The sequence below is a fragment of the Macaca mulatta genome, chromosome 4 (genome assembly GCF_049350105.2).
Source record: "Macaca mulatta isolate MMU2019108-1 chromosome 4, T2T-MMU8v2.0, whole genome shotgun sequence".
NCBI lineage: Eukaryota > Metazoa > Chordata > Mammalia > Primates > Cercopithecidae > Macaca > Macaca mulatta.
The window spans coordinates 97,553,489-97,625,577 of record NC_133409.1 but is presented as its reverse complement, the minus strand read 5'-3'; positions in this window follow the sequence as shown (position 1 = coordinate 97,625,577).

The following is a 72,089-nucleotide window of genomic DNA, read 5'->3' as shown; positions in this document are numbered from 1 at the left end:
TGCATCCATTCAACTGAGCACTGTGCAACCAAAGGTGAGCTGTTTGTGGTGCTACAGACTAAATGAGAACAGTAACTTATAAAGTGGTAAGCAGGGTTTGATTTTTCCAATAGCTTTCTGGAAAAAACTCTAAAATTATATGTCTATGCACAAATGTTAATAGTAATTATCTATGAATACAAAATATTTATTTCCTTCTTTTCACTTTCCTCCATGTTCTATATTTTATAAAGATATATAGAATACGTTATCCTCTATGAACAGACACTTCTCAAAAGAAGACATTTATGCAGCCAACAGACACATGAAAAATGCTCATCATCACTGGCCATCAGAGAAATGCAAATCAAAACCACAATGAGATACCATCTCACACCAGTTAGAATGGCAATCATTAAAAAGTCAGGAAACAACAGCTGCTGGAGAGGATGTGGAGATATAGGGACACTTTTACACTATTGTAAGCGATTCCTCAAGGATCTAGAACTAGAAATACCATTTGACCCAGCCATCCCATTACCGAGTATTTACCCAAAGGATTACAAATCATGCTGCTATAAAGACACATGCACACGTAGGTTTATTGCGGCACTATTCACAATAGCAAAGACATGGAACCAACCCAAATGTCCATCAGCGACAGACTGGATTAAGAAAATGTGGCACATATGCACCATGGAATACTATGCAGCCATAAAAAAGGATGGGTTCATGTCCTTTGTAGGGACATGGGTGCAACTGGAAACCATCATTCTCAGCAAACTATCACAAGAACAGAAAACCAAACACAGCATGTTCTCACTCATTAGATGGGAATTGAATAATGAGAACACTTGGACACAGGGTGGGGAACATCACACACTGGGGCCTGTCCTGAGGTTGGGGGAGCGGGGAGGGAGAGCATTCAGAGATATACCTAATGTAAATGATGAGTTAATGGGTGCAGCACACCAACATGGCACATGTATAAATATGTAACAAACCTGCACGTTGTGCACATGTACCCTAGAACTTAAAGTGTAATAAAAAATTTAAAAAGAATATGTTATCCTCAAAAATAATTAAGTGTTATCTTAGAAATAATAAATTTTAAAAGAACATAATTTTTTTATTCATTAAAGCACAACTTCAATTCTAAGATATATCTTGGGAAATGAGGCACCTCAAAACCATCATGTTTTTCAGATTAATATAGAAAATATATGGTCAGTACCTATAAAGTAGGCCTACTTGTTAAGGATAGGGTCAGAAAAGTGGCTGTGAGACGTGAGGTCCTTCTGGAGAAGGCTGAGAGCAGCCTGACTTGAACACTGCCAGCATGGCCCCAGCAAGAAGTAACGCGGTCCTCAAGTAAGAGTCTCCCTGTGCTCCAAGAAGCATGCATTGTGGAAATAATTCATTATCTCACCTAACAGCCAGTCCAGAAATAGTGGGATCTGCATGACTGGTTGATTCCATCAGGAACACAAGGTCATCCCGTCTCTGCGCTCTGCCATCCCCTGTGCTTGTAGCAAGCTGGCTGCAGCAGCTCCAGCCATGCTATCCAGATGTGAAGCTCCAGCCATTCTATCCAGATGTGACACCCTCAGAGAAGAACAGACTGCCTGACTGTTTGGTTCTGTAATGAGAAAGACTTTCTCAGAGGCTCTCCAATGGGCTTTCTCTCTTGCCTTGTTGCCTGGATTGGGCCACTTGACTATTCTGTGTCACTGAAAAGGGCACTAGGATAACCCTTAGACCATTCTCACCAGCACCAGGATAGGCCTCTGCCCTGGAGGCATTGTTCAGCTACATGGGAGACTGGAGAATGCCTAAACAAAAATAGGGTTCATTAAGAATGATGAAGAGGCAATTGATTCTAGGTAGGTAACCAAAAGTGTCTAGCACACTCCACTGAACATGAACTATTTAGATTCTTATGGCAAGTGGGTAAGATTCTCCTTTATTGGTCTGACTTCTTCCCTGAGCAGTCATCAGAGACTGTATCTCTTGATCAAAGGTTGCAACCCCTCTCAAAACAGCCATTTTCCCACCACTCTCTTCTACTGGGTTCCAAAAACTACTCTCTGCTCTTATTTCTCAGACCTGTGGATGGCTTCAGCAGTTTCTAACCCCACAGCATTGCCCCATCTCTTTCCATACAGCCAGCCCGCAGCTTTGTAAATTATTAAACACTCCTTAAATTATTCTGATTTAAGGCTGTGTAATTAATTTCCTGTTAGAAAGCTGATACTGTGCCCATTCATACTGCTCACTTGTACTACAGCTACCTACCACAGGGAAAACTATAGACATCAATAGCCTTCAAGACTGTTTTTCTTGCCTTTACACATCTACATATGTGTATATGTATACATGTAAACAAGTAATTGTTTTGATTTTAATAAATTATCATGTTTTATATATATATATATAGTTCTGTTATTTGCCTTTTTACTCCTACTCTGTTAGGAAATATTTTCATGTCAATGTGTTTTGATTTATCTTGCTCTTTATAGTGGCTGAATATTATTTGTGAATATGAATTATCATAATTCATTAACCTCTTATCAGTAAATATTCAACTTTATTTATAATTTATTATTACACGAACAATGTTACAATATACATTCTTATACATACGTCTTTATGCATATGTGTAAATATTTCTTTAAGAGGAAAAATTCCTAGAAATGGAATTGCTGGGTCCAAGGACATTGCTTTTAAATTTTGATTGAAACTAGCAAATTGCCTTGCAAAAGAGTGCCACTGATTTCCACTCCCACCAACATGGAAGAGTGGAAGAGCGGGCCAGTTTCTTTATTCTTGCTTACATTATTCATCTTTTTCAATTTGGGCATTCTAATGGATGAAAAATATCACATTGTTGTTTTGATGTACGTTTTCCTGATTACTATTGTGACTGAGCATCTTTTCATATGTTTATTGGCCATTTGGATTTTTTCTTCTGGGAATTGCCTCTTCAGATCTTTCGTGTATTTTTTCTATTGGTTTGTTTGTCTTTTCTTTTGGATATAAAGGAGCTTTTAATATGTTTTATACATTAATCTTTTGCTTAGTAAATATGTTGCAAAAATTTTCTCCTGGCGTGTCACTTATCTTTTAATATTATTTATGTTATTTTCTGGCATACAGAATTTACTGATTTTGTAAAGTCAAACCAGAACTCTTTTTCTCTCTCTAACCCCAAGTAAAATTAAAAAAAAGAAATTTAACAGGTAAAGTCTCCTAATCCTCTTGTGTGTTTATTTTTTTAATTAGCATAATTTAAAATTGACTGTTTTCCTTGGTATACAGTACTATGAATTTTCATAAATGTATAGATTTGCATAACCATCACTTCATTCCAGATAAGGAAAAGCTCCATCACCCCAAAAATATCCTTGTGCTATTCCTATTTAGTTACATTTTTCATAACCCCAAACCCTTGGCACCTCTGATCTGTTCATTACTATTGTTGTATATTTTCCAGAATGTCATTTAAATGAACTCATTGAGGATATACCTTTTGAGACTGATTCTTTCACTGGGCATAATGTCTTTGAAATTAATTTGAGATGTTGCATGTATTGATAACTCTTTCATTTTCATTGCTGAGCAATATTCCATTGTGTGGATATAGTTACAGTATTCATCCACTGAAGGTCATCTGGGTTGCTTCCAGTTTTTGGTGATTATTAATAGAATGATTATAAATATTCATGCATAGGTTGTTGGGTGAAAATAAACAGAAATTTTTAAATTTTGACATGATCCAATCTATCAATTTTTTTCTTTTATGGATTGTGCTTTTATTGTCATCTCTAAGAACTCTTTACTTAACCCCTGCTCACAATGATTTTCTCCTATGTTTTCTACCTAAGGTTTATAATTTTGATATTTACACTTAAATCTATGAACCATTTCGAGTTAACTTTTGCTATAAGTTGTGAAGTTTGGCTCAAGTTTTATGTATTTTGCATACGGATGCTCAATATTTCTATTTTGTTGAAAAGACTGTCTTTTTTTCACCGGATTGCCTTGACAATTTATCCAAATCAATTGGCCATAATTGTTGGATCTCTTTTTTTTATTTTCTTCTGTTTATTTATGTGTTTATATTTTCACCAATACCACACTGTCTTGATTAGCATAGCTTTATAGCAAATCTTAAAATTAGGTAGTGTGATTCCTCCAATTTCATTTTCTTTTCCAAAACTGTTTGACTTTTCTAGTTCCTTTGACTTTACCTACAAAGTTTAGGACCAATTTGTATCTCCAAAAATTGCTGCTGTAAATTAGTTTCAGGAGGATGAACATCTTTACTATGTTGAATCATTCAATCCATGAAGACAGTGTACTTCACCATTTATCAAGGTCTTTATTTACAAATATTTTTTATCAGCATTTTGTAGTTTTATTATTCAAATCCTTTACATGTTTTGTTAGATTCATACTTAAATATTTCAATTTTTTGAATCATTGGAATAATATATTTAATCTTTTACCATTAACTGTTAATATATGGATTATATTGACAAATTTTCAAATATTGAACCAGCCTTGCATTCACAAATAAACCCCCTTGGTCATGTTGTACTATTCTTTTTATGTATTGCTGGATTTGACTAGCTAATATTTTGTTGAGGATTTTTGTACCTATGTTTACAAGGGATATTGGTCTATAGTTTTCTTTTTCTTGAAATGTCTTTATCTGGCTCTGGTATCAGGGTAATACTATACTCATAAAATAAGAAGTAGTATCTCTTCTATTTTCTGGGATAGAATGTGTAGAATTGGTGGTGTTTCTTTCTTTAAATATTTGGTAGAATTTGCCAGTGAAACTATCTGAGCCAGAAGATTTTTTTTTTACAGAAGGTTTTAAGACACAAATTTAATTTCTTTATTAGTTATAGGACTAATTGGGTTGTCTATTTCACCTTGAGTAAGTTTTGGTAGTTGGTGATTTTTAGGACATTGATCCATTTCATGTACATTGTCAAATTTATGAGTATAGAGTTATCAATAGTATTCAATTATTATTCTTTTAATATCTATGAGGTGTAGTGATATCCCCTTTTTCATTTCTAATGTTAGTAATTTGCATTTTCTCTCTTTTTTCTTTTGTCATTGTTACTAGAGGTTTATAAATTTTATTGATCTTTTCACAGAACCAGCTTTTGGTTTCATTAATTTTCTTTGCTGCTTTTCTGTTTTCTATTTCATTGATGTTGGCTCTTCTTGTTTTTATTATTTTCTTACTTCTCCTTGCTTTGGATTTCTATTGCTCTTAATTTTTTAGTTTGTGAAGGAGAAAGCTGAGATTGATTCAAGACAAGTCTTCTTTAATACTATAAGCATAAAATGCTATACATTTTCCTCTTAGCTATATGATACACATTTTGATATTTTGTGTTTTCATTTTTACGAAATTCAAAATATTTTCTAATTTTCCTTCAGAGTTCCTCTTTGACCCTTGGGTTGTTAAGATATGTTTTGTTTAAAATCCAAATGTTTGGAGAGTTGTCTTTATCTTTATGTTATTGGTCTGTGTTCTATTACTGTCAGAGATCATAGTTTGTACAATGTTGAATATTTTTAATTTGTTAGGATTATGGTCTATCTTGGTAAATGTTTCAAGTATACCTGAAAAGAATGTTTAATCTTCTGTCGTATGAAGTGTTCTATAAATGTCAATTACATCCAGTTGTTTGATGATATTGCTCAGCACTGCTATATCTTTTTTGTGTGTGTGTGTGTGACAGGGTCTCACTCTGTTGCCGAGGCTGGAGTGCAGTAATGTGATCTCAGTTCACTGCAACCTCTGCCTCTTGGGTTCAAGTGATTCTCCTGCCTCAGCCTCTCAAGTAACTGGGATTACAGCCATACGCCACCACGCCTGGCTAATTTTTGTATTTTAACCCTCACCATGTTGGCCAGGGTGATCTCAAACTCCTGACCTCAAGTGATTCACCTACCTCGGTCTCCCAAAGTGCTAGGATTACACCACGCCCAGCCTGCACCCCTATATCTTAACTGATTTCTGTTTATTGGTTCTATTGATTATTGAGAAAGGAGTACTTGAGTTTCAAAATATAACTGTGGATTTGTTTATTCTTCTTTCAGTTCTGTTGTTTTTCTTTCATCTGCTTTGCAACACTGATGCCAAATGTAATCATATTTAGGATCATTATGTCTTCTTATTAAATTGACTATTGTTTCATTACATTATTTCTCTTTTTATGCCTGGATTATTTATTTGCCAAATATTAATATATCCACTACAGCTTTTTTTATTAGTGTTTGCATGGTATTTTTTAACCTTTTCACCATATATTATTATATTTTTGCATAACACTATTACAAACACATTTCTTATCTACCTATATTGTATATCCAAAGTGTGTTTCTTGTAGCCAGCATATAGATGGGTCACATTTTAAAAAATTCATTCTGATAATCTGTCTTTTAATTGATGTGTTCATACCATGTGCATTTAATTTAATTATTGATTTACTTGTATTTTGAACTACCATTTTATTATGCATTTTTTGTTTCCTCAGTTTTTCATTCCTCTGTTTCCCCCTTTCTGCCTTCTGTGGGGTTATTTAAACACATTTCTTGCTCCATTTAATTTATCTATTAACTATATTTTTTGTATCTTTGTTATGAAGTAAATGTTTGTGTCCCCCAAAATTCATATGTAGAAACCCTATCCTCCACTGTGGTGGTATTGGGAGGAAATTATCTTTGAGAAGTAATTAGGATTAGATGAAGACATAAGGGTGACGCCCTCAGATGGGATTAGTGCCCTCATAAAAATCATGAGAGAGCATCCTTCCTCTTTCAGCTCTACACCATGTGAGGAAACTATGAGATGTCGGCAGTCTGCAACCTGGAAAAGGGCCCTTATCAAAATTTGGCCATGATGGCACCCTAATCTCAAACTTCTAGTCTTTAGAACTGTGAGAAATGAAATTCTGTCATTTGTAAGCCACCCAGTTATTGTTTCTTTTTATAGTAGCCCAAACTAGGACAGTAGCTTTTTTTAGTGGTTACTCTACAATGTACACACTTAACTTTTTACAATCTACTTAGAATCAGTGATTTACCACTTCAAATGGAATGTGGAAATCTTACCATTATATAGGTTCCTCCTCCATTGTATGTTGTAGTTTACAAATTGTACTTACATATGTCAAAAATATCATCTTTTAATAAATGTTCAAACGTTTTTATGTATATTTACTTCTTTATCAACTTTATAATCAGTTTGTCTGTGTCCTTAAAACATTCATCTGGGGTTTGATTGGAATTTCAATGAAGTTATAAATATTTGGGGGAAAACGACCACTGCTAAATAAAATGCCTGGCATCTGGTAAATAATTATTGGATGAATGAGAAATTTGTACTGTTGAGAGTTCCCATAGTGGAAGATGTTATGCCTTTCTATTTACTTACATATTTTAAGTTTTCTTTTAAAAAATATTTAGTCTAGTCTTATGGTAATTAATTTACACATGAGTGGTTTCAGTTGAACCAACTATAATGATACTGTGACTCCCTTGGCCATAACTGATTTGTTCAGGGATGGACACTTGACCCAAGCTGTGACAATCATAGCTCTTATAAGAACTTGAAAATTCAAGAAAAGAGAGAAATAGTTGTAGTTTCTCTGAGGTGCTGGATGCAGTAGGATGTGGGGGTCTGCTACTGAGGGCAGACATGGCTCTGTTTCATAGAAAGGAAGACAAGGGAAGTAGCAATGAGAGAGGGAGCCCTGAAAGCATTCATTCTTCTGCTGGTTCTAATATCCCAGGACCCCAGCTGAACCCTTGCTGCTATGATCTGAATGTTGGTGTCCCCTCCAAAACCATATGTTGAAATACTAATTGCCCCAAGATAATGACATTAGGAAGTGGGGCCTTTGGGAGCTGATTAGGTCATGAAAGCAGAGTTCTCATGAATGAGGTTAGTGCCTTTATAAAAAAAGACCCCAGAGAGCCAGCTAGTCCCTTCCATCATGTGAGAACACGTGAGAAGGGACCTCTATGAACCAGAAAGTGGGGCTGTCACCTGACATTGAATCTGCTGATGTCTTCATCTTGGACTCCCCAGCCTCTAGAACAGTGAGAAATAAATTTCTATTGTTTATAACCTACCCAGTTTATGGTATTTTGCTATAGCAGCCTAAACAGACTAAGACACTTGCTCTTCCTGCAGTTAAGAGGGTGACAAAATTGTCCTTTTTTGCTATGTTTATCAAGCTGGGTTTTTGTCATTTAAAACCCAAAAAAGATCTAACTATCATAAATGTCCCTAATGATTCAAAGAGGATTATCTCTAGGCTGCCAAGTAAATATTACTAGAAACACTACTTTCATGATTAGGTAATGATTATTATTATTATAATCAACTCAGTATTGCTATGTAAATTATAGCTTTTAAAGTATTTAAGGTACTCAAAAACTAGTTTCGAAAGTTGTTTAAACATTTTCCGTGCAATCTTGCCCAACTTAATTAGCCTAGTAAATTATAGTTAATATGAATCCATCAAAGATAAACTTCAGGCTAGCCTCTGTCAAATTATCTAAAATTATGTATTAATTAAGTAGTAAATTTTTTCAGGTGCTAGATTAAGCTACCATAATTAGAAATCAGAGATTTTCTAGAATACGAAAAGTCTTACAAGCTTTTCAATAGTAACAGATCAGACTGCCAAATGACTTACTAGCGATACCATCATTACAGCAATGTCATTACTCTAAATAAAATGCTAAGAAAACTTTTAGCAGTTAATGCTTTAGGATGGCAAAGAAGAGTCCAGTGAATTACCTATAAAAATATATGAATGCTCATTAGTCCCTTTTGCTCAAATCTACGTAACTAGATCTTGATATTTTCTCATAAAATACTTGCCTCATCTTAAAACCACATTCACTCAGACTCTGAAGCCAATCCTATTCTTGATCTAGTTTAAGGGGAATTTAAAAACCCCTCACCAGCAGCATCAAGGTTCATGGTTAAGTCAGTTTTAAGGTTATTCTTGCTCTCATCTTGTTTCATATTTAAGGCTCAGCTCTCGACCTGTCAAAGGTCCAGTAAAGTTCCATGGCCCTTGAGGATGAGGAACCAGCCTAATCCCATTGGTCTTAGATCTAGAGCCTTGTCCCTGAACCCTGGTAGTTGCATCTGGGCGCTATTGTTACGGGACCTTTGGGGTGTTGCTTTTCCGGCCTGAAACCTCTGGCCTGTGGTGCCTTTATCCAAGTTTTGCTCAGGCTTATTGGGCTCATTCTGCCCACTTGACCTGGCAGGCTGCACTCGGCTCACGCTACTGGCCTTGATCGCATGCCTGCCAAGGGTGAATCAGTCATGGAGTGGTGAGGGGTGTGTGAGTGAGCATGGGATCCAGTCACTGCACAGACACCTACCTGGCTGCTGCAGCTGGGCAGGCCAGCATGGGCGCCGGCTCTTTGCCTGGCTGTGAGGGTGCGGATAGAGCAGGCACACCACAAGCATCTTCCATTGTTGGCAGCAGGGAACACAGTGGAACCCATAAGTTTGCCAGGCACCACACACCTCCAAAGACAGAGTCACAGCCCTGGCTCAGGGAGCTCCCAGGTCTGGGCTCCCCAAGGGTCTGCAGCTCTTCTCTCCTTCTCTTCACCCACCACATGTTGAGCAAGGGGCATATTTAAGCCCTGTTTGTGTTATAGCTCTTTCAGCTCCACCATTCCGTGGGTTCTGAGTTCTTGTCCTGCAACCAGGAAGAATGAGGTACACAGATAAGTGGAGGGTGAACAAGATGAAGAGGAGCTTTATTGAGCAATAGAACAGCTCACAGAGACCCACAGTGGGTAGCTCCTTTACACAACCAGGGTGTTGCAACAAGTGTTCAGCTCCTAGCTCCGAGGAGACCCTGGAGTTGGAAGCTCCTCTCTGCAGACAGGTTGTCCTGTTGTCTTCCCAGCTCTCAGCAGAAAGGAGGCCCTGGAGTGGGTCTACAGGTAGGCTGTCTTGCTGCCTCCCAGCTCCTAGCAGAGAGGAGGCCCTGGAGTGGATTGCTCTTTCTGCTGCCAGTTGTCCCGATGTCTCCTGCTATCAGCAGAAAGTGCTGCTCCTCTCTGCAGCTAGCCATCCCACTGTCTCCTCAGCTCTGGCTGAGCCTGGGGCTTGTATGGGCCTCGGAGGGGAGGGAGTGTGAAAGGATTGGGCCATGGGAAAGGCACCGGGAAAGGCACCACAAGTTCCCACTCTGGCCTGTGAGACTGGCAACCCAGCACCCAGCCTTCAGGCCTTCCGTGGCCTGAAGTTGGGACCTCACGGGGACCCACCTGCCTTCCACCCAGGAGTCTGTCTGCCTCCTGCTGCTATTCATGGTGCCTGGGGCTCTGCCTGATGTTCTGAGATCTGAGTGGGCTCAGAGAACAGGAAGAAGCCAGGCAGCAGGAGGAGGCACTGCTGAGCCTGCCAGGTCAGGGGGGCCTTCCTGGACCCCCAAAAGTGCAGGGATATCTGAGCCTGCCACTGTGGTTTCAGCAGCTGCAGCTGCACCTGGGGTGGGGGTGGGAGTGGGGCTCCTTCCTGCTCCGTGAAGCAGGAGGCCTGGGTCTGCAGCCACGATTTTGGCGGCTCAGCAGCACCCCAGGAGCTCCCATCCCAACTCATAAGGGGTGGGGCTCCCACTTGTCCCCAGCTCCACAGAGCATGTAGTACCAGCCTCACCTCCCCACAGCATTTAACAAATTTCATTAAAATTGTTTACCCAGCTGGCTTACCTGCTAGACTGTGAGCCCCTTGAAGCAGCCACAGAATTCTATTCATCTTACATTGTAAGTGCTTACAAATACTTCTGAACCTTCACAGTCAGTCAATGTGTGTAATAGTAAAGTTGAGGTACAATAATACTTAAAAAATTTATCTACTAAACAATATATTACCATCTCCAGTTACTCAGAAGACCTGAGAGACATTTTGTTGATCAGTAATCTTGTACCACAAAATTCTCTCCCTCTACTAAGCTCCGTGATATGCAAGAAAAAGTTACAAGACCCCACTATTTTACTCCATCTAAATTTGTCTTGAATATTCAGAATGATGCCAACATTCTTCAGGCCACGATAGTACCAAACTCAAGGGCAATACTGAATTCTTCCAACCTACTTCAGTGCATGTCTTTGATCTTTGGCTCTAGAGCATTCAGCAGTTTTCATAATGAATTATGGTATCCTGGATATTACAGTGATAATGATAAAATAGTCATGCTAAAATACCAACAACCATTAAAAATATGGGAATGTATGGTATAAAAGTTAAGATCACATGATCTGGAGTCACACTCGTGATTAAATCCTGGATCTGGCTGTGTAACGTTAGGCTAATATTCACTTAATTTCCATAATGGTGAGTTTTGTCCTCTTACTATGGGGACACAATTAAATGTTTAAAGTGTCAAGCATAATGTTAGGCACATAGAAAGTACTTATAAAAAAAGTATTTGCTTATCATTATTAGCTACTCTAAGCTTGTAGGAGAAGCAACATCTCTTTTTTTCTTGTAATTTATTAATCAAAAACTGTTTATTGGACACCTTACTGTGTGTGAAACACTGAGCTAATTATTTTGGGGAATATGAACCTGTAAAATGCAATGTCTGCAGACTAAAGTTTGTAATTCAAAGGAGGGGTAAGTCATGGGCCAAAAACTAGACCCAAGAACAGAAAATAGGAAGTGACCCAGGAGAAGCACATACAAAATGCTTCGCGAGTTTAGTGGATGGAGGGTCAACACACAGGTCTCAGAGAGGAGGAACCCTGGGCATCCATGCTGCACATTCTCGCACATTCCTGCTCCGTGCAATGATGTGCACATAAGAGGTGTCCCATGAATGTCTGGTTTTCTGTCCCTTACCCAGGATGTTCTGAACCAGTAAAAAGTAGCTGCTCTTAAAAAAAAATGCTAATCTGAGTAATTTAAGGGATTTTTTTGCTTCTGCTATTTATGATTCTACCGCAGTGATATTTAATTGTATGGTATTCTTTAAGAACGTGTAAAGGGATCCTTGCAAGTCTGCCTAATAGATGCTCATTAATTCAGCCAAGCTAAACGAGCTATAAATGAAACTGACAAATGCTATTATCCCACTTGCTATATTTTTCTTTTTAAAATCAGCAGAATATAGTTTGAGGCTCTCTAAACTTCTGACACTGCACTGGGAGCCAAAGGGCCACAGATAATTAATGTGGAATAGTGCTGAGTCCATTTCTCTTTCATCTTTAATATGTAGTAAAAGCCACAGGAATATCCAGTCCAGAGGTTTGAAATCAGTAGCCTTGATGTCCCTTAAAAGGCATCAGATGTAATTACCCTCATCCCTATCCTCCCCTTCCTTTTCTGTAGGCAAAAGTGAGGAAGCGCCTGGGTCAGTAGAGGAGAGTTAGCTTCCTGCACTATGTCCTTTGGAGAGAGGTGAATCTTCTCCGCCTGTAAGGGTGGGAAGAGAGGTTCTTCCCAGAGGTTTGTGCTCTGGGGAATGAAGAACAAGGCTGACTATTTTGGTGATTGAAGCCAAGATTATAAAATCTGCATTGAGTTTATATCCAATCAGAGTTATTATAAATGACTATGTATCAAATTTTGAGGGCTTTAGAGCCAGCCCTGAAATCCTTAAATGCCAGGGCCTCGAATGACACCATTCAGCCTTTATGCTTTTGAGTTCTGCATATCTTGTCTTTGTGATTATCCTTTTAAACACAAATGCCGCCAGGAGAGACAAAACGTTGCAGAATACTGTTATACTTTAGCAAGAATTGGTTTGTCAATATCCCTCTCATCATCATCATCATCATTGTCATTCACAGCCCTCACTTATTGAGTGCCTGTTTTATTCCAGGCATGCCATATCTGGGATAGAAGTGGTAAATACACAGAAGCTTAAACACAAATTTAAAATCATTCATAGCAGTTATACGTGGGGAAGACAATTTTAAATTATTTAGCAAAATTCTTCAAGTCAAGTAAGTTGTTTTTCTCTGGTCAACTTCTAAGTATCCAGTTCCTTACATTAGCACAAAATAGCTAATATTTGGGTTTCAAATGTACATTGTGCTTTTGTTTAAATGTAAGTGCGCCCATTATTCTGGGAATTCGAGATTACTTCTAAACAAACGATAGCATTGCACTCTCTGAAAGTGTCTATTGGATGAGAAACTGTCTGGGTTCTAAAAAACTTTCTTTTTTATTTGTATAAATTTATGGGGTACAAGTTCAATTTTGTTTCATGCATAGATTGCATAATGGTTAAGTCCACCCACCTCCACTCCCTAACAACCTTTTCCTGGATGCCAACCGGCTCACCACTCCACCATGGCAGGGAAGAGCATAATGTCTTTGAAACTGATGCAACCTCCACTCAGACTTGGGCATCCATGCTGCACCTTCCTGGATTCCTGGCTGGGCGAGTTCAGGGTGGGAAGAGAAAGTAGGGAGATGTTCACACTCTCCCAGGAAGAGTAAGTATTACAAATGGAGGACTATTTGGTTCTCTCTCTCTCTCTCCCCCCCCCATCTCTGTGTGTGTGTGCATGTGTGGAAAATATATATATTCTTATCAAGAGATATATGCTAAGGTGCAATTTTCTGCTTTTGTCACGGATCCTTGTGCAAAAATCTTAATTAGACTGCTACTTTATAGAGTCACAACTGGACTATCCAGGCCCACCACAGGATGTCCGCTGGTGTTACTGGCTGTCTTGGCACTTAGGTCCCCATCTAAGCTGCTTCCCATGTGCACCAGAGACTCTGCCTTTTCTGTGATTGTGTGATGATAGTTGAGTTACTCTATAACTAATAGTAATTTGTTTTAGTCACCTGTGGCCACCAATACAGATTTGAAATTCCAATGCACTCAGTTGAAAGTGGCACACTTACCCAGCACAGAGCCTTCTCTTCCCTTACTTAAATTGCACTTGCTTCCAGTCCCAAGCACTCCCACCTCCCTTCCCTCATTTACTTTTCTTTTTTTCTCAAAACATGTTTCACCATCTGACATACTATATGTTTTATTTATTTATTGGTTTGTTTTCCATGTTCTCGCCAGACTAGAAATGAGCTCTCAAAGTAAAGAAATTTTTTTCTTGTGTTGACTATTTTGTGCCTAGCATTAGCATAATATCTGGCACATGACAGGTACTTAATAAGTAATTACTGAGTCTAATAAATAGGTAAAATCGTTCCATAATCATTTGATGAATGCAAAAATAGTACGAGAAAGATGCTAATTTTCAAAGCTACAGAAAAGCACCAAGAAGAAAATAAAAACACCCTCAGCCAGACATGTTAATATTGTGGCATGAATATACCCAATGTTTTGCTCAATTTTTCCTTGATTAAGATCACGCTGCACATTTTGGCTTGCAATCTGTTTTTCACATGTAAGCAGTTTCTCATATAATAAAATTTTCTTCTACTGCATGATTTTAATGGCTATGTAATATTTTATGGTATAGCCATACCATAAGGTATTTAATTAGTCACTTGTTGACTATTGAGTTTTTTTGTTTGTTTTGTTTTGTTTTGCTTTGCTTTTTGAGACTGAGTTTCACTCTATTGCTCAGGATGGAGTGCAGTGGCACAACCTCAGTTCACTGCAACCTCCACCTTCTGGGTTCAAGCGATTCTCCTTCCTCAGCCTCCTGAGTAGCTGGGATTACAGACCACCCGTCACCAGGCCTGGCTAATTTTTGTATTTTTAGTAGAGATGGAGTTTCACCACGTTGCCCAGGCTGATCTCGAACTCCTGACCTCAGGTGATCCATCCGCCTCAGCTTCCCAAAGTGCTGGGATTACAGGCGTGAGCCACCACTCCCAGTAGACTATTGAGTTTTATTATAGGAGATTTCTTTGAAAATCCTCTTTGCTGCCATGTATCTAATTCTCCTCTATAAGAAGCATATGGAATAAACAAACTGAGAATAAGTCTCCTTTCTTAAATAAGATGTGTTATAGACCGCATAACTCTTCCTAGAAATAAGCAGCATACATGCCATAAAGCAAGTGCTGGTTAATACTGAGGGTCAACTTGATTGGATTGAAGGATGCAAAGACCTGTTCCTGGGTGTTTCTGTGAGGGTGTTGCCAAAGAAAATTAACAGTTGAGTCGGTGGACTAGGAGAGGCAGACCCACTCTCAATCTGGGTGGACACCATCTACTCAGCTGTCAGCACGGCTAGAATAAAGCAGGCAGAGGAAAGTGGAATGAACAGACTTGCTGAGTCTTCTGGCCTTCATCTTTCTCCCATACTGGATGCTTCCTGTCCTCAAACATTGGATTCCCAGTTCTTCAGCTTTTGGACTCTGGGACTTACGCCAGGGGTTTGCCAGGGGCTCTCAGGCCTTTGGCCACAGACCGAAGACTACACTGTCGGCTTCCCTATTTTTGAGGTTTTGGGATTTGGACTGGTTTCCTTGCTCCTCAGCTTGCAGATGGCCTATTGTGGGACTTCACTTTGTGATCATGTGAGTCAATTCTTCTAATAAACTCCCTTTTATATACACATCTATCCTATTAGTTCCATCCCTCTAGAGAACCCTAATACAGCAAGAGGATGTCCGCAAAAAGTTTGCTTGTTTGCTTGATTGTTTACCTTAAATTCTTTATAAAAGAGGGCAAAACCTGCTCTTGAATGTCCCAAATGAGATAAGAGAATTTCCCACAATTTCTGCCTGAGGAAAACAATGTCTTCTATAAAGGGGATCAGATCAGACTCCTTTCGCTTTTTGCAGTGGCTACCCAGAGGTTGACCAGCTGACTCAGTCAACTTTGCCAAGGTCACCTCCAGTGTCAGATGAGGCTTTCTAGGGCTCAGGACCACACAGGGAAATATGGACTCTCACCTTGGGTCAAGGGCAGGGACAATGGGGATGAAATACGCGTTACTAGGTATTGCCAGACACTGTGTCTTACAGGGAGTAGAAAGCTTTCAAAGGGGTCTATGTCTACTAGAGTCCTGTAGTTTTCATCTTGTGTCTATCAAAAAGATATGATCTTACCCAAAGAAGAAATTGTCTCTAATTTTAGCAGCCCTCTAATAGAGTTGCTTCTAAGTTTTCACATTTATAAATAGTGCTGCTTGGTTATCTTTATAATACATTTTTGTGCACATCTATGATTGCTTTCTTAGGGTAAATTTCTGAAAGATGTATTAATAGGTAAAAGGATATTGAGATTTTTGACTTTGAACTGTATGCTGGTGTGTCCTCAGAAAAGTTGTACCGGCTGGGCGCGGTGGCTCAAGCCTGTAATCCCAGCACTTTGGGAGGCTGAGATGGGCGGATCACGAGGTCAGGAGATCGAGAGACGATCCCGGCTAACATGGTGAAACCCCCTCTCTACTAAAAAATACAAAAAAATAGCCGGGCGAGGTGGCGGGCGCCTGTAGTCCCAGCTACTCGGGAGGCTGAGGCAGGAGAATGGCGTAAACCCGGGAGGCGGAGCTTGCAGTGAGCTGAGATCCGGCCACTGCACTCCAGCCTGGGTGACAGAGCAAGACTCCGTCTCAAAAAAAAAAAAAAAAAAAAAAATTGTTCCAATGTACCTACCACCAGCAGTTGACAAGCCTCTTTTGTTACAGTCTCACCAATATTGCCAGTTATCTTTTAGAAAAAATATTAAGTGTATATTTCATACATATTTAAAAGGTTTATAGACAGGTTTAAACTCATTTCACAGCATGATTTCTAGTTAGGTGTGGGTTTCATAGGCCTCAGAGGGTACTGTAGTGGGACTTGAGACCATGTTACAGATACTATCTCCAGAGGAGCTTATTAGAAAGCGTTTTCTCTAGCTGCGTGATATATTTTCAAAATATTTCCATTCTAAATCATTTCTGTATACGTTCAAGGAATGTAAAATTCAAAGTATTAAAGTAGTAGGTAGCCAGATGCAGTGGCTCACACCTGTAATCCCAGTGCCAAGGCAGAAGGATCATTTGAGGGTAGGAGTTCAAGACCAGTCTGGGCAACTTAGTAAGACCCCCACATCTACAAAAGAATATATATAATATATAAATATATATTTCATATAAATATAAATATATTTTTATATAAATATATAATATATATTATATATAGCATATTATATATTTTATATATTTATATAATATATATTATATATAGTATATTATATATTTTTATATATTTATATACTATATATTATATATAGTATATTATATATATATTTATATAACATATAAATATATTAGTCAGGCGTAGTGGCACATGCCTGTAGTCCCAGGTACTTGGGAGTTTGAGGTAGGGGGATTGCCTGAGCCCAGGAGTTTGAGGCTACAATGAGCTATGATTGCACCACTCCAGCCTGGGCAAGAGAGTGAGACTGTCTCTCTCTCTCAAGAAAAGTAGTAGGTAATTTTAAATGAGAATCCAAACCTGACTATACCATTACATTCAAACCCAAATCTAAGAACTTGGATTTTGTTTTTTCTGTTTTTGTTTTTTTTTGAGACAAGGTCTCACTTTGTCACCCAGGCTGGAATGCAGTGGCATAATCACAGCTCACTGCAGCCTTGACCTACTGGTCTCAAGCGAGCCTCCTACCTCAGCCCCCACCCCAGGTTACTGGGACTACAGGCATGTAGTAGTCCCAGTAGGCTAAATATTTTGTATTTTTTGTAGAGGCAGGGTTTTGCTGTGTTTTCCAGGCTGATCTCGAACTCCTGAGCTCAAATGAGCCGCCCGCCTCGGCCTACTAAAGTGCCAGGATTACGGGTGTGAGCTACCACGCTGGACCATAAGCACTTGGATTTTGGGATAAGCATAGTTTCTCTCTTATGGACAATATTGTATGGCTCTTTCATACGTAGGTGAAACAGCGTGTATAGTTATATTGCAATTTTCTGGAGAATTTTGCAAAACACAACATTTTTGTAATTACTGCTGAAATACCTGGATTTATTTCCATGGATCCTAAGCCACAAATGCACATTTATTTTTCTGGGAACATCCCAAGAACTATAAACCCAAGCTTTTAAAAGGAATGTAGATCCTTTTTGTTATCAGCCAGTATTGTTGGGTGACCAGAGAATCTTTTTGCTCTTTGTTTGCATTATTGGGGTCAGCAGGGAGTTCAAATTAGTCCAGTTCTATTGCTGCTTTTTGTCATACATCGTGCTGGCAATATTTCTTTTTGCCTCATCAGTCCCAGCTTGAATGTTCACATACAGCCAACTCCTACCTGTACCTCCTGTGAGATGGTCTGAGCCCAGTTGAGCCTGATTTAAGGCTTACTTCATCTATAAAATGAGATTTCCCACATCCCAAATCCTACGTGATTGTGTTTGAATCATCAAAGCTTTGATCTCTCTTTCATTGGTTTGGATCTTTGGTGTACCATGTTATCAATCATTAAAGGTATTTTAAATTTTGGTATCCACAGCTACAATTCATTTGCTTTTCCACATTTTTAACCTGTCTCATTTTCACCCAGGACCTGAGTGAAATCTGTCTCATTTTCACCCAGGACCTGATAGGCTGTTCCCTCCGTGGTTGAACTTCTTGGATCTACCTGTTTTGTTTTAGAAAGGGTTAAAAGTATAGAAAAGGTAGGAAAAAGTATAAAAAATCACAGAGAAGTTTAAAAGTGTCTTCCCCTGGTTTGCAATCTCCTATTCACAAAATGTCTAACAATATTGTTATTTGAAAAGTGCTGTCCAAACAAACATATTGCCCCTATTGACCTGAAATTACAAATATGCTTATATATTTCTTTGTCCAAAACATGTTCACCAGAAATTTCTGTTAAATAAAAATGTTACCTTAGATGATAACGTATTTGTGTTTAATAGATTGCCATGTTATATTAGTAAGAAGTATGACCCTAACAAAATGTGGGAAGAGAGGAGAGGAGTTCAGAGTGTAGGATTCAGAGCATAGGAAGCACAGGTGCAACTGGAAAACTGCAATGAATGCCCCAAGAGAACCCTACCCTAACTGCTAGGGAGGCATCAAAGAGGACAAAGCACACACACATAGTAGCAATGGCTGTCTTTTATTAGGGACCTAGGATGTTTCAGGAATGTGCCATAGTAATCTTATATATTCAAATTCATAAAACATTATGACCTCTCTGGCATCCATGTGTGATCACTTCCTACACAGAGGCTCAGCAAAGCTCAGGGATTGGCCCAAGCTTGAGGTGCTAGCAAGGGCCAGAGCTCAAGCTGGGCATGGCTGCCTGGCCCAGTACCATTTCATGTACTTGCCACTTGCCATTGATGTCCCTGGTGAGGAGAGAGAGGGAAAGGGGAAGGTGAAGCTTTCTGGGGACAAAGAGTTTTCAATGCCTGGTGTCATCTCTGACATCTGGGACACTTAGCACCTAAGGAAATAGGTAAAAATCAGCTAAAAGCAAGAGTTTAAGCCATGCAATCTTCAGAGCTTTATAGATCACAAGGCTTACTGTAGCCAAATATAAAATGCAGTCTCATGTCTTTCAGATTCAATATTCTTTTTTGGAGGCAGATGTAAGAACCTGAACTTGTTTATTAATATTTCACCTTGTTACTATTTGGATACTTTATGCTACTTATATACTATTAAAAAAGTATTTATGGGAGATTTAATAGGCTAGAAATGACATCAACAAAAATATAAAATAAATAAAAATAGTGGCATGAAATGAAATCACTGTTGAGATTAATCCAAATGGGCACACCATCAGTCTGATAAACTTGCCATGAGTAAGCTCTTGTCTTTCCAGTATGGGTCAAAAGAACAGGGTGATAACATTCAGTGTGCATAAAATGAGGCAATTCAATTGCTTAGATAAGAATCAGGCAAAAATATGTCCACTGGTCCATTACATGAAGGGAAAACATCAAATAATATTGATGTTTACCAGTAAGGCACCATGCCTAGAATATAACACATGCTTAATAAATGGCCATTATTAACATGATCATCCTTGGGGAAAAAAAAAAAAAAAACAGTTGCTGTGGCTTCTGGCTTACAATGGCATCTCTTCACCAGTGACAAAACATATCTATGATGCAAAAGCAAAAATTCCTTATCAATACTGAAAGCTAAAACTGACATATATACTCTATTGCAAATAACAAGAGAACAGACAATGAAATATAAGCCCTGTGGTCTAACTTGAATAAAACAATTTGTATTCAATGCATGTCATATTGCCAGAAACAGAGCGAATTTGATGGTCAAAAATAAAACAAAAGATACATTTTCCCCTCCCAAACTATGGCCTCTGGCTCAGAATTATAGTCTATGCCAACTAACAAACTAAGCAGTTCACTCTTTTTGATGAGGTCAAAATACTGCTATCCAGACCAAAATATCAGTACCTCAAATCTTAGAAAATAAGAGATTGTCAGTCTACCAACCTACCTGCATCTGAACACATCCTCTTTCTTCTCCCACAAAATCCTAGTGATCTCACCCTTCTCCCTCCATCCCTTCCCACCTTCTCAGGAACCTTACATTATGAATTACCTCTTCTTGCTTTGACATCAATCTCTCCTTACTCCTGTTTCTATTCAATTCAATTACTTCTTCTGTTCAATTCTACTACTTCTTAAATATGATACTTCTATAGGAATGAGGCCTCTTTGGTGTCAGAAAAATGGTCAATAGGTAAGAAGATAATCTCATAACCTCTGTCAGTGCTCTGCGCAATGAACACCTGCCTGAGTATGAAGATGAAGCCAGAATTAGGTATACAAGATGATCATCAGCTATAGACCCCCATGGAGAGTGAGCAGAGCCAGAGGCAAGCAAACAACTGTCTATTGTCCAAGTCCAGGTCTGGATGGAGCTCTCTGATGGAGGCTAAGGAGGAAAAATAGTTCAAATATATTGCAGAACCTGGGGAAGAAATTTCAAAAACAAACAAAGAACATACCTCTGAAACAAATGTACTACTAGAATCAGAAGAAAATTAGTAAACTGGCACTCTTAATTGCATACTAGAAGACAAGATCTTTATGATGTAAGAGTAGGCAAGTCTTTACGAAATCATATTAGTTAGAACCAGAATTAATTGGGTTAAGATGTCCTGTTTAAACATAACAAAACCAATCTGCTTAGGTTAAGGGGGGAAAAGTAATCAATTCTATCTGCTTATGAAATATATATGTAAAGGAAATAATACTGAAAGATCAGAAATAATGTATTATAGAGACTGAGAGGGGAAAAAACAAGCTAACCATAAGTGGAGTAGATGAAAAAGGGGGAATCACAAAGATAATACAGAAGGATTCAAGATAAAAGCATGGAACAAGTAAAACAAGATCATTTTATATTACAAAAGGCAAAATTCATAATAAAGAGATTTTATATGTATGAATCTATAAGCCCTGTATAATATAGCATCATTATAAATTCTAAAAACTATTAGATATGCCAAGAAAAATGGACAAAAACCAATTATTGGAGTGTTAAGCTAAAAGCACATCTTGTGCTCTATAAACCTCTTTCACAATATCATGCAAATTTTACAAAAACTGTTGTATATTCTCCACCAGAAACCTCAATAGTTTCCAATAAAAAGAAACTGAACTAGACATATGATCTGTCTACTTTGTATTAAAACAATAAATCAATAACAAAAGCTTAAGCAACAACGAAAATTTAAAACTTCTTTATAACAACAAACACATAGTTATCCTCCTCAGAATGATACTCTAAAAACTTTTAAAAACTATTTTTTAAAAACAGAACAACAATAGGTACCTAATGTTTTTAGATGATAAAAATGGAAATAGTCTCAATGTTTAAAAAAAGGAAAACAAATAAGTCATTCAACTCTTTAGATAAAAATATCAAAAAAACCTAAAGAAAGAGCTAAAGTGAATAAGATGTGTTTTAAACAATCACACAAGTAGGCAACAAAGGAAGCAGAATAAAGTTGACAGAGCTCTGGCCGACTCAATTACAGAGAAAAGAGCAGTACAAGGAGTGAATAGATGTAAGTGAGAATAATATGGATAATGTAATGACAGACATAAATTTTAAAATTATAAAACAATGTGTTGTATTACTCAGTGCTAATATTAGAAAATTCCAATGAAATATAAGCCTATCTTTTAGAACATAAATTATTGAAATTGACTGAAGAAGGACTCAAAATCCAATAGACTCACAACCACAGTCAACACAGAAAAGGTATAAAAGAAGTAGTGGCTCTGAAACCAAGTAGTTTTTTCACGCGTTCAAAGAACAGCTAATGCTACATAAATTGCTCCAAAGAACAAAAAGATATAGATAGCTACATAATTTATTTTATAAAGCCAACACAGCTCTGATACTCAAGCAAAAAGAAAAGCTAATCCCTTTTTTATATACCCCAAAACCAGAAATAAATTGCTAGCAGACTAAATTCAAGAATATGTTATAAATCACCCAAGTGAAATGTATCCCCAGAATTCAGATCTATTAAATAAATTCAATAAGAAAAAATTATGTGATAGATAATAGACATGCTGAAAGAGATTTTTATACAGCCCATTCTTATTTTTTTAAGGATTAGAAAACTAGAAGTTGAAGACTTTCAACATTATTAAATCACCAAAGAATATCACGTTTCAAGATAAAATACTAAAGCCATGTCTGTTATGATCAGGGACAAAGCAAAAATATCTGCTATAATGTTATTATATAAAATCATACATTGAGTTCATGATAATAAAATAAAATATAAAGCAAGCAAAACATAAAATGTTTTAAAACATAAAAAATAGGTGACAGCTTATTATTGTTTACTGATGACTTGATTATAGGTCAAAAACTTCTGTTATGTCATTCACAGTCCTGAGTAATCCTATCACAGTTGTTTGGTTCATTTTCTCTCCCATCATGGTCATTTAGCCACCCATCCTTCTTTGCCTAAATACATTATCTGCCCCTCTCTCATTAGACGGGAATGCTCTCAACTTCCTGCTACTCAGTCTACCAACCTACCTGCATCTGAACACATCCTCTTTCTTCTCCCACAAAATCCTAGTGATCTCACCCTTCTCCTTCCATCCCTTCCCACCTTCTCAGGAACCTTACATTATGAATTATCTCTTCTTGCTTTGACAACATCAACCTCTCCCTACTCCTGTTTCTATCCAATTACTTCTTAAATATAATAAATCTCTCCCATCTTTCCATACTCCCTGTTCCTTCTCTTCCAATTCTATTTCTTTTTCATCTTCATGGCCCCTTCTTCTTTACATAAATCTGGTATAGTTATTTATATTTATCACCCTCATTTTCTAGCCTTCTACTTGGTCCTTCAAACCATTCTGACCTGGTTCCATCTACATTACTCCTCAGAAGGAACTGTTTTAAAGACCATCAATAACCAACATGTCACTAAAGGTAATGAACATTTTTCAGTCTTTATTACATTTGTCGATCACTTCCTTCTTGAATCCTTGTTTTTCCAGGGAACCACACTCTACCTGCATTCCTCCATTTGTGGTCTCTCATTCTATTTGCCTGGCATCTAAATGTTTGGGTTTCTCCAACTTGTGCCCAGATAACAGTTCTCACTTTCTAATCTCCATTTAGGTCTTATTATCCACACCTGAAACTTATAAAGAAGATCTACACTGTCCTATGAGGTAGCCACCAGCCATATGTACCTACTGAGAACTTAAAATATGGCTCATCTGAATTAAGACATGCTGTAAGTGCATACACAGATTTCAAAAACTTGATATAAAAAAGAATGTAAACTATCTCAGTATTTTTATCTTGATTACATGTCAAAACAATATTTTGGATATACTGATTAAATAAAATGTATTATTTTGTATGGTTAATAGAAATGTTTTATTATGTATGTGGCCTGCATTATATTTTTATCAAGCAGTGGACTAATCTGGATAGACATTGGCCATTTCAAACTTTATGACTCTGGATAAGACCTTTTCTTTGAGCTCCGGATGACAAAATCCAACTGCTTACAGGTTTACATTTTCATATTACATATTGTGGTGGTTATTAACATATTCTTTCAGCTTCAGATCAGCTTTTCTATATTCTCGTGATGCTAGGACTGGAACTCTGCTGTTCACATTCTTCCTTGTCCAACTGGCTGCCTTTAGTTCTACCAGGACATGCCCCAGCATCACCAGCGATAGTTAACAGTTCTTCACCCTGGCCGCAGCAGTTGGTTCCAGATTTTGTTCTGCACTCCAAAGCCAGCTTCATTCCCCAACCCCTCCTCTCTAACAGCATCAGCCAGTGCTAGTCTGGAGGTTTGGTGGTCTGCCTCCCATCTCTGTAGGGGCCTTCCTCAGGCTCTAGATTCTAAAAACCCCAGCCTCTTCCCTTTTTCCACTCAGCCTTATGAGTAGTAGCTGCTTTATCTTGTTACTAACTCTGAATTACTTCAATGTTTTCCTTTTGTTCTTTAAAATTTTCCAATACTTATTTAATAAATTCTGTAGATTAAAATTATGTTAATAGAACTTGTGTGGTTTCTGGTTTTCTGAATGGAACTTGACTGATATATACAGGTTGTGCAAAGAGAGTATGTTCAAATGAAATTCATCCCTACCCCAAAACTTGATCCTTTTTCAGTGCTCACTGTATTAATAAATGGCATTAATAGCCAACCGGTTTCTAACGCCCTGAGGAAGCTCTGAGTGTCATCCTGATACTCACACATCTTCCATTAGCATGGCCTGTTTTACTCTCTATTATTGGCATCCACTCAGTTTTCTTCCTCTTCACAGTCAGTTTTATTGTCCAGTTTTTCAGGGGGCAACTGCTTTGCATCCACTCTTTATCTCCTTACAATCCACTCTTTACACTGCAGCTCGACTGACCCATTCAATAGGCAAATTTGATTGTGCCACTTCTCTTTTTAAAAGTTCTTCCTGGAACGCCCTCCCTAACCTTTCACCCACTAACTCTGATTTTTCTTCAGCTCTCAGCTGAAAGAGCCCTCCCTCACATAAAGTTATCCAACATCAAGACTTGAATACATGGAGAGAAATAATAAATAAATAAATGGAAATTTCTCTAAATCAATTTATAAATATAACATAAGGCTAATCAAAATGACCAATGGAAGGTGGCATAACTTTGACATTAAAACTTAATCACAGTAGCCCAAAATGGTAAACCGATCTCACTTATTAATATGGAAGCAAAAAATCTTTAATAAAGTAGTGGAAAATAAGATATTTTCCTTTAATGAAAATAATGCACTATGGCCTAGTAGGATTCAGGAAAAGAAACCAAAATACTTCAACATCGGGAACTGAATTAATAACATTTATTTTACCAATTGAATAAATGAGAAATTTGTGCCAATCACTATTCGAATGTGATAAAATGTATGATTTATTCATAAAATCTCAACCCGAAGACAACATCATATGTAATACCAAAGCATAAAAACCAAGAAAAGAGTGACCACTGTCTCTATCATCAAAGAATAATGCAACAACACCAAAAGAAAATGAAAGACATAAATACCGGAGAAGAGATAAAATCCCTGCTATATATAGAAGATAGGGCTGTCTCCCTGTAAAACCAGACAGTCAGCTGAGTTAGCTCTCATAAACACAGTGAAACCAGTATCTTTATGACATACCATTAAATTCAGTTAAAAGGATTAAAAGAGTCATTCCAAGTGGAACCAAAGATGTTGAATATTGAAGAATAGACTTATCAAGTAATGTGCTACCACAATATATTTTTTAAGCTACAATCAATTTTATTGTAGGACATAAGAGAAATTTGAATTATTGTAGAGATGCCATGTACTTGAAAGCTTGAACGATATTAAAGTGCCAACTTCTTTCCAAACAAAATCTTACACGAAAGGAATTTGACAAAAGCCAAACATTTCTAAACTTATGTAAAATAAAAATTACTTAATGAGAAGAGCCAACATTTTCGAAAAATAAAAATAAGAAATGAGAATTGTCTTGTCAGAATTTAAAATACATATATTATAGAGTGAAAAATGAGTAAGTCCAGTTTGGTGATGTGTGCCTGCACTCCCAGCTACTCTGGAGGCTGAGGCAGGAGGATTGCTTGAGCCCAGGATCAAGTGCAGCCTGGGCAAAATAATGAGACTCTGTTTCAGAAAAAGTGAAATAAATCAGAAACAGAAAAGTCAAGTACTGCATGTTCTCACATGTAAGTGGGAGCTAAATAATGTGTACAAGTGAACATAGAGTGCGGAATAATAGACATTGGAGACATGGAAGTGTGAGAGGATAGGAGAGGCGTGAGAGATGAGAAATTACTTAATGGGTGCAATGTGCACTATTTGTGTAATGGCTACACTAGATTGCACCATTATGCAATATATCCATGTACCAGAACTTCGTTTGTACCCCCTGCACCTATAAAATAAACATTTTAAAAATGTTAATGGAATTAAAAGATTAAAAATATAAATATAAACTTTATTTAAAAATTATAAATAATAGAAGAAATGGTATAGAGGTGGGTAAAAAAATCAGACAATATAGAACATATGATTTTAGTATATAATAAATTTTCTACTTCAAAACCATTGGTGATAGATTATTTAATAAATAGTATTGAAATATCTAGCTACTCATTTGAGAAAAAAGATGAATCCTTTCCATATCACAAAATCAAGTAAACCTCAGAGATCTAAATGTTTAAGAATAAAAGTTAGCCGGGTGAGGTGGTGGGCGCCTGTAGTCCCAGCTACTCGGGAGGCTGAGGCAGGAGACTGGCGTGAACCCGGGAGGCGGAGCTTGCAGTGAGCCAAGATCATGCCACTGCTCTCCAGCCTGGGAGATGAGCGACACTCTGTCTCAAAAAAAAAAAAAAAAGGAATAAAAGTATGATATGAAAATTTATATAAAAATGAGGATATAGGAATGTTCAAAACAAAGTAAGAACTGTAGGAAAGTAAATACTGGAAATTTGACAATCTAAAAATGAAAAGTGTACATACATTTTAGAAACATAAACATAGGGAAAGAAACAAGAAAGAAATATTTGTAATATTTATTACAGAAGAGAACATGGGAGAGATATCTTACAAACAAGGAAAAAGATGTATAACCCTATAAGAAATGAAAAAAGAGTCTAAATTGGCAAAACAAAATATACAAATATTCAAAATGTTCAACATCACTAACAATCACAGACCCTAACTGAAATTGCCTTGACATAACTTTCCCCCTTTTATTAAATTGGTAGAGACACAAATTATAGTAAACTGTGATAAAGATGTAATGAGTCTAACACTTATTACAAAATTGCAGTAATTTTGAAAACTTGGTATCACTCCTTTCATGATTACGTTTTACAGTGTATATCATAAAAGTTTAAACAACTTTTAAGGAAATAATTTAAAATGTGGTAAACAGCTTATATATTGTCTAAGTATATTATTAAAGCATTATTTTTATTATTGAAAATCATTAGCAATCAATCATCAGTTATAATGGAATGATTATATATGGGACATCCACCATATATCCATTAAAATTCACATTTTGGGGAAATATGTTGTAATGTACTGATGTATCAGTTGAGATAGTTTTAGTTCAAGTAGCAGAATCCTACTTTAGTAACAACCATCATGTTATAAGGAAACTGGGCTGTTTTACAGAACTGAAATAAATGCTGAATGAGGAAGCCTTAAGAAGGACCTGACCAGGTGCGATGGCTCATGTCTCTAATCCCAGCACTTTGGGAGGCCAAGGCGGGCAGATCACCTGAGGTCAGGAGTTTGAGACCAACCAGACCAACTATGGTGAAACCCCATCTCTGCTAAAAATACAAAATTAGCTGGGTGTGTGGTGGTGCATGCCTGTAATCCCAGCTACTGGGGAGGCTGAGGAGGCAGAGGTAGGAAAATCACTTGAACCCGGGAGGCAGAGGTTGCGGTGAGCCAAGATTGTGTCACTGCACTCCAGCCTGGGCAACAAGAGCTAAACTTCATCAGAAGAAGAAGAAGAAAGAAGAAAGAAGAAAGAAGAAAGAAGAAGAAGAAGAAAGAAGAAAGAAGAAAGAAGAAAGAAGAAGAAGAAGAAGAAGAAGAAGAAGAAGAAGAAGAAGAAGAAGAAGAAGAGGAAGAGGAAGAGGAAGAGGAAGAGGAAGAGGAAGAGGAAGAACAAGAACCCAACTAGGGGTTGCTGTGAAGTCCTCAGCAGAAGCTCTCAATTCTTCTGGTGTGAGCACAACCATTTGGATGTGTCCACTTAACCATCATTCATCTCTTAACGCCTCCTTTCAGTTCCTAGAAGGCGATCTGGTTGGTGCAGCTTTGGTTACTTTCTCTCTGCGTGACTGAATCAGCCAAGCAAAGATTCAAGGTGGGTAGCATCAACACTGCCTTGTAAGACAGACAGCCACTCCAGTAAGTGCCTAGTACAACCTATGTTATAAGGCTCATTTTCCAAAACAAGGTCTAAAAGTGTATAGTCTTAGTTTCACATATGTGAGTGTATATATTAAAATGTTGGAGGAATATGGGAAGAAAATACTTCAAAATGGTAGCAGGTGTTGTTTATGAGTGGCAAGTTTATGAGTCACTTTTATTTTCTTCACATTACCTGTATACACTGTAAAATTATTATTATAACAATATAAATTTGGCTACAATTCCATTAGCCATTGGCTATACTCCTCAGCTAAGTCCCCATTTTCAAACAAAAGTATGCTAAAATTTTTGCATTTGGGGAGTGTGGGGTAGCAGTGATAGGAAAATCAAACGGAGGGAAAGCCTGCTAAGGTAGTGCCGATCTCTTCTTGAGAAGTAGAAAGCTTAAAATCTGTGACCTGTCGTTCCCAGTATTCTCATAGCCCGGTGTGTTAGTCCATTTTGCTGTGTTGCTGTAAAGGAAAACCCGAGGCTGGGTAATTTATAAAGAAAAGCGGTTTATTTGGCTCACGGTTGTGCAGGATATACAAGCATGGCGCCGGTGTTTGCTCCGCTTCTGATGAGGCCTCAGGACTCTTCTACTTATGGCAGAAGGCAAGGGGAGAACAGATGTGACTCACGGTAGGAGAGGGATTGAGAGAGAGAGGAAAGAACAAAAGAGAGAGAGAGAGAGAAAGATGGAAAGAGAGGGTGGTTCCAGTCTCTTTTAAAAACAGCTAGACTTGTGTTAACTCTTTACCTCAGGGAGTTCACTAAGCCATTCATGAGGGATTCGCCTCCATGACCCAAACACCTCCCATTAGGCCCTCCTTCAACCATGGAGATCACATTTCAACCTGAGATTTGGAGAAGACAAACTTACAAATTGTATCATCTGGTTTCTCCAGGTTGGATTGACAAAATGGGCACCAGCTCATTAGAATGTTCCTGGAATTACTGCTGATGTCCTGCAAGTCCCAGTCAGCCATAGGGCCCAGAATCATCCTCATCAATATTGTTAAAATGTCCATACTACCCAAGCAATCTACAGATTCAATGCAATGTCTGTCAAATACCACTCACATTCTTCACAGAAATGGAAAAATTAATCTTAAAATGTATGTGGAAGCAGCCGGGTGTGGTCACTCATGCCTGTAATCTCAGCACTTTGGAGGCTGAGGGAAGTGAATCACTTGAGGTCAGGAGTTTGACACCAGCCTGGCTGGTGAAACCCTGTTTCTACTAAAAATACAAAAATTAGCCAGGAGAGGTAGCATGCCTGTGATCCCAGCTACTCAGGAGGCCGAGGCAGGGGAATCACTTGAACCCAGGGGGCAGAGGTTTCAGCAATCGCACCATTGCTCTCCAGCCTGGGCAACAGAGCAAGACTCCAACTAAAAAAATACATATATATATAGAACCACAAAAGACCCAGAATAGCCAAAGCTATCCTAAACAAAAAGAACAAAACTGCAGGAGTTACATTACCTGAATTCAAGTTATACTACAGAGCTATAGTAAGCAAAATAGCATGGTACTGACACAAAAAACAGACACACAGAACAAAGAAACAGAATAGGGAATGCAGAAACAAATTCATTAATCTTCAGTGAACTCATTTTTGACAAAGATGCTAAGAACATACACTGGGAAAAAGACAGTCTCTTCAATAAAAGGTACTGGGGAAACTGGATATCCATATGCAGAAGAAAACAATAAATGGTACTGGGAAAACTGGGTATCCATATGCAGAAGAATAAAACTAGATCCCTATGTCTCACATATACAAAAATTAAATCAAAATGGATTAAAGGTTTAAATCTAACACCACAAACTATGAAACTACCACAAGAAAACATTGAGGAAACTCTCCAGGATACTGGAGTAGGCAAAGGTTTCTTGAGCAATACCCCACAAGCGCAGGCAACCAGAGCAAAAATGGACAAATGGGGTCACATCAAGTTAAAAAGCTTCTGCACAGCAAAGGAAACAATCAACAAAGTGAAGAGACAACCCGCAGAATGGGAGACAATATTTTCAAACTGCCCATCTGACAAGGGAATAATAACCAGAATATATAAGGAGCTCGAACAACTCTATAGTAAATCAGATTATTATACTATCTAATAATCTGATTACAAAATGGGCAACACCTGGGTTGGTGGTGCATGCCTGCAATCCCAGCACTCTGGAAGGCCAAAGCAAGAGGATTGCTTGAGCCCAGGAGTTCAACACCAGCCTGGGCAACATGGCAAAACCTCATCTCTATTTTAAAAAATACATAAAATTAGACAGGTGTGGTGGCAAGTGCCTGTAGTCCCAGCTACATGGGAGGCTGAGGCAGGAGGATCACTTCAGCCTGGGGGAGTTGAGGCTGCAATGAGCTGTGGTCACACCACTGCCCTCCAGCCTAGGAGACAGAATCAGACTTGTCAAAAAAAAAAAGGGAAAATATCCGAATAGACATTTCTCAAAAGAAGACATACGAATGACAAACAGGGATATGAAAAGGTGCTCAACATCATTGATCATTGGAGAAATGCAAATCAAAACTACAATGAGATATCATCTCACCACAATTAAAATGGCTTATATCCAAAAGACAAACAATGACAAATGCTGGTGAGGAAGTAGAGGAAAGGGAACTCTTGTACACTGTTGGTGGGGTGTAAATTAGTACAACTATTGTGGAGAACAGGTTGAAGGTTCCACAAAAACTAAAAATAGAGCTACCATATGAACCAGCAACCTCACTGCTAGGTATATACCCAAAATAAAGGAAGTCAGTATATTGAAGAGATATCTGCATTCCTGTGTTCATTGTAGCACTATTTACAATAACCAAGATTTGGAAACAATGTAAGTGTCCATCAACAGATGAATGGATAAAGCAAATGTGGTACATATACCCAGTGGAGTTCTATCCAGCCGTAAAAAAAGAATGAGATCCTGTCGTCTGTAATGACATGGGTGGAACTGGAGATCATTATGTTACATGAAATAAGCCAGGTACAGAAAGACAAACATCGTATGTTCTCACTTATTTGTGAAAGCTAAAAATTAAAACAATTGAACTTGTGGAGATAGAGAGTAGAAGGATGGTTACTAGAAGATGAGAAGGGTGATGAGGGTAGCAGGGGAAGTAGAGATGGTTAATGGGCATAAAAAATAGAAAGAATGAGTAAGACCTAGTGTTTGCTACTCCAACAGGGTGACTACAGTAAAAAAAAATCACTTAATTGTACATTTTTAAACAATTAAATGAGTATAACTGGATTGTTTGTAACACAAAGGATAAATGCTTGAGGTCATGGATACCCTGTTTACTCTGATGTGATTATTACATATTACATACCTGTATCAAAATATCTCATGTAAATCATTAATATATATACCTACTCTATATCCACAAAAATTAATAACTAAAATATACAGATGTATTTTTACATCAGAGCAGCCATGGACCACTAGCTGGCATCAAGCCACTCCTGGGCCAGGCTGGTTTTACATGGCCTTGTTGGACTTCCAGAATACCAGGTTGGCCAGTTACACAAGCTTGCTCTAGTCATTTTGGATGTTTGATTATTTTAGAGCCACTCATCACATCATGGGGTTTTGCTGCATTACTTTCTTTCCTCATTTTTAAAACTTCACTTTCATTAATTTTTTGAATAGATGATTCATTCAGTTCATTCAGATCCCCATTGAAATAATGGATCTAGGCAATGTTCAGCAATTTCTTCTAACATCACATTTTCTATCTCTTGATAGAACACTGTATATGAAGTCTTCTTGTCAAAATATCAAAACTATATCTTCTCAAGTCTCCAGATCTAACTTTTTGCTTTCAGATAAACTGGGGATAGTGGAACTTGCAAAATGACACCATGGAAGCAATCAGCAAAAGCCAGAGTATTGGCAACTTTACAAGACCATCTGGTGTCTTAAAAAATAAATTTCAGGGAGAAAATTTAAAAAAAGGAAGGGAAAGTTACAGATGATTAAAAGAGATTTAGTAATCAAACACCATCAAATCATGGTATGAACAAACCACTGTCAAAGAATGAGGGATTTTGCAACTATTTTATATTTTAAGTTATTGTTAAAATATTAAGATATGATAATCACATTTTTATTTGTAATTTTTAAAGTTCTCAAAGTTTAAAGATAAATACTAATATTTGTGTGTTAAATTATATGATGTCTGGAATTTGCTTTAAAATAATCCACTGGGTATTAGGAGTGTAGATAAAACAAGATTGGCCATGAGTTCGTAAGTGTTGAAGATGGATAATGGGCATAGGGGATTCACTGAGCTACTCTATTTTTTTCTATGTTAAAACATTTCTGTAATAAACATTTAAAAAGAAATGACAATGTTTTCATTCTATCCCCCTGTATGCCTCACTTCCAGTTCTCCCTAGGTAACAGCCATTTGTAGTTTGTTGTAGTTTCTTATGCATCTTTCCAGAGATTTTATGTGATACATTCTTTTTATAATTAGAAACATTAAAATATATACTATTTTTAAAAGACAGATTTCTTGGGAAATATCTAACTTTCAACCTAGCAGTTGACAGTTATTTGAGTTCATTCTACAAGACTAATGCTCATTTCCTTTCAGACTTCCACGGACACAACAGCAGATCATTGGTACCAGGATAAGTGCTTGAAAATAATCACAAATAATGATAGCAGAATCATTCCTGGTGACCGTCTCCACGGGAATGAGAATAAATCAGTGGCAAAAAAACTCTTAAATTTCAGCCTGAGGGTCACAGGAGACCATTCCATTTTCAAAGGGTTGTGGCTGTTTATAGCTTTTATGTTTGGGGGGGTGAAAAAATATCAAACATAAATGTATTTCATTGAAGAACATTACCTAATCCTACGTATGAAAACCCAGCCATTACTCAGGGAGATCTGACAAGTATTTTGCCTATACATGTGGCCATGACCGTGAGTGGCTGCTACACCCCATCGTTTTTAGCACAGCTGTGATTGTTCTGAAATTCTGCCATTCCATAGTATTTTTGAGTGAAAGGTAGATTTACATGGGTTTTAAAGAATGCTGGTTTACAACTTTGAGTCATACTGAGAGGGCTTTCTCTGGGATAATTGAAATGCAATGCATTGAAAAGCTGAAAATTGGGATGAACTCAAATTAATATTTGACGAGAAGCAATACATAAAGAGTTTGAGGAAGGATTGCAGTCTCAAAAACTCAAATGAAAATAAGTTTAGGGAGAAGTTATTTAAGGATATTTTAAATAATTCAAATAATTATAGTCAATCCAAAGGCTGTTGGTACATCTGTCTTTTTATTGTTTAGTAATACTAGATTGTGGTTGCAGAACAATACATGTTCTCTTCTTTATGCACATCCAGCAGCACGAATCTTGGCAATATATCATCCGGGAAAATTGTTTTTTGGGTGATGAATTGCCAAGTTAAGAGCATTATATTCTGCTATCATGCCTTCATTATCAGAGCATTAAAAAAATATGTTTCTATATGATACAGGAGTATTTTCGTGATAAGAATTAATATAACACTTTAACAAGCAGTTTAAGAAAGTCGATGTGATAATTCTAGATTTATACTCAACCATGTTATATAGACAATGTAGATAACAACATTAATAGCAATATCTTTAATTTACACAGTAACTGTGTAAATAATACCTACTTATAAAAGTGAAACACAAGCAAAAGAATAATACAAAGGCATTTTTAGCAACAAATTCATTAAAAAATAGACAAGGATAAAGAAATCTCATGTGTAGCACCAGAGGATAGCAAAATTAATTTCACTTTTTTCGATTTGGAAAATTGTGTGTGTGTGTGCGCATGTGTGCGTATCAGAGGGTACAAAGGCAGGGATACTAGCGTGCATGCAAGGAAACCATAAACTCATAATCTTTTTGCTCTGGTCTAAAGCAGTAAGTAATTACTCAAGCTATGCAATGATTTTTTATGTAGATAAACTTCAGGACTTCCTTTGAGATGTGAGACATTTAAAACTAATTAATAGTTATTAATATTGGAAAATTCTCAGGCTTTAAAAATGTATATATTTTTTTGTAGAAGCATGTGGTAAAGGCAGAGTGTTAAAGAAGGGCTCACCATTTTCTCTGTTAAGTGAGATGCAAGACAAAGCAATGAAAAAGGACCACTTAGGACTACCATGAAACCAGCTAACAAAAAGGACAACTACCAGTCAACAAGTCCAGGCCAAAGGACTTGACAAGCATGAACAGTGGGGTGGGCATGGTGATGAAGAACGGTGGATGTTGGTAATGTGGAAAAAAACTCTTGGCAGTGTTGCTTAGAGTATTGTGTTGTTCTTTTTTTATATTTTTTCCTTTCAATTCCACATTCCTCATTTAGAAAACACTATGCAAATATATACAAAGGCAGTATTATATTTCACCTTTTGTTTACTTACCCTGAGACTTATTTATAATGTAATATTTTCACAACTACTAGCCAAATGGAGTTCAAGCTTTTAAAAGTATAAAAATTCAAAATGTACTTACTAATTTTAAAGCTTTCGTTGTGTGTATTTACATGTCCACACGTGTATGTTCAGACTATTGTTTTTGAGTATTATTCTGATAATCTTTCATACATCTAAATTTGTTAAGTAAAATTGATTTGGGGGAGAATTTGAGTTATCCTCTAATAATAAATACTCATTTTAATCCTTGCAGTGTACAAAATAAAAAAAAAAAAAAAAACCCTGAAAACCTTGGGTATCGATTGCCACGTTATGTTCTAGCATGTACTGTCTATATAAACCTTTGCAACCCTCCTTTCCTACAGATACAATGCCCCCATCCATACAAGACCTGGCACTGTGCTAGCATGTTACAGGCGCTTGACAAATATTTGATGATCTGTTGAAGAAATTGCGGCTGAAGAGCTATTTAATTCATCCAAAGTCATCTGCTTTGTGTGTGACAGATCTTGGATTCAAAACTCAGGTTTCTGATTCCAAACCCTTTCCCCTCTCTGGAGCTCCTTCTTTTAGATTCAAAATGTGTGCCAAGTATTGCACTTGAGTCCACTTGAAGATAAGAGAGTTACCTGAGGAATTGTTTATGAAGATACTATATCAGAAAAGAAGCAACTTTTTAATACAGGGCTTTGAATATATCCCTGGCTTTAGAATTCAGCAATCATAACTCCCCAGCCCAGGAAAAAAAAAAAAAAAACCCTACCAAACAGGCTATAAGATCTGTTTCCTTTATGTGAAAATTGTTCAGTGGTATATCATAGGCATATGTCTTGGAGTGTACTTTGGAATCAGAAGATGGACAATGATAAAGGGAAATGGGCTGTAGTCCTTCTCCAGATCATAAAATGCAATCGTTTATGCCAGGATGACATATGGGGCTGGCGGCCTCCCTGCAGTGAGCTAAATTCAGAGGAATATTTCAGGGTCTTCTTCCCAGGGAGAGCACTGAGTAGCTGGGCATTCATACACTTCTTATTTTTCATTCAGTAAATATTTGTCAAGTGCATTTTAAGTACATTTAATTATATTTTAAATAACATTTCCTCATCTGCAAAGTGAGGACAAAAATAGAACCTATCTCATAGAGTTGTAAGGATTAAATGTAAGTGTGTGAAGAGTGCTTAGAACAATATCTGACATGCAGTAACTGCTCAATAAATGTTAGCTGTAATGATCAGGTTTTTATAATGTACCAGACACTGCATTGGGTGCTGGAAATTCAATGACGAGTTTGATATTAGTCCTTTTCTCAGGAAATTCACAGTTCAATGAAGGGAGGCATACTTGTAAACTAATGACACATAGATAAGACAGTAGATGGTAGTGAAATGAAAAAATAATTGATGTGCTTTCAACCAAAGAGCATTATAAACAGATGTATGCTTTAGAAAACTCATGGGTGAAAGTATGAAAGATAGATGGAGGGGACAGGGGAAAGGTATGAGTGGGGACAGGGAGAGTAGTCAAGCTATGGTTGAAACAGACCAGGCAAGAAATGAAAATGGCTTGAACTGTGAGCAGTGACGATGGGCATAGAGGGAACCACAGATTCAAGAGCTTTCAAGAGAGTCGGATGGAAAAGACATTGGGATCATTGGGTAGGGTAGAAGTGAAAACAAAAGTTGGATGCCATTATTCCTGACTTAAGTGCTTTCGAAGTATGTTCAGCAATGTGGGGAGTAAAGGAGGTGGAAAGATAGATAATGAAGATAGATAATGAATTCTGCTTTGAATATAGTAAATTGAAGATGCTGATAGAACATTTTGGTGAAAATATGCAGTAGGCCTTTAAATGCAAAGGAATGGTGAGGCTAGAAATACAGATTTGGAGGTTATCAGCATATCAATGGACATGGAAACCACCAATAGTGAGTCCTCAGAGAGACTTTGTAAGCAAAGAAGAATGCTAAGTGCCAAAATATAAGTGATAACAGACAAAGACAAGCCTGAAAACAAGGCTGAAAAAGAGTAACCAAGGAGATAGAAGTTGAACTAAGACAGAGTGGTGTCACCAAAAGCCAGAGAGTCTAGAATCTCAAGAAAGTTATCAGTATAAAACATTAAAAGCAGAACAAGAAGCCTATTGGATTTGAAGACTAAGGGTTTGTTGTTGTTGCTTCAGTCTTCGCTAGGGTAGTTTCAGTGGGAGAGTGGGAGCCAAACTGCATATGTAGGTTTCCTGGCGTATGCAGTCATCTCTGTGTGCTCTGTGAACATGTATGCATGTGTGTGTTCTTGTGTGTTTGTGTGTATGCACATGCACATACAGTATATATATTTCCTCTTAACTAAGTTAGCTATCTTCATAAGACTGCCTAACTACTTTATATTGCATGTTTCCCTCCTACTCTCGTTTCTAGGTCTCCCATGTATCTGTGCCTGATTTGATAGTCTGAGCATCCATATGTTGAGTTCCAAACTCTATGCAGCTTAATTGGCAGCATTTTTCAATGCTTCCACTGTTATTAACATGGACAAGTAAAAGCACTCCCCCAGGGACCTTCTCTTAAAGATTTCCTAGTGACTTTCAGCAACCAGAAAAGAGTCACTCTTTATGATTTCTGCCACATCCACTCACAGAATGCCCTGACAAATCCCTGTCTTGAAAGAAAGATCTGCCAGACCTGGGAAGTAAGTGTTCCTCAAGTCAGTTCAGTATGAAGCAATGTCCTCCAACTTCTACCACAAGTGAGCTGTTTCAAAACACTCTTAAGAAACTCTAAAGAGATAGTTGTTATGTAGTTTTCACCATGGCAAGAGCAGACCCTCAGCACTGCAGGTCTTTATGCTCCAATTTAATCCATTCAAACTCAAACATATGAACAAAAAATCTATGTGTGAATTTTTAACTTTTAATTTGGAAATAATTATAGATTCACTGAAAGTTGCAAAGATCATACAGAAAGGTACTATATACCATTCACCCAATTTCCCCTAATGGCTACACCTTATGTAACTATAGTACAATGCCTAAACCTGGAAGTTGACATCAGTAAAATGTGTGTGAATAGCTCATGTGATAACCTTGGAACCCCCATTGCAATCAAGACACAAAACTACACAAAACTATTCCATCACCATGAAAATCTCTCTCATGCGACCTTTTGTCACTTCAAAAATGTTACAGCAATGGAATCATATAGTATGTGATCTTTTGAGAATGACTTTTTTCACTCAGACATTGGCTTGAGATCCATCCAAGTTGTTGCAAGTCTCACTAATTTGTTCCTGTTTATTGCTGAGTATGGTTGTACCAGTTTATATAATTATTTCCCCAGTGAAGGATGTTTGGGTTGTTTTCAGTTTTTTAGCTATTACAGATAAAGCTACAATGAACATTCAACACAGATTTTTGTGTGGACTTACGTTTTTATTTCTCTAAGATAAATTCCTAGGAATGTGATTGCTGGGTTGTATGGTAAGCGTATATTTAGGTTTTTTGTTTTTTTAAAGAAACTAGTGAACTACTTTTCAGAATGACTAAACACCATGTTACTTTCCCAATAGTAGTATATGATTCAGTTTTCAGCATCCTCAAAAGCGTTGAATATTGTCACTAGTTCTTATTTTAGCTTTTCAAATAGGTGTATAGTGACAGTTCATTGAACTTTTAATTTGCACTGCCCTGATGGCTACATCTTTTTTATTTGTTTATTTGCCATTTGTGAAATGTCTCTATGTATTTTGCTCATTTTCTCATTGAATTTCTAGAGTTGTGTGTGTGTGTGTTTTTGTTGAGTTTTGAGTTCTTTATATGCTATATACATCAATATAGGATATCTATACATCCTCTGTCAGATATGCGATTTGCAAGTGTTTTCTCCAAATATGTAATTTTGTCTCTTCATCCTCATAGCAGAATCTTTCACAGAGCATAATTTTCAATTTTGATAAAGTCTGATGTACCAATTCTTTCTTTTATGTTTTGTTCTTTTGGTGGCATATCATGTTTGGATTTTAAGATTGAAAATTCATTTGAATTTCTGGAGGACAATTAAACAATCAGGATTGATTCAAAAAATTATCATACCTGAAATGACAGATATCTGGGATTTGCTTCAAAACAATCCAGTTTGGAGAGTGTATTAGGTCTTGCATTGCTAAATAGAAATACCTGAGGCTGGGTAATTAATGAAGAAAAGAGGATGTATTGACTCATGGTTCTGCAGGCTCTACAGGAAGCATAGGGGCATCTGCTTCTGGGCAGGCCACAGTAAGCTTCTAATCATGGCAGAGGGCAAAGGGGGAGCGAGCACATCACATGGTGAAAGCAGGAGCAAGAGAGGGGCAGGTGCCACATACTTTTAAACATCGAGATCTCAGGAGAAGTCACTCACTATTGCAAGGACAGCATTAAGGGGATGGTGCTAAACCATTCATGAGAAATCCACATCCATGATCCAATCACCTCCCTCCAGGCCCCATCTCCAATACTGGGGATTACAATTCAACCTGAGAGTTGGGTAGAGACACATATCCAAACTATATCAGAGGGTAAAGTGAGGAAGAAGTAGATGGAGAGAGATATGAACAAGAATGGCCATGAATTGATAGTTGTTGGGGCTGGGAGGATAGGTACATTCAGTGCATTATATTATTCTTTCCACTTTTGTGTACATCTGAAATTTTCATAATAAAATGTTAAAAAATAAAACCAGCACATATCCTTTGACTAAATAATTCAGTTTGGGAAACTTTACCCTAAGGAAAATATTGAAATATTGGAAGAAGAAAGCTATTTGGAGAGAGAGAGAGATGTTTATAGCAACATAATTTGTGAAAGTGGAAGGACAAATCAAAAACAATACAAATAGCTAACAATTAGGGAATGGTTATGTATCTATGGTATATCATCTCCAGAGACCATTATGGAGCCATTAAGGTGATAAATGTGAAGGCTGAAGATACACAAAAAGTTTTTTTAAACAAAATAATGTTAGAAAAAACAAAGCACAATCATTCAACTGTAATTTAGCCAGCTATGCTACTAGAATAGTGTGATTTTATATTTCTGCAACAAAATTTTAGTTCATTTCCCTTTAACAGTTTAATGATCATTTTTGTTGTCATGAATAAAATAATATGGCAACAAGATTCATCCCCTCCTAGAAAACACTGGCAGGTCTAGGAAGTACAACAGGCAAAGGAGTCTCTTGCTCCACCACCTCAGTATGAGGATAGATGGTAGCAACTCACTTCACCCCAATATACACCCATAAGTATATTGAGCATGTGTTAAAATTCCTGGCAGTTACATACAGCATTTTACTAAGACTTATAAAAATTAAACAAAGGGGCATGTAAGTGCAAAAGACATTAAATGTTAAGCCAATTAATGGCTAATTTAGGAAAAAGTACTAAAGAGATATATGAGGGGACTTTAAAAAGTTTGTAGAAATTGAATTCAAAGATAAAAATTGAAAATAAATATTTTATTTTTCAACATAAGCACCATTGAGTACAAGACACTTTATAAGTGATGATATCAGCCATTTAGTTCATCCCTAAAGAACTGAGGGTCCTGGGAATTTAACTATGTCAATTCAGTTTTGTTTTTGTTTTTGCATTATTAACTGAAGGGTATCCTCTACAGATTTTTTAAGATTAGGAAACAAAGAGAAATCAGAAGGGGCCAAATCAGGAGGCCAAAACAAGGTGAGTGCCTAATGATTTCTCACTGAAACTCTTAGAAAATCACATTTATTTGATGAGAAGAATGAGCAGGGGTGTTATTATGGTGGAGGACTCTGTAGTGGTGCTTTCTCAGGTGTTTTTCTGCTAAAGATTTGGTTTTCTCAAAACGGTCTCGTAATAAGCATATATTATTGTTCTTTGGCCCTCCAGAAAGTGAGCAAACAAAATGCCTTGAGCATCCCCAAACAACTGTTGCCATGGCCTTTGCTCTTGACCGGTCCTTATTTTCCTTGACTGGACCACTCCTACCTCTCGGTAGCCATTGTTTTAATTATGCTTTATCTTCAGGGTAAAGCCCTTCATACCAGTAAAGCCATGTTTCATCTCCTGTTACAATTCTTCCAAGAAATTCTTTAAGATATTGATTTCACCTGTCTAAAATTTCCATCGGAAACTCTGTTCTTCTCTGCAGCTGATCTGCTCATCTTGGATAATGAACAGTTTTGGCACCCATTGAATGAAAGTTTGCTGGACTTTAATTTTTCAGTCAGAATTGGATAAGCTGAACCTATTGAGATGTCTATGGTGTTCGCTATTGTTTATGCTGTTGATTGTTGCTCCTCTTCAATTAGGGCATGAATAAGATGAATTTACTCTCACAAATGGATATGGATGATCTGCTGCTATGGACTTCATCTTCCATCTTCCATATAATCGAATCCCTTCTTAAAACAAGTTATCCATTTGTAAACTGCTGATTTCTTTGGGGGAATTGTCTCCATAAATTTTTTGTAAGGCAGCAATGATTTCACCATTCTTCCACCCAAGCTTCACCATAAATTTGATGCTTGTTCTGGCTTCAATTTTAGCAGAATTCATGTTAGTCTGATAGGGGCTCTTTTCAAACTGAGGTCTTAGCCTTCTTAGTGCCTCAAACTAGATATCAAACTAACATATCCTGTTCAGATATGTTGTAACAAATTAGTAGAAGTTTATTTTGGCGCAAAATTCTTTGAAATCTGTACATGATTTTTTCATAATATGCATTTTTCATGAATTTTTGAAGACCCTCATATTTCACTTGCTTTATAACGTGAAGGAGAATCAGCTTTAGAGTATGCAGTGCTCACACATGTTTCCTAGATAAATGTGGTCTACTGAAAGATCATGGCTTCTTAAAGCCAACAGGTCCAGTTTGTGTTGGAAATTGTGATGGTTTTAAAATTTGTCCACAAATTCTTTGATATTTCTGTCATCAGAAGATGGAGCCTAATTCCCTCAAGTATGAGCTGGACTTAGTTACTCACTTCTAATGCATAGACGGGGTGGAAGTGAAGGTGCGTGACCTCCAAGATTGGAACATAAAGGAGCGTGGCTTGCTGCTCACCCTCCCTCAGATCATTTGTCATAGGCAACACAACTACCACGTCATGAGAACACTCAAGCAGTCCTTAGAAGAAGCTCATGTGAGGAAGAACTGAGGCCTTCTGCCAACAGCCATGTGATTGAGCTTGAAAGAAAATCCTCCAGCCCCAAAAGTCTTCAGATATCTGCAGCCTCTGATGATATCTTGATTGCAACCCCGGGAAAGACCCTAAGCTGGAATCACCCAGCTAAGTTGCTCCTGAATTCATGACCCACAGAAACTGTGAGATAATAAATGTCTGTTGTTTCAAAGCATTAAATTTTGGAGTAATTTGTTACACAGCAATAGATAATAGAGAAATGTCTAGAAGACTTCTAGAAATTTTATTTAATGTGATTTTTAAGAATATATGTTTAGTGACATTTTAGTAACATCCCCTAATCCCTGATAGTCTCCTATCTGACTGTGATTTTGCCAGTAGAAGTCTTATCAACTAGAAACTTTTTCAGAAACATAATTCTACAACGGCAAAAAGACGTCTAAATCTAAAACCTATACACTCATATAATGTGGACTAGAAAGTATTTGTGATATAAACAATAATGTTAAGGTGAAAATGATTTGTGAGTGCTTTAAGATGTTTAAACATTAACAATTTAAACTATCTTTTATGTTAATATTAGTTCCAAAAATTTGTCTAAAATGTTTCATTGTTTGAAATTTGTTTTATTTACAGTTTTGCCTTTAATATTTATGCTTAAAAGAAAGAAAGGGAAAAGAAAGATACAGATTCTAGAGCTTGAGAAACATAGGACCCTTCATTTGTGGAAGTATTTCTCTTGTGGCACACACGTTTAGATTGTTAGGAAAACATCCTTTCTTTCTTGGCATGCAAAAATATTATTGTCTAAAACGTGTACCAGTGTTACTTATTTTTTAGGAAAACAACATAAAATGTCATATTTTAGACATGATTTAAGAATTCTTTTCAATGCTTTCTGAGACTGTTTCTTTGGTCAAATTTAGATTCTTTCCCTTCATCAAAGGTTTCAACTAATAGTTACCACCAGAGAAGTGTTTGGAATCTTGAAAGAAAGGCTACATATCTCAAAGTCTTTGATTTCTTTATACTCATATATGAACTAGCAGACATATTCTGTAATGACATTACAGTGTACTCCATAAGAGAGGGCTTATATTTCATCTTAGGAAGCAATCCGGTGAGAAACAGATTTGCTTTCAAATACCACCACAAAACTAATGTAATGAAAGTCTTTCTACTGAGTGTGGGGATATCCGTCCATGTCAGGCTGAGGGAGAGGAAGATGGGTTTGGAATAATGATCATGCACCATGAAAGGCAGATCAGATTTAGTTAAGTAGAGCAAAAAAGGCTTTCCTGATGCTGAACAGCCATATAAATGATACATTCTGATGATAAAAACCAAGCCTGATTAACGTCTCTGGCTTAAGAAGAAACTTAACTAATAGAATTGAAATATGACGGACAAAAAAGGGGATAGTATCAGAAAATTTTTTTTTTTTTTTTTTTTTTTTTTGAGACGGAGTCTCGCTCTGTCGCCCAGGCTGGAGTACAGTGGCCGGATCTCAGCTCACTGCAAGCTCCGCCTCCCGGGTTCACGCCATTCTCCTGCCTCAGCCTCCGGAATAGCTGGGACTACAGGCGCCCGCCACCTCGCCCGGCTAGTTTTTTTTTTTTTTGTATTTTTTTAGTAGAGACGGGGTTTCACCGTGTTAGCCAGGATGGTCTCGATCTCCTGACCTCGTGATCCACCCGTCTCGGCCTCCCAAAGTGCTGGGATTACAGGCTTGAGCCACCGCGCCCGGCCCCAGAAAATATTTAAGGTATAAATGTAGGGTGAAAATATCCCTCAGGTACTATACCAAAGTAACTTGGGGAAGCAAGAACATTTACTTTTGATTCCTGGACTTTGAAGAATACAAAGGCAAGCAAGCCATATGTTAATTTGATAGTGTGGTAGGAAATCTCCATGTTGAGTGGCTTTGAGCAATGAAAAGAAATTGTGCAGAACTCATGTCTGTATCCACGAGATGTTTAACATATTCATAAGTGGCTTCTGTGTCATAGTAATCACACTAATTAAACTTAAAATAGGTGACCTGTCATTTAAGGCATAGGATTAAGCCTTACAATGTGTAACAATTAGAAGCCAATGCGCAGAATTTCAATAAAAATAATGGAAGCCTTATTGGGAAAAATAGACATCAAAATATCAATGTTGAACGTGGGATGTCTCAAACAAAAAAATATAGGATTAATAGTGGACAAAAAGTTACCATGATTTATTGTTTTTAAGAAAAAATGATAATAAGATAGAAAACTAAGAATGTGGAACATGTGACACAAGCTTCCAGCTATATATGTCTTAGCCATACCCTTTTTACTTTCGTTTGCTAAGTATTAAGTGGTGCTATACATGTAATACTCTTCTATGTACCCTATTTAATAAAAACAAACATACACAGCAAATCTCACAAATTAAACATAGAAAATGATGTTTTACATCTGTAGCTCTATAAATTCAGAAGTACATCATACCTGGAGGGCCTCTTATCCATGAAGATAATGCTATAATCCTTCCATGGAGAGGCTTTGAACTTCATGCCATTCCCAGGAGTGGTGTTGGCCTATTTAGGGTCTTTCTTTTGGCCTATGTCATGTTGTTATTAGCTGACTGATGGCATAGAGGTGAAGGTCAGGAGCAGAGAACAGAGGGAGGCTAACTGAACTTCTGAACTTACCAGAGCCACATGCATGCATGTCTCGCAGAGCTCTGCCTACATTCCTTGACTCATAAAGAAACTCTGAAGGAATTAGATTTATTGCGTTTGGATAAGAGGTAGCTATGAACTGCCCTAATGACAATCTTAACAATGTACTCGAAACTGCTCAGAAAATGTCCAACTGTTCTTTATTCTACATAGAGGTATAATTTACAGAGAGGAGAGAGTCTTTAAAATTGTAGCTGAGCAAACACCTAATGCAACATAGTTATTGCAATGTAGAAGAAAAAGGCAAAATGGTGCCCTTTTTTGTAATGGCTAGATTTTGAAGTTTCCTTTTTGAAAATGAAGAAATATGATCAATCACAGAAGACCACACTTCTGTGATCCCCAAAAGTGTGGTCTTCTGCTTGCAAGGGAAATTTTAAAAAGCCATGTTACTGTTGATTTCACATCCTAAAATATCAAGATGCCGGTTATTTTATAGAAACCGTACTAGTCACATAGAAGGTTTTGTTTTTACAGAATTCTTTTTCATGGGAAAAATAATTGTGTATTTTAACCACATAAGTTAGCTTTAAAAAATTAAACTTTGCTTCCTTGATGTTGCCTAATGTTTGGTCGTAGGGAAGGAGAGGTCTAGAAAAGTGCTCTGAGAGTGAGGGTGGCCTTTTCAAACTACACTTTCATATTCACACCAACTCCATTGAGAGTCTCTACTGTAGGGATCCACTGTGTGGCTCACTGTATGGTACCACTGGGTGGCAACACGTCACTCCCTGAGTTTGGAGGAGAAATGACTGAACACCACTAAAGGAAATCAACGCAAGATGAAGCTGGTTAAGAGCTGAAGTTGTGAGGGTGAACCACCCACGTTCAAATTTTGACTCTACTGCTCCCTGGTTGTGTGACCTTGGACACGTTATTCAACTCCTCCGGGGCTTATTTTTAAAATGGGGATAATAACAGAAACATGCTTGCAAGTGAGGATTGAGAGATTCCAATTAGGTTAAGTAAGTAAGACACTCAGCACAGTGACAGTGCATATTAACTAGCACTCAATAAAAGTTACACAGTATAGCCATTGTCCCCAAAATCATTCAAAAAATCTCAGATCTGTTTAAGAAAGAATGCTGCTCTAGTGTCTAAGTGTGGACTTAATTCAAGGTATTTTCTCTACACAGCTGTAAAGAAAAGTCTTCCATTGGGTGGAATTTGACTAAATCTTCTCTAAGTTTTCTTGTTTCATTCTAGGACTCTGCAATTCAGTTGAATACAGGAACTTTTGCCCCTTTGGCAGTCTCTGTAGAATGAACACTGTGTGAGCAAATGATGATTATATACTTAGTAATTTCATTGTAATTCAAAGTTCACCGGTCAGGTTCATGCCTACAATTTTTTATTTCATTTGTCCTCAGCTGACCTGATTCTCATTATCTGCGAAGATTCCCATGGAATGATTCATCAAACTTTACAAAAAACTCCTAAAGGTCAGCCAGTTGGTCTAGCAGAAAATAAGATTCCTGTGCTGAATTTTATTTTGCCTGCAAGAGTGCCATCCTTGGTGGCTTCTTGCTGTTGAGGTTCAAAGTCCTCCCCAAGAGTGTCCTAAATTATGCAACCATGTTTGCTTTCCTCTGCTTCCTTCTGACTGTTCACTCAAGGCTCCAGAACATGCCTTCCTACTGTTCCTCCCGTGAGGAATAGAACCATCCTCCTCTTCACCTCTGTTCTTCCCTTTGAAGTCTTTCAAACGGCAGTGCAAATTCCCTGCCTGCCCTTGCCTCGGCAAAACAGATGTCTGTCTCTTCTACTCCCTCCTTCTCTTCCCTCCCTGTCTCCTGCCTGCCTCCTTTCCCTCCTTTCTTTCTCTGTCTCTCTCCTTCTCTCTTTTCTTCTCTCCTTCCTTTGAATCTCCATAGTCTCTGTGATCTGACCCATTCCCTTACTGCTTCAGATAACATGCTTTTTATTGTTGGAAAACCTCTTTAATGTCTATATGTTGTCTCCACTAGACTGTACATTGCCTGAGGAAGGCACTGTACTTCTTGACCTTATCACAGTCTGAGCATGTAGAAGAACTTCAATATAGATGTTACTTGATCAACTCATTACAGAATACTTCCAGTTCAGTGAAACTATCCACTACAGGATCCAAAAAGAGGAATTATTACTGATATTTACTGAAGGCTCTTTATGAGCTAGGCACAGTTTTAAGTGCTTTAAAAAGTATTAATTTGTTGTCTAAAAGAGTTAACTCACTTTATTTAAATGTATACTTGCCATGAGCCAGGTGCTTTCCATATGTGTCTCTTTTCTCATTTAATCCTCACTTCAACCCGGTAAAATAACTATTTTAATTACCATTTTAGAGATTAAAAAACTGAGGTTCAAAGAAAGGAAGTTCCCCAGGTTATATGGCCAGTTAGAGATGGATCAGACGGGGCTGATTCTAAAACCCACATTGGCTCTGCTACACCATACTACATAGAATCCACACTGCCATGCAAAACAAGCCAGCTAATGCCTGACTCTCTGAGAGCTTTCATGACGACATCTCAACTGCTCCTGGACTGAACCATTATTTAGACACTGTTGAGCTTTTGCTGCTGGCAAAGGCAGCAGTAGAAATTTTTGTGCAGTGTTAGAATGTTTTAAGCAATCCAGTAGATGATAAACGCCCGCTATGCTTATAATGTTGCCATCGGTGGCCAAGTTGATTTTGTCTATCTTGCAGAGCAGTTGAGCTCTACTATACAAATACTACATGGGGAGATTCCTATTCTGCCAGTTCTGAAACAACACAAAATCCTAAGGTGTAGCCTGGCCACAAGCTGGGATTTTGCATTGAGGAGCCAGTGGGCCACCAGGTTGTCAAAAACTCAGGCTGTCCAGATAAATTAACACCAAAACCGCAAACAGAAAGCACGTTTCTTAGTATTGCTCAGTAATTTCATCTCCGAGTAATGTAATAATGTAAAAGCAATAAAAAAGTAAGTCTAGCAGGTGTAGGCAAATGGGTTTTCTCGATCCTTTACTGGTGGTTATGTATACTGGAACCACCTTTCAGCAGACAAACTGGGAATACATATAGAAATCATATCTTTGAGCCGGGCGCGGTGGCTCAAGCCTGTAATCCCAGCACTTTGGGAGGCCGAGACGGGCGGATCACGAGGTCAGGAGATCGAGACCATCCTGGCTAACACGGTGAAACCCCGTCTCTACTAAAAAATACAAAAAAAACTAGCCGGGCGCGGTGGCGGGCGCCTGTAGTCCCAACTACTCGGGAGGCTGAGGCAGGAGAATGGCGTGAACCCGGGGGGCGGAGCTTGCAGTGAGCTGAGATCCGGCCACTGCACTCCAGCCTGGGCGGCAGAGCGAGACTCCGTCTCAAAAGAAAAAAAAGAAAAAAAAAAAAAAAAGAAATCATATCTTTGAGCTAGCATTACAGATTCCTCTGAGCTAACTAGAGGAAAGAAAAAAACACAGGGCAATGAGAATCATTTCCTTCAGGGCACCCACATTCACTTATGACCAATCAAATTGAGCAGCCATCTGCATCTTTGTCGAATTGGGGATTTGAGTGAGAAGATGTGTTTTATTATGTTATTTTTTTCATATAATAAGAAACTCAAAAAAATCAAAAGGATATACAACACATAGTGAAAACTCCCCTTCCAACACCCCATAGCCACCCAGTTCCTCTCCCTTGAAGCAACCTCTTACTAGCTTATGAGTCCTTTCAGAAATATTTTATGAAAACACACACCCACAGACCACGTGACTGTCTTACCTTGTGACCAGGACTATATACATAGGCATCCCTTTGTATCCCCAGGCAATTGGTTTCTGGACCACTCCTCCTTATCCCCCTACTTTCCTATACCAAAATCCTCAGATGCTCAAGTCCATTATATAAAATGGCATAGCATTTGCATATAACCTATGCACATTCTCCTGTATACTTTAAAACATCTCTAGATTATATCCAGTACCCTAATGCAATGTAAATGGTATATAAACCATTGTTACAGTGTCTTCATTTTTTATTTGTGTTATTTTTATTGTTGTATTTTGATTTTTATTTTTTGAATATTTTCAATACTCAATTCGTTGAATCCGTGGATTTGGAACCTGCAGATATGGAGCGCTGACTATTTATTTGACATTCAGGTGACTTATGTTTTGCAGTATATTCAATAGGGGTGGAAGACTCTATGACATTAGTTATAGCAGAGGCACTAGGCTTTAGGGTAAATTTAATATTAGAAATGTATTTTATTGTCTAATCATTGAGGATCTGACCTCGTCAATTCGCTGACTTTCATTAAACCCACCTGGAAAGGATGGCCATGAATATGGAAACTTATGTTGTCCTTGGCCACAAATGTTTAAAACTCTCCAATCTGGACTAGTTGTCTTTTCTGCCTAGGATCCTCCTTCACCGAAATCTGGGAATCCTTTTTTCTGCTCTGTGTTTGTTCTCTTTGTTTTCTGTATTGCACCCTTCCTCTTTCTTGATATGCTTTCTGCTTTTGGTGTGGCACACCCTCCAGGAGCCTCCTGAGAAAATATGAGAATAAAATTTTTGCATGTCTGAAAATCTCTTTATGCTACCCTTTCCCTTGACTGACAGTTCAGCTGAGTATCGAAATTCTAGGTTGAAAATAATTTTCTTCCTGACTTTGAAAGCATTGCTCTAGTGCTTTTAAAGGCTTTGTGGAGGAATCTGAAGCTGTACTAATTCCTGATTCTTTGCACTCCTTCATCTGTAGAGAGCAGGAACAAATAAACAAAGCCAAGTCACAGTCATCCTTACTATTCTCCTACTCCTTGTCTCCAGGTAAGATACTCACATGGTCTGGGCTTCTCTCCTGAGTTGGAAGTGACTGATGATCTATGTGGTCCTTCCCAAATGTTGGGTTCACTTGTGAAGATAGAGATAAGAACATTCTGAAACCCCTCTTAGTAGGAGAATTGTTTCTTATCATCACTGTTTAATAATCATGAAAATTATTGCTTTTATACTTCTTATCTTTATCCAACCCTTTTCTTGACTTTATTCACTGATTTGGGGAGAACACATTAATTTGAACTAATTGGCCTGTCAAGATTAATGAAAAGTCTAAATTACAGAACATATTCAAACCATTACCAGCATCTATGTTGCAGTGGAGTGAGCTTTGGATTATGCATCTGAAGACCTATGTTCAATGAAGTCCCAGCTTGGCCATGTCATGTGTCCTTGGACTAGTCCATTGTCCCCTTTGAGCCACTGCTTTCCTTTCTGTAAAATAGGCAAGATGCCTATCTCACAGGGTTGCTATGACAATAAAACATATCACATGCAGTGGTTTAGTACATTGTACAACAAAGCATCATACACATGCAGGAAGCGTTCTCACAGTCATTTAAAGCAGATAAATGATGCTGTCTAGTGTACTTCCTTGGAGAACCTACTTTAATATATAGAGAAGAATGTGTTACTTGCATATTTGTTAATGTTAATGTGCTTTTAGGTTGCTTAGTAACTGTTCTATATAAGTTAAATCTTTTGCCATAATAATTAGTTTAACAAATCCTTTTTTCCAAGGCATCGTAAAACTAAACTTCAGCCCAAGTCCTTGTCTAAATTATTAGAAACTTCAAAGAGACAAATTTTATTGCAGTTGTACTTATTTTATCATTTAGAAAAACATAAAATTGCCACTGTAGAGTAGCAAGATTTTTCTGGGAATAACATTATGGAAATAACACTGGGGTTTTGGTGATTTGAAATAAATGGAACCCTGTTATTATTACTTGAAGCTGAATTGGGTTTTTTAATAGAAAATAAAATAGGACAAAGTGACTTAAAGGAAGAAGTGGCAATTTTATTTATTTATTTTTTGATATAAAATTGTACAGACATGTCTTATAAAATGCCCCAAACAAGGCAACAATGACTATAGATTGGATTGAAATGGGTTTTCAACGTCACGCCAGCTACATTGGACGTTATACCTCAAGGACTCTTGCTCTTTCCATGTACTGCTGTTTAAGTCGAAGAAATAAGAAGCATCTGAGATTCTGTCATTCAGGAGGAAATACAGTCAAATACTGCCAAACATATAAAGGGGGATTCAACCAAAATTGAAACCTAATGAGAATATAGGAGTCGTGTTTTTTCTTCCTATCACAGATTTCTCTGGTCAAAGTGCCCTAGTTGCCCTTCTTTCTTTTTTTTTTTTTTTGAGACGGAGTCTCGCTCTGTCGCCCAGGCTGGAGTGCAATGGCCGGATCTCAGCTCACTGCAAGCTCTGCCTCCCGAGTTCACGCCATTCTCCTGCCTCAGCCTCCCTAGAAGCTGGGACTACAGGAGCCCGCCACCACACCCAGCTAACTTTTTTTTATTTTTAGTAGAGACGGGATTTCACCGTGTTAGCCAGGATGGTCTCCATCTCCTGACCTCGTGATCCGCCCTCCTTGGCCTCCCAAAGTGCTGGGATTACAGGCGTGAACCACCACGCCCGGCCAAAGTGCCCTTATTTCTAATATTATCAAACATTTATGGAAAGAATTTGGTATAGTTCAGTCTTTGATCAGGTAATATCATTTATTTACTCCACAAATATGTATTGAGCACCTACTATGTACCAGGCACAGTTCTAGATGCCGTGAATACAGCAGAAAATAAAATATACAACCTTTCTTGCCCTCGTGGAACTTCCATTCTAAAGACTGTCCAGAGACCAGTCAGGTAAGAAACGCCTGTGTGGCAGACATTCCAGAACATGAGACGAAGTGATGATCATTAGCCAGTATCATCTTTCTCCTGGTGCTTGAGGGAACTACAAGCCTTTGGCTCCAGTATCTTTTGACTAGACCTGATTCCAAAACTTCTACTTTTGTATACATCTGGAAGGCAAAGAGAGACTCAAGGCACAGTGGTCCAAAGAACCCGGGTGAATGTGAAGGAATCATATCATCTAACTGGAAAGCTCACTGGTCTCCTCTTTCACCAAGACAACAAATGGCAAGCTGCCAATTTGATCTGGTATAGCAGAAGTATTGCAGGACAGCCTCAGTTTTTAACATTCTGTCCTGTTCTCCTCATGAGTACACTTGTCACACCATGTTCTTCTAACTTTGGGGTAGGAAAATGTGGCCTCTGTCACCATAAATCAAATACTGGAGCAGCAGCTGAGGCATTTTAACTCTGCAGTGCCAGCACCATGTAGCAAGACACCAAGGGGAGATAGACTGATTAACAGCCACGGTAATGGCTGCGATCGTGAGGAAAAGATCCATAATACTTTATATGCCAGGAAGCCTTGTGGCAACTGAGGAGTAGAAGAGGGGACTTTCAAAACATCTGAAGCCATGTTGAGAGCCACTGGGGAGAACTAAGTGCTACCTAAACAGTAAACTTTTCTTCCTATTTTCCTGTTGCTTCCCTGATTGGGTAAGAGAGAGCTCTGATGTGCTTACTGAAACTCTCCAGTGGAAATTCTGGCCACATCTAGCTTTTCCTGCCCTGCTCTTTTCCTATTGCAAATTGACCATGTATAGTCTTCCCTAAGAAATGAGGTCATAGAGGTAGAACCAAAATAAACATCCATCCAGTCAAAAGTTCCTCAATATAAAATAGTCTCAGCTTTGTCTCATTTGACTAGAGGTTCCATTTCTTCTTAATAACAAAACAACAAATTATATACATGTATATTTGCATTTTTTGAAGTTCGCTTTAGTTTTGTAGGGATGGAGACTGTCTTGTTCTCTACTCTCCTTTCTGATCACGTCCAGAGATGTGAAGTCTCACTTGCTCAAGTTATTTGATTTCATTAAACATAACGTCACAGATTTTTTTGAGCCAAATCAGATATTATAGGTCACCTAGTCCAAACCCTCATTTAGCAGATGAAGAAACTGAGACCCAAAGAGGTTAAGTAACTATCCCTGGTCACAAATCCAATCAATAGCAGGGTAAGTGGTCACTGACCCCAACCCCACAGTCATTCCACTAAATACAAGAACACACCGAATTACATTGCCAACAGACTTCTCATATCCCCAAGATCCTCCAGTGGTTTGGGGAGGAAATGAAATCTCTTTCAGAGAGACTTCACAGGGAGGCAGGAAAAGCACTCAAGTACATAGAAGCAGCAAGATCCCCCGAGAGTGACCTGAAGCTTCCCATGCATTCAAACGCATGGGGGCATTTTTGACCACTCTCGGAGCATTTCCCAACCTGTAGATGGCACAGCTGGGCATAGAGTAATTTAAGGGAGTCATCTTTGTGACCTCTTGTGTCTGAGGACTTTGGTTCATGTCAGATGCAATGCTGAATCATCAAATCCTAAGATCTGTGTGATTCTTGATACATGATATAGCCCTAGCCAGTGGCTAGGACATGTGATCACATGTAGTATAGGAAGCATCATTTGGACAAGCATGAACAGAAACCCCTTTTCATCACGGTGGATTTCTAAAACTGATTTTGTATAAAGATGACTGCAATGAAATGGGCTGTAGTTGCCATAGAAACATGATCTCTAGAGTTTAGCAGCAGTGTCGTGTGTGTGCGTGTGTGTGTGTGGGGGGAGGGGTGTATTCTTGACCAAAAAGGAGCTGCCATAGACAGGTAGCACCTAAAATGGGTAAAACCAATTTGCTTACACCATAGTCATGCATCATTTATTTGGCTTAGAGATGATTTATTAGTTCTCACATGAATTAATTAAATATTTAATTTATCATCCTCTGGTTTGCCTCCATAGAATTTAGAAGGACTTTGAGGTTTTAATTTAAATAGCTCAGTTCTCTTTAATATGCTACCCACCAACTTTGAACTGCTACCTTTTTTCCTCCTTGAAAAGTGTCTCCATAGCAAAGAGAATCATTTAAAATTATTCTATTGCCCAGAGTGTCTTTTAAAGTGGTGGGTACTTAATACATTTTTGTCAGTGATAGTAACTGAAAAATTTCTGAAAAACATGGACTAATCCTACAATTCTTCCCATCTTCTCCTGCCCCTTCGATTTATTTAAAGCTACAAGTAAGGGCAACTGTTCATCTGTCAGTCAAAAAGCACCATGGCCCGGAAACAGGAAGAGCCACACCCTTCGTGGTCATAGAACCTACATGACCTTTGTGGCTGAGCTTTTTGAGCACCTCACACTCCAGTGAAAAGCATCAAGCCGACTATCAGATTTTTAGAACGGGCATTTTATTAAACAGTTCACAGAACTGAGATGAGGATAAGCAACAGTCTAGCTGTACTGGTACTTTCTTTCTTCTGGAATGGGTACATTGTCACTGGAAGCACTGAATACAAGGGAGTGAGTGTGGAGAATTTAATTACGGGTGTTGATTAGGCAGCTGGATAATTGGGACTGACAATGGTGTCTGTATAGCGCAACAAGGCAGAAATGGTCCTGGTCAATGTAAAATTGGTAAAATTGACTGGGTTGTTTTCTCTCTGAAGATCTGAATTTTGAGTACAGTAGTCAAGTATTCCCCTAATTGTGTGTTCTGTCTGCAAATGTATTTAGGAAGATTTTTTATCCAGGGACTTTATGAACAACTCAAAGTATAAATGGTTCGTAAAACTGAAAAGGGTTTAATGTGGCTGCTAATAAATAGTATAAATAAAATTGATAATCCTCTAGCTTTGATCTGTTTTCCATCTTAATACTGCCAAGGATGGGGTTAGCAGGTACATTCATGTACTGACAGAGTGAGGGTAACAAAATGTACCCTTTCTGTAAAGCAGGGAGAAATTCACAATTTTCTAACCTGTATATACATTCTTAGGAGCCCTAATTCCCTGTACTCGGCAATCTATATTTTCATTATTCTGGGTTGAGAATTACCCTCTCCTCACTAATGACTCGGAGGAATGTAATGTTTCAAAGCAGAATTTCTTGACATAGTTTCCACAGAAAACTTGCCCTGTTCTTTTGACTAATCATTTCAAGATCTGAAAAATACTGAGTCCTGGATGGCCCCTAGGGACTTCCATGGCAAATGATTGACATATTAATACTCTAAGAAATCATTCAGTAAAAAGACTTGCCTAACATTAACTTTTTTTTTTTTTTTTTTTTTTTGGCGAATTTACTTGACCATGGAATCTTTTGGTCCGATTATACCTATCAACCTCCTCGGGTACTTTACAAAACCCTGTCCTACAGCAGAAATCATCATAGAATGCTGTCATGGAGAAGTTAACCATCTGCTCAACGCTTTCTGCAAGCTCAGGAATCTCTGCTACTTTGCCCTCAAGGTGAGATCACACAAGTCTAGTAAAATGAACTCACTGTTTCACAAGGATGCCATATGGCTCCTAAAAACTTCTTCCTTATATTGAGCCTAAACTTGTGATTCAGGAGCGCTCACTCATTGCTACTAATTCTAGTCCCTGGAGCCACACAAGGTAACATTTTCTTCTATTTGGCAGTCTTTCAAATATCTGAAGATAATGATTATATACATTATCTGAGTTAATACATACTACTACAGGCTAACAAGCTCATGTCTTCAACTTTTTGGCTTGTGATGTTATTTTCAGTTCCTCAACATTCTAGTTGTCCTCAATTATGCTCTACTTTGTCAAAGTCCTTCTTATAACATAACCCCAAAGACTGCAGTTATGACAATATTATGGATATAATTAGAGCATTTAAAGACAGTGGGATTATTACTCCCTCAATCTCAACTGTCACTTCATAGATTGCCACAGGTTGTGTTTCTGGAAAACAGGCTCTGAGAGAGAGACTAGTATGTGGGATCCACACCCATGGAAGGAAGAGATGGAAGTGTGACAGGACGAAGGGAGAAGTTGAGTGGAGATGCGGGATCGACAGAAATTGTCTCTCAGAGTTGACAAATTGGCGATAACCAAGTTTAGGTGAGAAGGTAGAACTTTTATACCATCCTCCCTCATCATCCATTCGTCATTGGATGAAGGCCACCCTAGAAAGGGGACACTATCTCCTTAAGAAAGACAATCCCCTAAGGGGCTATCACCTGAGGGCTGGCAGCTGGTCACACTCCCAGCAGTGGAGGGAATAAGTCTTCCATTCCCGAAAGCTGTTCTGACAGTACATGACGGCATCCACCATACAGCTGATCCATGACCTTATAGACCTCGATGAGGGTTTATGTTAAACTCGACTGAGGACCGTGAACGAGTTTCAGGGAGGAGAGTGACATGATTGTTTTTGCATTTTTAGCAGCTCACTCGTGCTATTGTATGGAAACTGGAGTGGAGCCAGGATAGAAGCAGAGGAGACAGTCAGGAGGCCAGGGCTGAAGTCCTGGGTGAGACAAGGCCATGGTGGGGCCTAGAATGGTGGCAGTGGGTGAACATGGAGAGATGTGACTCCAGGTGGATCTATTTCAGAGGGAGAGCAGTTAGATCTTGTAAACAAAGTGAAGTCAATTGTGAGGAGCGAAATGGGGTTACACATGATTCCAAGGGCGCTGGCCTGAACCACAGAGGGAGAAGGGGAGTGATCACCAGGACAAGGAATACTGGAGGAGGGACCATTAGGATGAGGGTACAGAGGGGACATGCTAAGTTTGATGAGTATGAGACATCCAAAAATATAAAGTAAGCAGTTGTAAATATAGATCTGGAGCTCAAAAAAGAAATCTGAGCTGGCAGTATAAATTTGGGAGCCCATCGATGCTTATTGAGCCCTTGGAAAGAGATGGATATTCCAGAAAGATCCTATAGAATGAGAAGGAGAGAAAGGAAACGAAGGTCCAAGACAGACACTTGAAGAGCCCCAACATTGAGGAGCTGGTTAACAGAGGGTGACATACAGAGGAGACTGAGAAGGAAGGAGAGGCGAGAAGAGCAGAGGGAAAGCCAGAGGGTGTGGTGCCATCAGAGCCAAGGAAGGAGAGCATTGAGGAAGGAGGGAGCGGTAGTCAGCAGCAAACACTGCAGAGGGGAGAGTAAGAGAAGAATAGAAATGTCCAAGGGGAGTTATTGTTGAGTCAGCACTGCTTAGTAAGCACTGCTTCAGATAGACCTAAAAGATGTGAAGGAAAGAGTAGAAATGCTTCTGTTTTATTTTGTTGTTGCTGTTGTTATTGCTGTCTTTTCAGCATTCTTCCTTCTGGCCACCAGGCTCATGGTTTGGTGAAGAGTGGTCATCGCGTCGGCTGGCTGGCCTCTGGGACGGCACGTGGCCCAGGCTGTGCCATCCCCTACTGTGTTCATTGTCCGTGGCTGCTGTAACAAATGACCCAAAACTGGGTTGTTTAAAATAACAGGAATTTCTTCTCTCCTATGCTGGAGGCCAGAAGTCTGAAAGGAAGATGCCTTCAGGGTCATGTTTCCTCTGGAGGTTTAGGGGAATATCCATTCTTGAGCTCTCCCAGCTCCTAGTGGCTGCTGGCATTCTTGGATTTGTGTCTGCATCACTCCCATCTCTGCCTCGGTGGTCACATTTCCTTCTCCTCTTCTATGGGTGAATCTTATTATATCACTTATAAGTACACTCGATACGGCATTTTAGGGCCCACTTTGCTTGGAAATCTCCTTAGCTGAATATTCAAGTTCATCATTTACAAGGGCTATTGTCCACACAACTCTGGGGCACAGTTCAGCTAAGTTTTGGCCATTGCATAACAAGATCACCTTTCCTCCAGTTTCCAATAAAAGGTTGAGCCTTCATTAGAGGTGCCTTCAATGTTTATATTTCTACCAATATTTTGTTCAAAGCAATCTAGATTTTTTTCTTGCTGTTGTGCACCTGAAAATTCTCCCAGCCTCTGCTGCTATTTAATTCCAAAGCCATTTATAAACTTTTGGTACCTGTTAAAACAGCACTGCATTTCCAGATGCCAAAGTCTGTATGATTTCCTATGGTTAAGCTTCTCCTGTCACAGGACTCGTCTAAAGAGAAGGCACTGGCCCCAGCAGGGGCTTGCCAGGGGTCTTCTCTGGGATTTTAAAAACTTTGCCTGAAGTGAGAAAATCCTTGTTTATCCTCTGATTAGGACTGTTAGCCTATGAGTCTAGGGTTGTAGCCAACCACATTCTCAGTAAGGTAGAGAAAGTCGATGTCATCAATTTAGTCTGAAAAAGAATGAAGCCAGCACACTAAAAGCACAGTCAAGAAACAAATACAGAGTGTGAAGGTTCATTCTGAATCCCATTTTCTACATTCCATTGCCCTTGAGGTCATGACCAAGCATGACAGACTCCTTTAGAGGTTGAATAAACAAAGCGGGGGTGGTCTGAGGGGAAGAGGACACTTGGAGAGAGGGCAGCCCAGGAGGGAAGAGTCCAGCAGCTCCGGCACTGCAGAGTGTAGATAAGAGGACTGCAGTGACTGCCCTAGGTTCAACCATTGGGAGTGACTGGTTAGTGCTTGAGAACACAGCTCTGGGTGAGGATTGAGGCAGGATTAGAAAGGACTGGCCAGTCAGTGGGAGGTGAACAGGCCCAGAAGGGCACATGGGAACGAATGAGCTTTTGGTAGGAGAATGAAGAAGACAGAGTAGATGCAGGGAGGATTGGCAATTTACTGGCAGAAATATGAAGATTTTTATTGTCTCTATAAAATATGAGGCCAAGTCTGTTGTGCATGAGAAAGAGAAAAGCAGTAAAGTGTGCTGGGACTGGGGATGAGGGTGATAGACAGGAGTTCAGGGGGCTGGGAGTTTTGAAGAAAATGGAGAAGATAATACAGTTATTGAGGATGGTGAAAAAAATACCTGACTTGAAAAGCATCCAAAATTGCCTGGCAATTTTGAGAGCCTGATTGAGCAGCCCTGTGAACCACGTCACGTTGCTGCTCATATTCAATTCGGGGCAGCCAAAGTCTCAAGGTCTCCGAAGGGTTATCAATCCAGGCCTCCTTGCTAAAGAAAACTCAGTCCTATGAGCTCAGTTCCTGAGCCTCTGAAGCTGAATGGAGATTGAGTAGAAAGAGACAGAACTGAGGAAAGGGAGGGGATGCTGTGCTGCATAGTGTTGAGATTTATTTTTGATCAAGACTAAGGAATACAGGCCCAAAGAAAAAGGAAGAAAAACCAAAGGCCATGTTGGTTAGAACAGAGTTTAGTTTGGGGAGTTGAGAGCAGGAAGGAAATTAAGGGAGCAGCTGCCTGCCAGTGGGGGATATTAAGTGTGAAAGAAGTAGATACAGATGAGTTTTAAGATGTCTCATTGTGCATTTAGAACATATACCTGTTGTGGGACTGTTTTAGAGGGATCTTTCACATTTCTGCATTTCTTGCAGATGATCCAGACTGTCTTTTAAGGAACGTCTAGCAAAAAGCCTTGGAAAGTAGAGATCGCGTCTCTCTCCAGAGCATTGAGCAGGTATACTTACTGCCCAAATATAACAGTCAGGTTCCCTAATCTCAGAATTTCTCTCCTGTAATGCAACCCACTGTGTGTGCAGGTGTCATGGTGGCCCCCTTTGGGCCACCATGTAATAACTGAAACATTGGAAGTGGAGCAAAATGCTGATACTCTGACCACTGTCACTGCTGTAAATGATAAGCTGTTCTTCACCTTAGATTCAGTAATCTCATGTCTTCTAACGGCATAGTCAGTAGCTTGCAAGTAGGGTAAATCTCCACCCTGCACAGTTCCTGACGGTACCATCTATCCACCCACTTTTTAAAAGACTAAAGCACAAATTTGAATTACTTAGATGATTTTTTTCTGTCAAATAGTTATTATTTGATTTGACACGATGAAGAGAACTGGCTATAGCCACAGGGTCCAACTTTTATTCAGGTTATATCCCACTTCCATCTTTGCCTATAATCAGTCCATACCAGTCCTTAAGAGTAGATTAACACCACAATGTGATTCTTATTTATTTCTTTCTTTTTACCCTGCCACACTCCAAAAGAGGATTGGTGTTACCTGACAAAAATTCATCAAATGCAACAAAATAAAAAACAAGTAAATGAGGAAACTATGTTAAAAGAAGAAATCAGGGCAGAATAAATAAAAATGAAACCAGGCATGCATGCTGTCACGTCCTGTAGATGGGTCATAGATCCAGTACTGAGCTTTTTTACAGGCATTGCAAAGATGAAACTATGTAAGGCCCAAATGTACTTGCTTGTCTTGTGCTTCATTAAGTTTATTATCAGCTTTTCCCCACACAAGATTTGTATCCTCATAGGTCTAGTTTAGGGGTGAATCACAAAATCCAAAAGCTATTTTCACTTTATTTTACATGAGCATTATTGGAGAGAGGAAAACTAGTACAACATTTAACTCTGTCACTTACTGTTTGTATAAACATGGTAAAATCCCTTAATCTTTCTGACTGTCTATTCTGTATCTATAAAAATAGGGACAAGACCAATCTCACAAAGCTCATTTGTTCATTTATATATTCATTCAAATACGTCATGAGTGCTTACAGTGTCCCAGGTTCTGTTCTGAGAACTGAAATAGGAGTGAACAAAACATCATGGAATGTGTATAAGGCAGGAGATATGGGTCAGAAACAGTGTAACTAAGCAAATATACATTATCTCAGATGATTTTACTATAGAATAAATAAATCAGGCCGGGTGCGGTGGCTCACACCTATATTCCCAACACTTTGGGAGACCAAGGCAGGCAGATCACCTGAGGTCAGGAGTTTGAGACCAGCTTGGCCAACATGGCAAAACCTCGTCTTTACTAAAAACACACACAAAAAATTTAGCTGGGTGTGGTGTTGTGCACCTGTAGTCCCAACTAATCAGGAGGCTGAGGCAAGAGAAACGCTTGAACCCAGGAGGCCAAGGTTGCAGTGAGCTGAGATAGCACCACTGCATTCCAGCCTGGGTGACAGAGCAAGACTTCATCTCAAAAACAACAACAACAACAATAAAACAGAAAGAAAGAAAAAGACACCATGGAGGGGCACAGTGAATGCTGGGGGAGGGCAGGAAGATTGCAGTTTTAAAGAGAGATCAGGGAAAGTCTTGTTGAGAAGATATGACTCAAGCAGCGATCTGAAGAAGGAAGGAGTGAGCCTATGGATATATGGGGAAGAGCACTCCATGCAGATGAAACCCTAAGGGCAAAGGCCCCAACTCAATAGCTGGGAAGAGTGAAACAGAGAAGGAGGAAAATCCAATCCAAGGTCATTATTGAGCTGTAATTGTATTTGATCTTCATACTTTTTTCTAGTTTCCTTTTTTTTTTTTAACTATAAACACATATTACTTTTATAACTGGAATGTAGCTTTTCCTTATATACATGACCCCATTGGGGACCATCTCAGGAGCCACGTAGAGTGTGCCTGAAGACTGCCCACCCAAGAGATGGAGGGAGGAGGATTCATCCATGTGCTTCTATCCCTGACTCTTCATGGGCTGCCCCTTAAGCACGTGTCAGAGTGGCTGAATGGGCTCCTGCTGCCTCCCCACGCAACATGACAGAAAGAACCCTGAGCACACAGTGGGCAACAGGCAGGCCGATGGGGTGTGGTATTGTCAGCATGCAGCTGGCAGCTGCAGCCATGGCTGGCATAGGGTGGCCAGGAAGATGTGAAACACAGCATGAGCACCTCTGCATTCACAGCAGGGAACACTTTGGGGTCTGTAAAGATGAGTGTAGATATGTTTTCTAGAGCTCAGCATCAGGCAGTAAAATGATGACTTCTTAATACATTTAGCTATGATTTAGCCAAAAGTGACATGGACTAGGTGAAAAGATTTCATTTCTAGCACAGCACATGCTCCTTTCCCATCTTGTGGCATCTCCAAGGCTCAGATTCATTATGTGAAAGTGGAAAGCGATACTTCAGCAGCGGGTGTAAAAATGAAATTAGATGATAGAGACTTTTACATACATATACATATATACTGAATATACGTGTATATGCTATCTTTATAAAGTGAATACATAGAATTTTATAAAATGTGAGTCCCTATGGAAGTGCTTTTGTTGGTCCCCATCATGATGCTGAGCAGAGCTCTGGCAGGGGAAGGGTCCTGAGCAAGGCTTACACAGACCTTCTGGATCCCACACAGACAGCAGAGCCAGCTTCCTATTTCCTGAAGAGCAACAGAGCTGAATCTGGGGCACCAGGTCTTCCCTCTCTGTTCTCTTTCCTCCTTCCCAGCGTGACCCCTTTCTGTTACCAATCAGTGAGTGTGACCATCAGAGAATCCCACTGTGGCCACTGAGATGCTCTTTTTAAAAACATGCAGTGTGGATTCTGCCAAAGACTCCCCTACCAACACTTATTTTGTCAGAGAAAACCGTTGACCATGTTCAGCCCCTCTACACCACTGTTTTATTAAGTGAAATCCATAATCCATGCAAACTGGGAATGTTAAATTGTTAATAATACCTTAAAAGTTTCACTTCTTCCTTTTAATTATTTCATTGCACTTTAAAGGAGGCAAAAGATTATAATTTGTAATCATAAATTTGTATTCTGTTTCCTTAATTTGATTTTGATATATCTCAAGCTATATCTTATGTACTTTTTTTTTTTAAGACAGAATCTCTCTTGGTCGCCCAGGATGGAGTGCAGTGGTGTGATCTCAGCTCACTGAAACCTCTGCCTCCTGGGTTCTAGGGAATCTCCTGCCTCAGCCTTCCGACTAGCTGGGATTACAGGTGCCTGCCACCATGTCCAGCTAAATTTTTTGTATTTTTAGCAGAGACAGGGTTTCACCATGTTGTTCATGCTGGCCTTGAACCCCTGACCTCAGGTAATCCCCCCGCCTTGGCCTCCCAAAGTGCTGGGATTACAGGCATGAGCCACTGAGCCCAGCCTGTATCTTATATACTTTATATGAAAAAAATACAGTTGTAAAAGTAATATATGTTTGTGGTTAAAAAGTGGAAACTAGAGAAAAGTATAAAGATCAAAATACAGACAATGACTTCTAATATGTTGATGTATTTGTTTCCAGTATAGTCACTTTTTACATACTTGGGATTTTTTTCAGAAGTACAATTTTGTATCCTGTTTTTCCATATAACTTTATAGTGAGATCATTTTCATATGCAAGTGTAAAAAATCAGAGGTTAGTAGTAGAAAAAGTGAATGAAATGGAACTCAGCACCTCTGCAATGGACAGATGGGTCCTCTCGGGCATCGCCGTGGAATAGGGTGGAGAGGAGGGCTCTGGGCAGGTGAATAAAGATAGGCCACAGTGAATAATCAAGGACTGGAAGCTTCTGATGTGAGCAGAGGGATGAGAATACTTCCCCCAATTGTCCATCACACACTGTTCTATCCTAGGCAGCCTCAGAGCAAAATCCCACATGCCCACTTGGGTAGTCTGATGCTGTTTCTAAATAAATTTGCTGTCCAACCATTTTCTGTTAGCTGTCCAGATAAGGTTTCATTGTTTATTGCTATACAAATCTCCAGGAGTCAGATTTACTCTTTCAGCTTCACATAGTCCCCCATGTGAAACTCAAAGAAAATAAAAAGCTGGAAGATGTGGGAGGAAAAAGTGATAAGCTTAGGGGTTCTCTATTCAGTGGATAGAGAATTATTTTCTCTGAATTCAAGGTTATATCCACTTTCATAGATCAGGACGCTGGTCTTTACATTGGGATTTCAAGGAAGGCTACACTTATAAATTAGTAAAATGTATGAGTCATCCCAAAGTTGTGTTTGATCCAAGATTCAGCTACCAGCCTAGCATAACACCCAGCATCTGTCCTATATTCAGTGGGCCCTTTATTAAAATATCATTCCTGGAATCAAACAGTCTTGGTTTTAAACTATAGAATTTTTATTGCTGTCTACATTAATATACAATTACCGAAAATACTAGACTCTTGTTAGAGGTCATTGATGATTTGAGACTGTATATTTATATGTGAATGCATGCTTGGGTTATAAGGCAGAGCTTCCCAAAACCCACAGCAAGTGTAGTTTTTAAAAATGAACTTTGGTTAATAACCTTAACCCCTGCATTCCAAAGACATTACAAGATGTGAACCACACTGTTATGTGGTTGTGGCTTTTGAAGCAAAATGAATCTTTTGGGAAATACAAGGCTCAAGAGGAAAAAATTTTTTAAAAAACTGGATAACTCAGAGAAAAGCATACAAAGATGGGTTCCATTAAACCAGTAGAAAGTTTCTTTTCATGTCAATTAACCTCACAGATCATAGACGTTATTAAGCTGAATTATTTATTCAAAGGATAAAACCCTAAAGGAAAGGAAGAAGATCTTTAAATGGCACTGCCTTGCACAGATTTTAGGCAATAAACCAAATTCCCAAACAATTTCAGTTACTAATGGCCTAAAGTGTATTAGATTACCAAATCAAGTGATACAGAAGAAGGCAGCACAGTGTATGCTTGAATATATGTGCATTATTGCATTCATGCCTGACTCTGCTGAGTTAGGAAGAAATGCACGTGTTTTCATAGGTAGAATAATTTTCCAACGTTTAGTCCCAAATGGACATAACACTGACACCAACAAAATTGACAGAATATTATTGAAGCTTAGATCCTGTTATATGTGAATACAAATGCTGTGCTCCTTTTGAACCCTTAGCAAAAGGGAGTGCTTCTTAGAGATTAGGGTCTGCAGCAGGAGATGAGGAGCAAGCATCAAAATTGGCAGTTTTGTGCTTTTGTGCAATCAATATTGTTTATGAATTGCTCCGACATGGCTGCATCCATTTAAAGGAGGGGAAGAAAGACACTACAAATACACACACTTGAGAATTTCAGGAAATTACCCAAATGCTCAAATCCTTGCCGGGGGCAATGGTTTTCAATAGGAGTTTACATGATAAATCCATGCACTGAATACATTTAAAAAATAATAATCTGGCAGTGCATGGAACAATAGCACACCCATATCGCCTGTTTATTTTGAAAAGAGTCCTTTGTCAGAAAGTGTGTGAAATTAGGCCATCAAAAAGGAAACAAGACAAAGAAGGCCCAGAATGACTGAAGCAGGCAAGGCAGCTTATCCACTAGACCCTGACAATGCCATGCATGCTGCGGAAACCGCTCAGAAAAGAGCTTACAAAGAAGCAGACAAAGCCAGCATGGAAACGGGTGATAAGCAGAGATCTGCGGCCATCAAGAGGGAGAGAAGATGAGGCAGCTGCAAAGACCAAGGGCAGAAAACCGATGGAGAGTCAGGTTGTAGATAAATGCAGCGATAGTAATAACGCTGTCTGGGCTGGAATTCACTGGCTGGGCGTCACTACTGCCAGTGTGCTCTTGGCCATCTGACGGCTTGTGAACTACTGATGAATAAGGTTGACTTCCATGGCCAAAGTTATGTTAGGGTTTTGAAAGGCAGAGAAAAGAGCCTGTAGATCCTAAGTTTGGTTTTGAAAAATATCATGTCTGAAACTAGAGTAAACAACAAAGGCTAAATTTTCAAAAACAAAAAACTAGGGCCAGCATTTGTGAGAAAGCCCATTCACACCCACACGCTGGCTGGCGCAGGAGATGTGGGCATAGCTTGCAGGGAAGTTGCTTCCGAAGTGACAGCCCACTGACAGCCGCCATATCTCTCCCAGCATGATCTTGTAGTTACAGCCCCATCTTCTGTGAGTGCAAGATTGCCACTTTTTAAAGAACTTTTTGTAACACCTGAGTCATTTCTTTACCACAAAGGACAAGTGTTCCCACAAGACAAGAGACGTTCAAGGTGCCAAGAGAAGCTGTTTTTTGTTTTTTGTTTTGTTTTGTTAAAAAAAAAAAAAAAAAAGGAATGGGCAAGAACCATAGCTCCAAAATATCCTCCTAGATCAAACTTTCCATTTCCATACCTGCAGTTTTCTAAGGTGTGCTTAAATGATCCATTTAAGGAATTTTGCCAGCTAGTCCATTTTGTTTTGTTCTTTCTACTGTGGATGGATGAAAACACAGTTATAAAACCATTGCTAAAGAACTAGAGGCAAAGACAGGATTCGTACATCCTAAACTCCCTGCTCTGGATTCTCGGTGGATGTGAGAATATCAAAAGTTACTTTGCATTTTCCACAGTGGAGAAATAATTTGACAAAAGCACTGTGAGTGGTACATAAACTGTTTATTAGCCGGTTGAAAGGTTAAAGGAGAGTAAATAATTCACCCTTAAGAAGGGAGAAGTCTCCTGATCCTGGTTTTAGAAATTGATCCCTAGTTCAAGCACAAAGAAATGATGGGGGAAAAACTGACAACAAATACTGTTTTCTCCCCATTATGTCTCACTCCAGGCTGCATAGTTTGTTGGAGAAAGTTTCATGTCTGATAGCCCCATTCTCAGTCCGTGTCTGCAAAATTACAACTGCGCTGTGGTTTCTTAGCTCTGAAGACTCCATGGGCATTTAGCAGGAAGGCCACATCTCTCACTCAGCAAGGTGGCAGGTTTTGCGGGGGTTCTGGGGGATTTGTGATTGTTGCTTCACGTGCACAGAGTGAGAATTGCTCTTTGAAGCACATCCGTAATTTCGAAGTGAAAAGCGGTCTTTGAGAAATGTGCCTGTGATAGGTAGTCTCCTAATAACAGTAGAAAATTATTTCCACGGCATTTGGGACTCTAACGACCCTGGTGACATCTCCTCCCAGTTCAGCAGGCGCCATTCCTCGTTGGGATTACAAAAAGGTGATAGCATGCCTGGGCCTCATTATAACAAGACTCCAGGGGGTGTGGAAAGAGCTTTTCTCCAGTCTAGAATAATTGTATCAGCTGTAAAAACTGTGTATGACCCCTTTGTATCAAAGATCATATTGTGATGAAGAGGCGTCTTTCTTTCTTTCTTCATTGTAGTTCTATTCCCAATGCCGGAAGAAAAGATTTCCCTGTGTGATTACCTTGAGGGGTACGAGCACTGTTAATAACAAGTCAGTCCAGCCCGGATTCTAAATGTTAATAGACTGACGGGCCTGGGGGAGAGTTTTCAGCTGGGGAAGCGGGCTGGCAGCAGCCCATCTCCCAGCGTTGACTCATGCCTGAATCACAGCCAGGCTGGCAGGATGTTGTTTTGGGGAAGTTCGCAGGCCTGTCAAAAACCTGCTGTTGCCATTGGCTGATATTATGCAAGATTCCAAATGATATTTATTTATATTCTCCTTTGAGTTTGTTTTGTGGCTCCCCCTCCCCCCTACAGGCACTAGAGCTTCAAGTGACCAAAAAGAAAAAGAACATTTAAAAGATAGGCAAGAGCTCATCAAAAATAAAAAGTACTCTGCCACCGAACTCCCTTCAGCTCTCAGGTCAGCGCAGTGCCAAGCAATTTGCTCTAATTCATTAAAGTCCTTTCTTCACTCTTCCCATTGGACAGGTGCAATTGAGAGACAGGCCTGGGGATAAGGCAGAGCCCCCATTTAGATTTTCAGCCATGGCAAAGAGCAACGGGCAGCTGCATGCAGGCATATTCCTTTCCACACTTGTGAAATATCTTTATAACTTGCTGGGCTAACAGATTAAGCATTTAACTTCTCGGATGGGGTTTAGCCTAGGACTGGGAGGATTTCCTTTGTTTCATGTCTGACTGATGATGGGGGTGAGGGCGGGGCAGTGACTGTGCAGCTCTTAGAAGATTCAAGGAGACTTGAGCTTTTCAATCTCAGTTTCTCCCACTCCTAGAGTCTGTAGGAGTTTAACTGGAGAGCTGAGGAAATTCTCCCAACTGTATATTATGAAGCACTGATAAGTTCCTTTGCAGAAACTTGGTAGGCAGAAAGAGTGTGAGTGAATTCATTTATATGCCTAATTTAAGACATAATTGAGAGGCACAGTGTTCTAATAGATGGAGTTCTGGCTGAGGAATTAAGAAACCTGAGTTCCATTCTTAGCACAGATGATGGCTCAGTGTAGGGAAATCGAGGGCTGGCACTTTCCAGAAGAATTTGAACTCTAGAGACAGTCAATTCAGGACACAATTATTCAGAAATACAGCCATGATCCCCATTATCTAGAGCTTTCATTGTTCTGATAAAAACCAAATTTAGCTCTCCCTAAATTCTTAGCAAAGTCCTAATAAAAAATGTTCTTTGAGTTGAGCCTCTAGGGAGGAAAAAGAGGTATGATTTAGCATTCACTCTTGAAGGGGGAGCTTTCCTTGGAACGTTGTTCAAAGCAGACCTGTGGTGTGGAGGAGGGGCTCCCCCAACACTGGTGATGGGGAGGCACACCGGGGCTCTTTCAAGTCCTGCCTAGGGCACTGGACACAGCTGTACTACTGCCTCCCTGAAAAAATGACCTTGGCCATTAGCCTGAGTGCTTGGTAGTTGTTTCCATCTAAACGGCACACTCTGGGAAGATTTTAGATTTAGAAGACAAAGCAATCAATGCTCATAGCTTCACTGCCCTTACATACACTGCAATCTACTCTCTGCCTAAAGTTGTTGGGAATACTAACGAAGTAAATGCAAGTAATTTTAGGACACTTTCTCAAGCCACCATGATTATATAAACATAAATCTCAAGTACAGTTACCACCAAATTATGTTACCAAATATTCCCCTTCAACTAATGATCGTTTAACGAATTAACAAAGTGGTCCACTACGTAATATCGTAATTGGAGGTTCCACACAAAGTAGTCACTTCCTCTCCAGCACTAAGAACCTCTTTTGATTTATTTTCCCCATGTATTTTAATTTTTTGAGTGTCAAAAATTGTATTCCTCTCATTTTTGGCTTTATCAATGATGGACATATTATTTTTATTATATTTTACTGATTTGGTCTTGTGTCAAATATGGACCATGCACTTTGCTAAGTATTTGGGATGCAAAGACAAATGTCTATCCCTGGCCTTAAGGAGTGACAGTCTAGAAAGGAAAGACAGACCAGTCAGGATAGGACTGGGTCACAGGTGCTCTGGTATGAGCCTCAGGTTTAGTGGGGATGCAAAGATGAGAGAGCATGGGAAAAGGATTAGGAGAGAGGAGGTAATGAATAGATATTTAGTTATTTTTCTAGGTGGAAAAAGAGGGTGTAGCCTTCTGAGCAAATTCAAGGCACAGCACAGTGTGAGGTGTTTGATGAATCTCAATGTTTGGAGCTAAGACACAGAAGAGAGCAGGTGAGAGAAGGGCATAAGAAATAGGCAGAGGTCAGATCTTTGGAGTGCTGCTCATGCTTTTCTAGACTATCATGTAGGCAGTAGGAAGTTATGGAAAGATTTTGTCAAGACAAAGACATGACTCAGTATGCATGAAAAGATCACTCTGGGGGTGGTCCATGGATAGAGGTTGGGTTAGAGAGAGGTTTAATGAATATGTACTCCCAAGTACACATTTTCTCTTCTTCTATTAACAAAACCTGTATTTTTCTTGAGGAACTAACTGCTCCCCATGCACAATTGATAGGGGTTGTGTCAGATGACTTAACTCTTAACTCTTTTCCTGGCTCATTTGGGTAAGAGCAAAGGACGGCCCATCCTGGAACTTTGCTGAAGCAGTTAAAGAGGAGGCTGTCTCTTTCAGCTCAGATGGCGAGAACAGGCTGTAAGCCTGGAACTGAGCTGCCATCATGATCCACATTGGGAGAGCCTGCCTAGATGGAGTCACACAGAGGAAAGTCGTAGGGTATAAGGATGGAGTGAGACAGAGCTCTCATTATGTATTTCTATATTCTGTACTGAGCTGTCCCTGGGCCTTCAGACTTCTCAATTGTATAAGCTTATTTAGTTGAACTTTCTGTCACTTGCAACCCAAAGTTTCCTAACTAACGCAGTGAAGAAGGGCGACCAGTTCTAACAAAACAGTTCAGATGAGAGATAAGAAGAGGCCAGACTAAGGCAGTAGCAGCAGGATTGAAGAAAAGAGTGACAAAAATGAAAGAAACTAAGGGGGCAGAAAACCAAGATTCAGTGACTGATTACATCTGAGGGTGAGGAGAGGAAAATACCTAGGATGACCCCCAGGTTTTTCACTTGACTGCCATGGAAGTGAAATTTACAACCATAGAGGATAGTTGATAAAGAGAAGGTATGAGGGAGAAGAGAATGAGTTTGATTTGGGATGTGTTGAATTATGTCCTCAGGGACATCCAGATAGAGATAAGCAATTTGATAATGATTCTGGAAGTCAGTAAAGAAGCCTGGACAAGCTTGAAATTGAAAATAACAACTGTAGTTTACAGATTCCTACAACTCATAACAACTATTTGAGATCCCAAGATCCCAAGGTGGGAACAATCAATGGATAGGAACAAAAAAAATAGCTGTTTCTCAAAGAAAGTGTAGTTTATGTTTTTGGTATGACACTTCTTGTTTTTCAGAACTGTTTAGGACATTGTTGAACTTTTAACATCTCCAGATGCTGGCACTAAACGCTGGAGCACCTTCCATCCTTCAGTAAATGCAACAACTGGAAATGCCCCCCTATGGTTCTCCACGTCCCCTAGAGCGGTAGTATCATCTTCCATACGCCGTGTGAATCGCTATGACTAGTGTGTGGATCTGTGCGCTAGCGTATGGGTAGTCTTCTACTCCTGTATCCTTCATACAAATACAGAGGAAACCGCTCATCTGTAAGTACAATGAAAAAGCCACACAATAAATCCAACTCTGTAAAAGCTGAATGCTTTCACACTGTCATCCTGCCTGCCCGTCCTGCTCTTCTCAGAACCCCAGTCTTCTTAGATGAATGTTCAGAAGCTCTGTCTCCTGTAGCCACCTTCAGCCCACATACCGCCTGTGCAAAGATGTACATACATATCAATGTGCATGAACATGGTGTCACAACACACATCTAACTTTGTGTCTGTTTGCAGATGTGCATCCATAATATGGACCACTTGTGCGATTGCTAAGTTTGGGGAAACATTTAAAATCATTCAAAGCCAACCAATATGGCAGTACACTTTGAAAGTGAGATTCTAGTAACATAAAAGTCACATTTATCTGAAAATGAGCAGGTTTCCATGTGTGAGTAGTAAGGTACCCATGTGTTGAGAGTGACATGTAACGTGGGGTTTGTAAAAACCTCCGACAATGTTGAATATATAAAAGACATTACTGAAGTATGCAATGATTGGCTCCTTGATTCAATGAGTAATAGGTACCTCTCAGACTAATTTGAAAGCCTTCATTTTTTTTTGACAAGCTCTTTAATTTGCACAGTATCATGAATTAACTTGTATGTAAACATAGCAATTTGATGAATTAAATGCATTAAATAAAACGCATTAAGTGCATGAGATTTTATACACTTGCTCTTGGAGTAAGAATCTCAAGGAAATTAAGTCGTCTTTATCTTTTAAAGCAGAAGCTACAGGGGGCTAATTTTTTCTCTCATTTCTATTGGAATAAGAGAGAGCCTGTGGGGAATAAGAGAGAGCCTGTGGGGAAGGCGAGGGGAAGAGAAGAAAGGAAAAGTAACAGGGATCTTAAAACAAAGGAAGAGTCATTGTCCATCAGTGCCATGTCTACTAGGCTAAAGGACAGTTTTCAGGCCCAGAGCCTGTGCAAGACAAAGAATATGAATTTAAAAACTCTGATCCAATATGATTGTTAACCACCTAACATTTGATCAACATTTCATGGCATCTTCACTTAATTTTCAAGTTGAGTCACATGTGTACCTGACTAGTTTATACTTTCCTTCCTACACCATTACTACTAAAGCAGAAACAATGGGAGGTAGAAAAATGAATTAGAAAATGTCTTCTCTCTACTGTTTTTGCTACCGTATGTTCTACAGTGTGGTGAAGAGACTGGAGACAGATACACTTGCTCCAGGGTGTAAAAAGGAAGGGATGAAGAGCCAGGTCATTTCCTCTGCTCCTTTTTTTCCCAGAGAGGGAGCTCTCCAAGTGACACAGGATAGGTGAGCTCTGAAACTGGGGCTCACCATGGGAGGGTCCTTGGCTTTGCTCAGGAAAGAATTCAAGAGTGAGCCAGGAGTGGAAGAAAGCAGGTTTACTGAAGTGGCAGTGTATAGACAGTAGCAGTGTATGGGCTGTTGGCTATCAGTATTTATGGTTATTTCTTTATTACATGCTAAATATGGGGTAGATTATTCATGAATTTTCCAGAAAAGGGGTAGAGAGTTCCCAGAACTGAGGGTTTCTCCCCCTGTTAGACTATATAAGGTAACTTCTGGATATAGCCATGTCATTTATAAACTGTCATGGCACTGGTGAAAAAGTTCCTTTTAGCATATTAATGCTTTATAATTAGTGTGTAATGAGCAGTGAGGACAAGCAGAGGTCGCTTTCATCGCCATCTTAATTCTGGCTGGTTTCAGCTGGCTTCTTTACTGCATTCTGTTTTATCAGCAGTGTCTTTGGGACTCATGTCTTGAGAAACAAGTCCTGCCAACTTCCTATCTCACAAGTGCAGAGCCATTTACCAGAAAGAATGGCTTAGAATTGAGCAGTGGAGAGATCTGGCAATTCTTTGGGCTTTATATCTACTAAAACTCAGAAGAAAGCACAAATGTAGGTCTAAAAAATGTTTTTGATGCGTACTCAGCAATTTTCTTCAAATTGCATTTGCTTTTAATGTGGCAGTGTCATCCTCAAAGTCCCA